The sequence below is a fragment of the Gymnogyps californianus genome, chromosome 4 (genome assembly GCF_018139145.2).
Source record: "Gymnogyps californianus isolate 813 chromosome 4, ASM1813914v2, whole genome shotgun sequence".
Lineage (NCBI taxonomy): Eukaryota > Metazoa > Chordata > Aves > Accipitriformes > Cathartidae > Gymnogyps > Gymnogyps californianus.
The window spans coordinates 44,921,504-44,993,592 of NC_059474.1; the positions used below are offsets into that span (position 1 = coordinate 44,921,504).

A 72,089-nucleotide genomic window follows, 5' to 3' on the forward strand; every position below is an offset into this window, starting at 1 on the left:
ATCTAAAGGATCTTACTGAGAGTACTGACAGTATTAATTTTCCCTCACTTTCCAAAATTCACAGGAGGCCTAGGATCATGTGGGAAAAGTAATGGATGAGCCAAAATACTAGCTTTAGAAATTCTTCCCGACATCATTTTTCTCACTAGCCTCTCTTTCACCCAAGCAAAGGAAGAATTTGTATTTGCATTATTTACAACTGTCATTTTTATAAATTTATTTTAATTACTGTCAATTTTTAACTTTCTCAAGATGTCCTTCAGGATTTAATACTCATCCACAGTGAGATCACATTTTCTTCCTGGTCCCATTTAAACCAGGTCATTATCTCACTCAGTGAAACCACTTCTTAAAATACAAAATCTTGTTTCTTTACACTCCCTTTTAACTGATGGAAAAAACAAGTCTCTGGAGAGTCATGTGATTAATATCACTAATTTGGTAAGTGCCCAAAGCTACAAACAAATCAGAGACCTACGGGGATAGAACATGTGCTTTTCATTTTCAAAAAATAATCTGAATTTTCCAGGTAAACTTCATTTTTATAACAATCTCTTATACAACATAATTGTTGTTATATTAAAAAAAAAAAAACAAACAAACAAAAAACCAACAACCTACAAGCAAAAGAAAAAATTCTGGATTTCTACCTAAGCAATCTGAGTGCATGTCATTTCACATCCCTTGCCTTCAAGTGAACCTCTTGAATAGGTAAAAACAGCCAGTTATTTTTCTGAAACAGATTGTGGCCCGCTTCTCCAGGATAATGAGGGTAGATTTAGATTAGATATAAGGAAGTTTTTTACTGTGAGGGTGGTGAGGCACTAGAACAGGTTGCCCAGCAAAGTTGTGGATGCCCCCTCCCTGGAAGTGTTCAAGGCCAGGTTGGATGGGGCTTTGAGCAACCTGGTCTAGTGGAAGGTGTCCCTGCCCATGGCAGGGGGGTTGGTACTAGATGATCTTTAAGGTCCCTTCCAACCCAAACCATTCTATGAACATCAGTAGACATCATTTACAGTGTTTTCCCCTGTTGCTCTATCTCCATTGTAGGATGACATCAAAGCCTGCTCTGACTCCAGAGTTTTCTCTTGTGTTGTTTCAGCATATGGTCCTTCACTTAGACCTATGACAAAGTCACAGAAAATCTGTGCATCAGTCATCTGCAATATTACATTTTATACAGTACTAGTTGAAACACTCCTATGCCCTTTCATTATTATGGTCCTCATCCAGTACAACTGTATCTTCTTGCTGTCCCAAAAGGTAATTTTTAAAAAATTAAATGTTATGGCCATATGATAACAATGTTTAAAAATGATTTCCAGTCAGTTTATAAAGTGTCATTTGCCAAAATTTTGTCTGAGTTGTTCTAATATTTCATGTTTCTCGCATCTAAAAAACTTGTCTACAGATCTAAACTTCATAGCTGGATTTTTTTTTAAGAGGAAAAAAGGTCCTAAATGCATGACAACTTGATCACACAACTTCAAGTGTGCAGATTTGCGATCTGGTCCTAGATCCAATTCTAAGTGTGTGGATTTGTGTACCAGTAACCTTAATGGCAGAGGCCTCTAAGGCTATGGTGGCTTCATGAAGGTACAAATATTCTTTCATTTTGAAATTTCTGTAGCAACATATTACTTGAAAAAATGAATCTCTGAAACTCTTAATAATCAAATTAAATTATATTTTCTGGTAACTGATGCATGGTAATCTAATGGTAAATGGATGCAGACTAGAACTACCCTCTCTGAAAGGTATTTGAAGCCTGAATACAGATGTTTGTAGCTTTGTATTAGCTGAAGTGTGAGATAAGTACAAATAAACAGAAAAAAACTGATCAGGAGCAAAAAGATTTACATTTTCTTTTAAGATCTTTTTTTAGATTACCAAGGTTGTTTTTTCGAGTGAAGGACTGGCAGCTACATAATATCGTCTGAACTTAAAAGAGTATACAAGTTCTTTCATGGTCTGGGTAAAATCATGGTTATGTTGCTGTCGTGGTTTAACCCCAGCCAGCAGCCAAGCACCACGCAGCTGCTCCCTCACTCCCTGCCCCGTCGCCGCTTCCAGGGGGATGGGGAGGACAATCGGGAAAGAAGGTAAAACTCGGGGGTTGAGATAAGAACAGTTTAATAACTAAAGTAAAATATCATACTAACAATAGTAATAATGAAATATAATAGTAATGAAAAGGAATATAACAAAAAGGGGGGGGGGGGGGGGGGAACCCAAACAGTGATGCACAATGCAATTGCTCACCACCCGCTGACTGATGCCTGAGCCGCGATCTGCGCCTCCTGGCCAACTCCCCCCTGTTTATATACTGGGCATGACATTCCATGGTATGGAATACCCCTTTGGCTAGTTCAGGTCAGCTGCCCCGGCTCTGCTCCCTCCCAGCTTCTTGCACACCTGCTTGCTGGCAGAGCATGGGAAACTGAAAAATCCTTGGCTTAAGATAAGCGCTGCTTAGCAACAACTAAAACATCAGCGTGTTATCAACATTATTCTCACACTAAATCCAAAACACAGCACTGTGCCAGTTACTAGGAAGAGAGTTAACTCTATCCCAGCTAAAATGAGGACAGTGGCTATTTCATGCACCCTATTTACCTATGTCTGTATCAGTGGCATGCATGTTATGGGATACAGAAAAAAACAAGACATCAGACTTCTCCACAGACCAGAGTTGTGATCTGTTGCAGGGAATGGATTGCTTTCTGGACTTTTAAAAATTTAATATTTTGGAAAAATTTTAGAGAATTATTGACTGACCATCTATAGGACTACTGAGAAATGTACCGCAAGCTCAAAGCAACTTAATTTTATACTGATCAAAGGTTTTAATTCTTCAGAATATTTTTTCCTTTGATTGTGAGTTGAAAAAATTGTACAAAAAACTCTTAAAGTTTCAGTGATTATTTACAACGTATTCAATTATTCACGTGTAGCACATAGTGTATTATTTATTATATCTGTTGCTCCTTCAAGTGATCAATGGTCTTCCTTGCTGACGACCATTTATCACTTCTGCATGTGCCGCTTCATTCTGCACTTTATTTTTACAACCTTCTAGATAATGAAAAGCAGTTTTAAAACCTCCAGGCTGAAACACAACATCAGTTCAGTCAAGACTTCCCACTGTCATTATGGGGAAGAGGTGGGTGGCAGGGGTGGTGGGAGGTTGGCAACCTGCCCTTGGAGCTGCCCAGGTGAGGAGCAGCTGTCAGAGGAGATGGGGATCATGGAGGCCCTATGGAGAGGAGAGGCTGACCTGCATAGATGGAGGGTCAGTAGGAGGGTGTGATCAGTGTGGGGGCATGTGGAGGGTCCTGTTATGGGGAAGGCTGGAGACCTGTGACTTCTGGTGGCAGGGAGGCAGCTGCTTGTCTGCCCACAGACCTGTGACTGCAGGGTAGGCTTGGTGGCCTGTGAGAGTGGTTACCTGCGAGGGGGAGAAAGGCAGGTCTGGGGAAGCATCGGGGCTACCCAAGTCTGCACCCTGCTCTGACACCACGAGGAAGCTGCAAGTGGTTGTGGGGAACAGACTTGGTCCTGCAGGGGACGTAAGGTCCTGGGTAGACCTGACCATGCCATTTTGAGAGGTTTTTTGCTGGCAAGGGGCTTGCATCCAGGATTCTGTAGACAGACCTCAGAGGCTTGTGGAGCCCTCAGACTGTTAACTCTGCTCTGTGTCCATGTGGGCACCAGTGGTAACTGCCAGGGGAGAGCTCGAGCTTACTGAGAGTGACTGCAAAGCTCTGGGGAGCGAGGAGAAGTTGAGGGAATCTGTCTTGTTCAGCCTGGAGAACAGAGGAATTTGGGAAGCAGGGGAACACCTAATAGCAGTTGCCCAGTACCTGTAAGGAGGTCATCAAGAAGATGGAGCCAGGCTCTTCATGGTGGTGCATGGTAGGAGGATGGGAGATAAAAGCATAAGTTGAAATGCAAGGTTCAGGCTGGATATATAGAAACCCTTTTTCCATACAGTGAACAGTCAAGCACCGGAATAGGTTGCCCACAGAGGTTGTGCAGTCTCCATCCTCGGAAGTTTTCAAGCCCTGACTGCAAAAAGCCCTGAGCAACCTTGTCTGACCCCGTAGTTCACCCTCTTCTGAGCAGGAGGTTGGCTGAGGTCGCTTCCAACCTGCAAGCCTAGGACTGAATCATGATCTTATGTACTGTGTAGGAGTAAAAACTTAAATAAAATCTCTGAAATGCAACAGGATAGAGGTGATCTGGCATGTCAAATGCTGTTAGCTTAATTTGTCATGTGTTGACATATCACAATGAGCCATAACATGACATGACTAAAGCAATCCAATGTGGTACCTACAATTCACATCACAATGTGACAGATTTGATGGAAAGTATGAAATCTGACTGGTTTTCTGGAAACTGAGAAGCATCTTTAAAACAGCTTCTATTCTAAATTCCTTTAAAATAGATTTACTGTAACGAAGTGAAAACCACCCAAGCCTTTGTATTTGCTGCAGAATTAAAGTTGCATATCCCCCCCACCCCCCAATGTAACGGGTTTTCAATCCTGGTTTAGCTACCATGGACCTTCTGTCATCAAAATTTCTGCTAAGCTATTAAGAATGTTTTCATTTTAACATCTTGTTCTGGCAGGAAAAAAAGAGACACTTCTCACAAAGTAAAAGATTTCTCTTAACTCTGTGAGCAAAGCGTTAAATAGGTTAACATTTGGGCTCCTGTCAGGGGAAAAAAATACAGCCAATTTCATTGGTTTCACAGAAATAAAGTTTGCATTTAATGTTGTTCGTGTTGAATCAGCATTGCTCTGTTGCCAGAGTTGCAAAGGGCAGACCCAGTACACTTCCTGAAAGTGACCATAAATGTGTAGTATTGGGTAATCTTTTTTATTTTTTTTTTTTACACTTAACAGAAATGTCAAGAAGACAAGAGTTCAGGTTCCACATTAACCTTTAAATTTGCTTTGTTTTGGGGAACTGAAATCCTGAGCAACCTAGTAAAGTCTGTGTGTCATTGTTTTGATCTGTGAGGAGAGGTTGTAGGACTAAGGCATGGAATCTTGATTTACAGCTGATTTCAGCTTACCTACAGACAGACTTGAGTGCACATACTTTCCTGCATGATAAGCTGGCCAGTTGATAGCTGCATACCAGCTGGCTAGTCATACTGTACTACTCATGGCATGCCCACACTCTCCTTCCTTACATTAAATGGCTGAGAGAGACTTTGGTGTGTAAAAGATGCAAAGATTTTATGTGCCTGTCCCTTATCTGCAATAGAAATTGAATTTTTGTGCATACTTGAATGACTAAAGGGCTAGTCAAAATACTATTATGTGGTCTTGTGTGTTTCTAGACATTAGAACAAACTAGCTGAAGTTCCCATGAGCTACAATAACAAGGAACTTTCCCCAATAAGTTTTGCTTCTTTGTGTGACAATGTATGGACATACACATCATGTGTATATTATTACTTAGAGGTAATAGTGGAATTATCCGGATAGGATTATGCATACAGTAGTCACAATTATCTGTTGCTTCAGGAAACAGTTTTCATGATTCAAAGAATCAATGGACCCCATATAGGCATGTTATAACCCATGCATATCAGAAAGAAATTTTGTCCGCAGTGTTCTTAGCTGAAACAATTAGCGTGTACATGAATTTTCTTGTATATATGAACAAAAGATAGAACAATAGTCCTGGAAGTATTCAAAGCTACTTGTGTTCAGAATTTCCCTATTCATTCTTCACTGATTCCAATATACATATTTTAAACATATAAAAGGGGAATTTGTAGCAATTTAACCTTCTATGATTTCTGAGATTATAGGTAGTGCCTTAGAAATTCTGACTGGGCTCTTACCAAAAGCAAAGGATAACATGTCATACAGTGTGTAGGAATGATGGGTGTGTGGGATACGTATGTTTTTCTTATTTATTACAGTTCCACCAGTCTCAAGCAATTCTTTGACAATCTCAGAGCACCCACTTTTGACAAAACCACCTTGACACAAAACATGATTAGTCAGTAGCTGCTTAGTGTAATCGCCAGAAATGCTAATGTTTACTTCTTTCCTAGAAGACTGTAATATGCTAGGAAGACCAGCTATTATTGTGTCTTGAATGATTAAGCTGACTGGATCATTAATAAAATATAAGGTGACTACAGACTCCAATTCTATGTTTCTCGTTCACTTGGACATGCGTTCATTTTTCAGAGAGTGGTTAAGAAGCAATGTATGCTTATTGATTTAGCAGACTTTGTTTTAATATTTATATGTGTATGGTGACAGGTTCATATTATGCTATTAAGAGAAATGGATCCTTTGGCATTTGTTTTGCATTTTAGTCAATTGAACAAGTTAGTTACAGAACTGCTTAAACCTTTTTCGTTAGCCCCACAGGACTTTAAGTGCTGGGTTAAAAATATTTTCCTAATGCTGTGCCTGCACTAGAAAATTTCAGAGATAGAGTATCTGATGACATATGCATATACATATTGCTATGGCGTATATGTGATCCCTTTTGCCAGTACTTCATGTAACAATCAGAAGTTATACTGGCAAAAGACTTGGCATCCGGTATGTAGATGCCAGTGCTCCTTGGATTACTGTCTAGCACTTTGGTTTTATGACATTTTTACTGTGTGTTGTGGGATGACAGCAGAGTACTCAGGGAAACAGGACAACACAGGATTTAGTTGCCACAATATTTTTATTTAATCTATCTCATAATTTTTTATCTTTTTTTAAAATTATTTTATTGGGGTTTTTTAAATTAAATTCTCTCAAATGTGAATTCCAAGAAAACAGCTACCCCCTTGCCAGTGCCTGGTTATGCTTTAATTAAGATGAAACCAGGAATACAGGATGCTGTTAGGGCATCCAGTGTTTCATTCAGTGAGCAGCTCCACCTGTGTTGAAATGGTGTTTCTAATGGACGGTCCTATGCTCCTGAACAGTTGGAAAATCAGAATGTGATGCAGTTTGGGGCTTAGGAATGAGTTTGGCAAAAAGAAAAGGGTACATTTCTGGAATTTCTGCTGAAGTCCCCTGGCCATTTAGAGCAACAGCATTGAAATGACGGTTTCTGCGACAGCTGGTAATTGGATCATGATTACGCTCTGGAAGCTTAAAACCTTATTAGCTGTTAGTCAGTGGCCACCCTGTTCAGGCAGCCCAAGGCAGAAATGGTTGTCTTACAGTCGTGCCTCCATTTTGATGCAGCAAAATATGAATCTGAAGAGTGTACAAGGCTGCAGGGATATGAAGCAGTAAAACTCCCACAGGATGTGCAGCCAAATTTTCTCCCATCCCTGTTCTCTCAGTACTTACTGGAACAGAATACTTTTAAGTCACTGTGTTAATCCTGGCAAATACTGGAGTTGGTCTGTTGGTGTTAACATTGACTGGGAAAGTGTTTGATGCTTGCAACTTCATGAATACTAGATTTTTTTGAGAATATATGATTAGGAAAAATCTTTCCAGAACAGTGTATTCACATTAGTGAGCTTAAAGTGTCAACAAGGCTGGTGGTAATTCAGTCCATCGTTTAAGAAACTGTGGACCACACCTGTTCTCATCTGAGGCAAAAAAACCTCACCAAAAATACTATATTTTTCTGATTAAAGCCAGTTTAGAACACCCCTGGAGAAATATTTTCAGGGAATCTCAGATGAGATGACTAATAAATTAAAACATTTCAGAGATGCTGTTGTTATGACAATGGAAGGGAAAATGTGAGTCTCCCAAACCCCTACATTTTTGCTCGTAAAACTTTCTGAATGCATGCAAAGCTTCATTCAGAGCTGCATGATTATTAACAACTTAAAGAACACTTAAGGTCATTGTTAAAGGTTGGCATTTGGAAAGTGTTAGGGGAGGAGACTTTTGCATATTCTTGAGTCTGGTTATGGGGTTCTTTCAGTGAATGTTGTTATATTTATTATGAAAGACAGTGTGAGGTTCTAATCACTAAGATTCCTGGACAATATAGTTGAAAACTGTGAAGAAGATGGTCATTCAGGAGGACAAGTATACTGTGGGACATTTGTGGGAGGTCATCGTTTGAAATATTTTCTGTAACACTAAAAACACGGCATTTTTCAACTGTTCCAATCCTAATGCTCATAGTTCACCAAAGCACCATATTAACTTCAAGTTAATTAAATGTTTTTCTTTCTTGTTTACTTATGATCCCTTTTAAGTCATTATGACTTGTAAGATTTGCTTTATTGAAAAGTTACATTGCTTCTTGACGTCTCCCTGTGATAGAAAGGAACAAGTCTGTAGCTTCAATTTAACTGCAAAAATCCAAAAGTCTTTGGAAAAAATACTGCTAGAACCTGTCAGGAATATCTATGCACTTTTTCCTGTTAGAAAATACAAACACTCAAAACTGAAAATATCTGTGGGTGTTTAATTGGAGGATTTCTCAGGATTTACTTTTTAGTTAAAAATAAAAACAGAACCTCAAAGGGAACCAGTAACCGCTGGGATGCGTACACAGGGATTATCAGGGTAAAGGTATCAGGTCCTTTTTCTGCCTGATTCTAAGTAAACAACTTAAGAGTAAATTTCCCATTTTTCAGGTAAGTGTGGTTATCATATTGTCTAGTTGGCTTTTTTCCTAATGAAGGAGTTTTGGAAGGACACTTTTATTTTGATGTGGAACAAATTTTAAATCAAATCAGCTGAACTTAAGAAAACAGTTCTGTATTTCCCTCTGTAACTCCTCACTGAAAAATATCCAGTGCCTAAGTTGCCCCTGTGCACCCTTGCTGCCTTTTCAGTGCCCCTTGACTCAGATGTTTCCAGCTGTTGTCTTTTTCCCTTCAACCCACACCCAAGATGCTGGGAATCCCCACCATGTTCCCTGTGCTGTTACTGGGGGGACTTGGGCTGATGAAACCTGGACTCTGGCTAGTGGCAACTAGCCCAGGCAGCAGCTGCAAGCTCAGGGCTTGTGCACTGACTGTCCAGCGGGCCACGGCTCGCCCCGGTGGCAGGTGCCCAACTTTCTGACTCTTGTAGTTGAAGCGCTGAGAGTATTCGATTCAGCTACCAAATTTTATGAAATTTATGGGAAAACAGAGTCAGTGAGACCTCTAGCCCCGGTGAAATTTGACTGAAATTGGTCAGTGGATTTGGCAGGTTTGTGGATTTCTATGCAAAATGGTTCTGTAATGGCCGGGATCACGTAAGACATCTTTGCTTATCTTTTTTCCCTGCCCTAGGCAGTAGATCTGTTCTGAGGCATATCCTCGGGTGATGGCAACATGAGAACAGTGCTGGAGGACTGTTGTCTTAATCCTACCTCCTGTTTTTGCTAACAATAAAGGTGACATGGTCAGAGCTGAAAGGCTGATGAAAGAGCAGGCATGGTTCTCCGCTGTCGTGGTTTAACCCCAGCCGGCAGCTAAGCACCACGCAGCCGCTCGTTCACTGCCCCCCCACCCCTGGGATGGGGGAGAGAATCAGGAAAAAAAAACTTGTGAGTTGAGATAAAGACAGTTTAATAGGACAGAAAGGAGTGAAAAACAATGACAATGATAATAATAATGTGACAATAGTAATACTAAAAGAATTAAACTATACAAAGCAAGTGGTGCACAATGCAATTGCTCACCACTCGTTGACCAATGCCCAGTTACTTCCCGAGCCGCGATCCACCCCTCCCAGCCAGCTCCCCCAGTTTATATACTGGGCATGATGTCATATGGTATGGAATATCCCTTTGGCCAGTTTGGGTCAGCTGTCCTGACTGTGTCCCCTCCCAGCTTCTTGTGCCCCTCCAGCCTTCTTGCTGGCTGGGCACGAGAAGCTGAGAAATCCTTGACTTAGTGTAAACAGTACTTAGCAACAACTAAAAACATCAGTGTGTTATCAACATTATTTTCCTCCTAAATCCAAAACACAGCACTATACCAGCTACTAGGAAGAAAATTAACTCTGTCGTAGCCGAAACCAGGACATCTGCACACCCATGCACACTGGCATTCAGCTTACACGGGAAGCCTGCTGTGGTGGAAGGGGAGAGGGGAGGAAAGAGGAAATAGCAGGGGGAGATTTTCCAACGTGTAGGCTTGTAGCATCTGAAACGCAATAGAGTTTCCTGTAAGGGGTGATCCAATGGACCTTTTCTGGAGCAGTAGTCATGGCAACCCCTTTACACTGGACCAGTAGCTCTAAAAGCACTGAGAGCTGAATGAATTTATGCAAGACACTTGTATACATTTGTTAAAGACATGAAGATTTAATTTTGTGTTTCAAAATTAAGTTTCTAGTATTTTAAACACAGTCAACCATATAAATGTAAGGACATTATAAATTTTTAACCTGGTAAAGGTAGCTCTAACCTTATTTGGGAATTTTCCTGGCAATGTATATTCTGATATTTGTTCAGTCAGACTCTGTTATTAATTGAAGCTGCATTCAGACCTGTCAAGCAATGGAAAAAGGAATCCATCTTGCAAGTTACTCAGCTCACTTCTCTGTGTATGACTTATTGTGACGCTGTCTCAGGATGTCACTTACTGGCAGCCACCTTTCAGTATTGCCCAGAACTTCTGTAATGTGAACCTTCTGTAATGTGAAGCCCTTATTTGTCCTTATGATGCCCTGCCATATGAAAATAAAATGATGTTAGTCTTGACATATGCAACCAACCCGAATAAAAACTGCCTTATTCCTGGACATGGGAGCTGTCATTAAAAAAGGAGCTCTGAGGTGAACGCACAGAAAGTAGTTTCATTTTTCCTGGTATTGTAAATTTATGTAGTGCAAACAAGGGGACAGAAATTGTCTGAATTTATTAGTTCTGATAATCCATTTCTCTTACATTATCTTTCTGGTGTTTTCTGTTTTGTGCAGGAGGTAATCAGGAAAAACCCTTCTGTATTTTATTTAACACTGTCAATTCCCATTGATAGAAACAAAAAATGCAGTCTAGTGAACAGCATCCACATTTCACTACAAAGACAGTAAGTCAAATCCTTGAGGGAGGACTGTATTTTTATGAGACATTTTTCATATCTTTTATTCTCTTAGGGTCAAAGAATCATTACGTCTTCAACACATAATTATCTTTATCATCCAAAAGTAATTTACATTTAACAAGAATATTTAATCACTTCATTGCCTGAAAAGGCAAATGAAATACACAGTTTTATGCCTAGTCTGCCTGAAAATTTTGCTTGCAGTTATTCCCTGTTATGAGCCAAAGAACAACCACTGTTTGAAATCCCTAGTTTCTGTTTTATTTTTATTTTCCTAATACTTTTTAAAGCGTTTCTACTGTAATCAGGAAATGGAAAACAATAGAAAATAATTTAATGGTTGAACCCCCTCTATTTACAGCCAAAAGACTGGAACTTTCAGAAGTTCATCATCTTGCATCTGAGGTAACTGTATAACAAAGAAGTTTAGCTTCAGATCTCTTTTCTGTACTTATGAAATATCTCAGTTATGCTTTTATTTTACTTCAGTAGAAGTTTTGCCTTCAGAAGGGTGGATTCCCCACTCATGTATTCAAGTGGTAGCTGCATGGAGTGCCTGATTTGGAAAGGTAAGATCTCAGTTGTCAGCAGGAATAAAAGGTCACCCTTCATTTTGGAAAGCAGGTTTTCTAGGGCTAAAGAAGGCTGTGGTGAATATCAGGCTCTGTTTCCTTGTTTGTTAGAGCTTATGTAATGTTAAATCACTTGCTTTGACTGTTCTTTATGTGTTCTGTGTGACAGTGACATTGATTGTAAAATCTGCCTAGGATATATAAGAGAGGAAAACGGGGAGGGAGGCATGCAGAAAGCTTCTGCTGATTGTGCTCCTTTGCTAACCAGCACCTGTTAAAAATAGTCCAGATGAACAAAAAGCAAACTCGAAATTGGATTCTAAGTTATAAACAAACTCATCTGTTTGTGTATGCTCATGTGCATACGAAGCAGGGATTCTTCAGGATTCTCCTTGAATTTACCATGGAACCTGCAGAAATACCTTAAAGCTTTTACCTGAATGATACTGGGTATTGGCATGCAGCAGCAGTTGAGAAGTAACTTCTTTAGTTAATATTTATATTGTAATAGCATAGAAGACTCCCACGTAGGAGTTACTGACAGACATTAAAATGGAATTCCTGTCCCCAGTATTTTACAGACTAAGTACCAGACTGTGGGATCAGCTCCATACCACCTAAATTAGAACTTCAGCATAGAAAGCTTTGTGCCATTAAAAAAGTGTAACCATGCAGGGTCCATGGCTCTGCACGTGATAAAAGCCAAATCCATCCTCCACAGGTCACACGTGGATATGAGGGCATGACAGAAGGGATGTCCTACAGGACTGACAGTATGGCATGCAGGCATGGAGGTAGCCCTTTGACCATTTGTTTCAAACCTGGGACTGTAATAGCTACTGTGACCATGGTAGCTACAATTATACTGCCTTTATTTTGAATCTTTGTTGCAGGAAGCTGCAATATACTTTAGCCTGTATTGTAGTAATGCAAGTTACATCTTCTTAGAATCAAAATTGTTTACGGATTCTTTTCTAACCTCACTTGGTTTTATTTTTTATTGATTGTGAATGAAACGTTTTGATTTGATATAAAGCATGGTAATACATTGGTGAGGCTATGCTGAATAAAATATTTTACATGGGGTTAAACTCCAGCAGGTTTAAAGCTTTTGTCAGTTTGGTTTTGATAAAAAATAATGATGTACGTCTCCCTTGATTTTTCTGTTACAATGAAGAACTTAGATCTTGAATTTGCTAGCTGGACCCTTTACTCAGTCTGTGTCAAGGACTTTATTTACCACTGTGATTGAAAGCTCTTTCCTTTCTGCCTTAGGGCTTCTATGCATAATTTTGACAACTTGCTCTTTATCAAAAAAATTGTGTCAATCTTTAAAAGTGCTGCTTTCCTTATTTACTTGCAAGGTTTGACTATCAAGCTCCAAGAGGAAGGAAAAAGCCACGTGAAAGAAAAATTTCAAGGTAATTTAAAACCAAAAGGAGGAGGTATATATTTTTCAGGTCTTTAGATGCTCAGCTCTATGCTCCTGTTTCGCCTTTCAGTTACAATTCTCTGAGTTTCCTTTGGGCTGTGCTAATGCAATATTCTCAGTGCTCTCCTTCATGTTCCACTTGTTTCCACCAAAGCAAGGGAATCATTATTGTGCTTCATATGCATGTTGCCTTAAATCCATCAGATAGGCTACTTAGTGGCGCTTCTCACTGATCTCCTTGCTTAGGACTGCTTGACTCCCTTATTACAAAGTTTCCAGTGAAACTAAGAGTAATATTTTTTTAATCCTAAAAAATCTCACTTGGTCTGGAACCCCGAGCACAGTGATACTGCCAGTGGTGTGATTAATGGGCGGCTGGCTGGATATTCTGTGGTCATAACTAGGAAAATATGCGTTTAAGGGTTCTTAACTTGAGACCTTTGAGAAAGTATTGATATATGCACTGAGCTTTCACGGATTTTATTGAAGCATTTCCTTCTGAAACAAGGATGTGCTCCCAAATCAGGGTGGCTCTTGTTCTGAAATAGCTTCAAGATCTGGCAACCTGCAGGGCACTGTAGATAATATGTCATTTATCTGTAAAAAAGATAGCTTGGCTACTGCAAGTATTCTCAGTCACAAATGCACTGTGGTTTGTGCGAGTTAATTTACCGTATTTTTCAGAGCACATGCATTGCAGAGTAAACTAGCTTCTATGGAGGTCTAATCTGCCATTGACTAACCGCTTCTGATGCCTAAACTTGTGGTTTAGGTATGCTCCTTATAAGTTCTTGACCTTCAAGCTGTGCATCAAAAACAACTTAGTGGGGAGGCATTTGTGGGAGCCTAAAGTGGGTGTTAAGAAGTGTTCTTTAAGGAAACAGTTGGGGTTTTTTATTATTACATCTTTCTGTAGTGTGCCTGTCTCATGAAAGATCTGAAATAACATTGCATGGTTATTCGTTTTGGTTTTGTAGTTGTGAATTGATTTCAACAGATGTCACATCACTCTTGGCCTGGAATTTTAAAAAAGTTAGATCAAAACATGAATAAAGCTGAAATCAATTTAAGGGAGGACCGACAGTTATATGGTAGTAACATTTCTTCATTTATTGGAGTAACTTTAAAAAGCATATAATGACTTTGATATACATCCAGAAGTAGTAACATCAAAAAGTGTTCTGTGTATGAATCATATGTATGATGATATCGTCCTTGTTGTGAAAATGCATTGACAAGAAGAATGAAGTGCAGAAGGCAGCTGTGGAAGTGGTACAACTGTGTTGCTCTTTGCCAGATAACGACATATGGAAAATTAAGAGACTGACTCGAAGACAAATACTTGAAGATAGAGGCCAGTAAAACTTTTTAAAGTCTGTTTTTAAACTTGTCCCTTTCCCTTAGGCATGTGCCTGTCAAATCCTAAACCTGTTGAGGAGTGTATTATATTAACAACAAATACCTGTGATTTTATTTCCGTTTTGCAGTCTTTCCCTAAAACAGAAGACTAAATATTTTTCTGTTGAAGGAGAAGGGATGGGAAAGAAAAATAAGGCATCAGTGTCACTAGATACAGTCTTATAAAAGCTTACTCTACCTTTGAAGTAGTATTGAATTAGGCTCCATACCTTGATGTTGATACCATGATACAAAACATCTTTGCATCATCAGAAGGATATCAGAGAGTTGCAGAATTGTCTGTAACCTGAGTCTGCTCATGCAGATATGTTCAGATGTTGCCTTATTTCTCTGTGTGTCTATGTGTGCATGTGAGCACGTGTGCTCATGTGCGTTTCTCAGTTTTTCGTGCTGGTGTCAGCTCAAAGCAAATTTTAAGAGCTAATATCTGCTTTCCTGGAAAAAAAAGGCATTTTTTTCTTCTAGTTCAACTTAAAAATTCAAATCAATATTGGATAAAATTCTGAAATATTTTTAAGTTTTATTTTATTTTGTTCTTCTCTTAGTCATTATTTGATATCCCCCTGCATTTCCAGACTGCATGCACTGAATCTTCTTCTCAATATTATATATCACTGTTGATTTATTAGAAGGAATTCAAGGTTAGTCATTAGCAAACACTAACCATGCTTTCGTGCTGATACGGTATGTAGATTTCAGCAGTGGGAGGAAAATCCCCTGACAGAAGTGTCTGCTCTTTGAATGCCTCCCACAGAGGGGCAAGAGGGAGAGAGAAATTCTCTCCACAAAAGAAGCAAATCTGCTCTGACAGCTGCCAGTGTAGCAGTGCAGACCACATCACTTCAAAGTTGCAATGCTCTCTCCCATCAGCATCACTATCGGTGCTGCTGGGCTTTCTCTGGTCACTCCACAGGGAGAGGATAAGTACCTGAATTCTCAAATATTTTCTATTATTCACACTTCCTCCTGGCTCAGGTGAAGACATGGTGCAGAGCTGTTATCTGCAGTCCTCTCACTGACATAGGCAGGTAAATTTGTAAGGTTAGTCTGTTAGCTAGTGATAAAAACTGTCTCCGGGTAGGCAAATAAGTGACAGGTCCAGGACATAAACACTAATAATGAAAACATTTTTAACAAATTAGATATCAATAATAATCTTTATTCAGCTACTTAATCAAAAAAGTTATTTTTATTGTGAGATAGTTGTGATTTCCATTCTTCCCTTTTCTCTCTTCTGGAAGGAGAAAAAAAAAAAATTACTCGCAATTAATTCATTCAGTTATTCTCCCAATCTTCATAGCTGTGTAAGTAAAGCACCTACAATGCAAGCTGCCAAAATTGTGCAGTAAGCCATGTCTACTGGCTCTTTAAGTCCTCGTAGTGAAGTTATCAAGGGAGAAGTGAAAAATAGCCTAATGTCTTCTGAATTGCAAACACTGCAATGAGTTCACTTCCCATTACGTCACTTGCATGCTCTCTATCCACAACCTTCTACTTGCTTATGAAATATAAGGGAGACACAGAGCATCTGTCTCTTCATTGAGTAATTCAACTCTCTTAACATTGCTGGTAGCATGAAAATAGGTAAAATAAGAAAAAAAAAAAAGAAGAACTGTGACTGTATCTTAGCTAGCTGTGTGGCTAAGCATATTCCTGACCTTTGTCAGGCCTAGGTATTTTACAGTATAATTTGTCAGTACTTTCAACTCTATTGTGAATAGACTAGGCATCCCAGGAAACTGGAGATAGATATGGAGGGACAAAAATAAGGGAGGGAAAAGCTCTGATTCAGAGTTTATTATTACAAAAATATAGAAATGTAGAAGTAGGGTAAGTTTAACTGACATGATACTTAGACTATGGAGGGTAAAAATGACACTCATTTCGTTCAATGACAATAGCTAAGGAAACCCAAGGTGATCTGAATTACCTTCTGTGAGATATGTTAGCAAGTAGAATAAATATTTAAAAACCACACAGCACTTCATGCAGGAGAATCATAGAATGCTTTGGATTGGAAGGGACCTCCAAAGATCATCTAGTCCAACCCCCCTGCAAAGAGTAGGAACATCTTCAACTAGATCAGGTTGCTCAGAGCCCCGTCCAACCTGACCTTAAAGTAAATATGCATTAATGTGGATGTCCTGAAATTGTCAGTTCCTAGTGTCATTTCACTGTAGCGAAAGGCTGTGTAGCATGTCTCTTCTGCCTGGTTCTTGAGACCCTCGTGCTATCAGATTCAGGTTTGTAAGTCTCCATGTATTAGTCTGCACTGTATCCACCCTTGGGTCAAGGAGCAGTATATCCTGGTTTTGCATGTAGGCTTGAGTATTCCTGCACCCTGTTCCTCCCATCCTTTCAGTTCTAGTTTTAGCACTGGGAACACCTTCTGCCTCTATACACACTAAATCAATATATGTCTGTACATCCAAGAGGTTGACAGAAAAATGTAACTGCACTTGACAGAGCCTGCCTGTGTTCCACTGCTAGGTGATGTTACTTGGAATATGGATCGTAGTTATTTTTTTTGCTTGAGATTAATAATGACTTGGAAATCAATCACCACATGTAATGTATTATAAATAAAAATATATTTTCCAGTATCACATGATAATAATCCATGTTTTCTAGATCATTAACATAGGAAAAAAATATTTCTTAGGGATAAAGAGAGTGATTTCCTGCACAAAAACCGAATGTCTAAGGTAAAGCTTTTTCTTAGCTTTGTCCACTGGGTATGATACTGTTTGTTTCAGTATAAAATTGCCGTGTGTTTCAGTTTGCCTGGATTGTGGTGTAAATGTATTTTGAATCGGGGTTAATATATCACATTCAGTTCACAGTTGTCCTGTTTGCAATAGCAAAGTGACCTGTCTGTGCAGGGATATTACCTTCTTGTTGTAACACACCTGGGATTCTTTTAGGGCTTGCAAAACATTTTGTTTTTCTGAATTTATTCTTTCAAGAAAGCTAGCACTTCTCTGCACTTCGCATGCTCAGAATGTGTATAAAATGGATATTTAACATTTGGCATGTAACACAAATAACATTTATTGTTAGTAGACGTCTTGATAGCGTGGTACTGAGTACAATGGGAACTGAAAAAGGTAGCTTGGTGCTCCCTTTTTTTGCCTTGGGATTCAGGAGATGTAGGTAAGGTGGTTTTGGTTTTTTTGGTTTTTTTCTTTTTTTTTTTTCCATTTTACACATTATCTATGTGCCTGAACACTGCTTTTGAATCTAGGGTTTGTTTTAACACCACCAAGATAAATGCAAGTGTTCATGTTAAGTTGTCTGGGCTTTGTTCTTAAGCTTTTTATCTGTAAAACAAGGATGTTGAATACTGGCTCACTTTATAGGTATTGTGAGGACAAGTTCTCTAGCCTTTGTGAGGTGGAAGTACACAGATAACTTCAGTTTTTAGTTGTAAAACAATTTTTCAGGTTATGTATATTGAAAATCTGTTTGTCTTAAAATGTTTTCTATGGGGAAAAAATAATGGTTAAGAGCACAGTGATAATCTTCATCTACATCACCCTTTTATTCAAATCCAAAGGATTCTGCAGTTACAAAAAGTAACGTGATTATTCATCTTCATTAGATCACACGCTGTGATCAAAACATAGACTTGGGACAATGCATACAAGATGAAATCGCAGGGTGTATGACTAAACCCAATAACAGAGATGGCCTAGATCTGAATAGACTCTGTTCAGCTGTAATCAGTAACAACTCGCTGTCATTTAATAAACATAGTTATCTATGATATATCTTGCTTTTTCTTGTGAATACAAAGGCACAACTGATTGTTTTAGGTTTAGCAAATATGTCATGCAAAACTCCCCACTGGAGAGTAAACTCAGTATATTTAAAGTGTGTTTCCAGCTGTATATTTTGATTACTATTGACTTTGCATCAAAAGCCTCTCCTGGTTAGTGGCTGAAGCAGGTTCATCATGGAAAGTGGATTGTCTCCCACACTAGCCATGAGCAAACCCTCCCTTTGCCCCATCACATGCACAATTCATATGAATATATCCAGTGACAAAAATTCCCTCCTGCTGCCCAGCCTGACAATTTTTAAAATCTTGAACATGTGAAGAGACAGCACCAATCTCGTCTCTGAAAATTGTATGCCAAGAGAAACAGCAGTACACCCTATCTCCTGTTTCTAGCTCTAGTTTACCATGATTATTTCAAAAGACCAAATTCAGCCAGAAATCAAAATATAGGTCTATTTTGTGAGGAAAAGAAAACATGATCCAGTTTTCTTTCAAAGCATAGGATAGCATAAGATTCAAATCACAATTGCATTTTCTTACATGTTGTTTCGAGCTTGTATTTTCACTATTTAGGTTCCTTTCTACAGTAGCAGAATGTTATTGTTCCTTAATCCAAATTCTAGTTATAGCTGTAGTACAATTAATCAGTCACTGGTGATAAAAGTAATTGCATTTTTCTGACTTTCCTAATTTGTTAGAGCAGTTTTGGCAGTTGTTCCTGTTAGCTGAGCAAGAACTGTGTTCTCAGAAATGTTTCACTGGGGTATATTCCAGTTACAAAGATGCGGTTCTGGGTCATCTAAAGGGCATACTAAAATGAAGTGAGGGAAGCATATAAAAGTTACTGCTGAAAAATAAACTTACTGAACCAATGTTAATGTGATGTTCAGAAGCAGGGTTTTTTTTAAAGTCTAACTTCAAACATTACTTTCCCACGGATCAATGACTCACTGTTTTCATGATATAACATATCGGCTATTTTCTGTTTATTATTTAGTAAGGAGAATTATTTCACAGAAGGATTATAAACAAAGACATAATTATACTGAAGTTAATTTTATAAGATTCAGATACCACTGTATTTTCTGAATTGGTAAACTTTATTGCACAATATTGATACTGAAATTATATAAACCCAATTTTATTAATCTACTAAGGTGTGGAAATCACCTCTCTTATTTGTGTAAATTTCTATTAATCATCAGTAAGATCTTGCTGTGAATTTGGTGATATGTAAAAGGTGCACATATCAAAACATGCGAAGAGACTCCCCAGAGAAAGAATCTATGAACTTTCCTCTCCAAAGATTTCATCATGCTGACAAAACAGGCTTTTTTCTTCCTGGATCCTCATTTGAAATAAGTAGACTATTTCAGAGCTATTATTACTTGATAACTTTTAGAGCTAGATTTTAAAGAGTACAAGACTCTAGAAATCTTTCCTTTCAAGTATATGGTTTCAGAAGGGCTTAAAAATTCCTGCAAAACCTATCCTAAACTTGTGTAAAGAATTCTGAATGTTTGTTTACAAAAGGAGCAGACTCTTAGGAGAACAAGAGCTAAACTTGCAATTCTTTCACTTTGCAGTCTATTTCAATAACTGTAACATTGCTAACTGCCTTTGTGTGGCAACACCTTCATTCTGTGGTGCAGGAAGAAAATCATTCCCTGCAACTGACTGGCATTTTAAAACACTGTGCAAGCTTCCAGCTTCACATGAAACTCTGTGCAAAAGATCGTGCATCAAGCAGTTCCATCAGATTTTAATCTTTGTCTCTTGTTCATGACTTCTGAAGAAACTGTAATAATTCATGCCAAGTTTACCGTGCCATTCAGTGGAGTCCAGGACGTCTGATAAATTCTCTTTCTGCATCTTCATGGATATATTCTGAATAGATGTTAAAATAAGATTAGTACTGTAATTATTGCAATCCAGATATGCTGATTACTGTACTTCCTTTTTCTGTAGGATTGTCCACAATTTTCATAAGTTCTTTGGAAGAGCCTGAATATAGTGTAATATTCGTGAAGTAATGCAACTTTTGTTACTACATCTGTAGTATCAAAGAGAAGTTCTTTATCTGGAGCACAGAAAAACTGATGTTCGTGTTGGGGAAGAAGATCTTTTCTTTAATGAAGTTTGATTTCAATCTCAATATCCTGAAGCAAGTATCTAGGATCTTGAGGTGGTTCCCAAAGTCTCCCTCAACCTCTTGTTGAGGAAGCAAATACCAACTTCCAAAGCAATGCATTGTACATAGAAACTTGCAAGGAAAATGGTGAATGGGGTATTACAAAGATTGAAAAGTACTGGTGCGAGCACAGAATCTGGAGGACTGTAGCTTTGAGCACTTACGTGAATGCTTTTATTCCAAAATATGCAGTGTAAGTTTCTGCTGTAGTTTGTGGATCAGCATAGCTTGCAGATTGATAGTAGCTTGCTCTAAAACCACACCAAAAGAAACAGATTCTGGAATGTGAATATTCTGAAGTAATGCTCGAATGTATAGACAAATACAAATTTTGCAGGCTTTAGTTCCTAGGTCTTAATTGTGATATGAATACTTGATAAAAATGAGATGCTTGTCATAGCATCCTTTCTTGTTTCAGATCCTAAAGGTTTCTAGACAAAGGATATTAAATCTATCGACATTTTGGTTTTCATGTGTGCAAGTCCTTTATGCATTTATTGCATTGAAAAAGGCATGGAAAATAGAGAAGTATCTGCAGAGGTCTCATGTTAGGATGATTCCACGTGTTCTGATGCAATTGCTGTAGGTTTGTCTTTGACAGGACTTTTTCACTAATACTTTGTGCTGTTTTGTTGTTGCACCATGTGGCTGTCACATTCAGATTTACTCAAAGCAGTTTTTCCTCCCCTTGATCTACACTTAATAAGTGAGTCTACAGGTTTTGTAACTTGACTTTTATGAAGGCAAGAACATCTGGCCGTATTTTTTACTGCTGTTGGCAGTGTCTAGGAATTTTGGAAGCAAACTTTTGTGTATGCATTTCTGTCTAACTTACATCTCTTGTACAGAGATTCCCTTTCAGTTTGGAGGGAGGAATACTCTTCTAAAGCCTCAAGGCATCCTTGGCTCTGCCATACTCTTTGCCTTTAAATTCTTTAAAAAAATGTTACTGAACAAACTACAATTAGTCCCAGTGGATGAAATACAAATGATAGCTCCTAACAAAGATCTAGGATATATAATAACTAGACAATATATTTTAGCCAGTAATAAAAAGGCTATATAACTCAATAAGTATAGTAACACAACAATGCTTGTTATGAAGAAAGTTCGAGAATGCAGTTCTTGGTACTAGTAAGGGTAAGCTGTCCCTTTATGGCCCAATGCAAGGCAAAAATCAAACATTTACTTTCTCATGTAAATGTTCTTATTCTTTTGCATGAGAAATATCTGGTGTCCTAAAGGTACTCTTGAAAATAGCTGCCAGTGCGCCATATAATATAAAAACCCAACTTTACTAAAACTAGCAAAGCAAGTCATCACAGTAAGAAAGAATACTCTTAGGGAGCAGACAAAATGAGACAAATTTCAAAACAACCTATATGAAAGGTTCATACTAACAGTACGCTAAAAGTACTGGAAAAACACACCTGCATTCCCTGGATCTTGTAGAACTGATCACGATAACTCTGAAGGATCCTAAAAAGGAAAGAGATTTTTTTTTTTCTCTGGTGTAATGGATGAGATAGAAACAAAGGAGGGAAGAGAGGCTCACAAGCCTGGAAGCATTCCTTCTTGGCAGGAGTCAGGGTGTCTGGGAGCCAGCAGTCAGGCAGAGGGCTTTTGCCTTAAAGGCCCTGGTGATCAGTGTGTCTTGGGAATTCAGAGCATAGCATTTTCTCTGTTCTCCTAGATAAGAAGCTCTTCTGTAAGGATTTCTTTCTCCTGTATATATCCTACATGGGAGATGTGATCTGAATGTCTGTACAAGAAATAAACACAGTAGATATCTACATGCACTGAATTCACAAGATGAAGTGGAACAAGGTTTTAAAGAAATCTAACACAGTCTATGGACATTCTTGTAGCTGGTTTTTTAACAAAGGCTTTTGGAACTTAGTACAACTGTTTTGATTTTTGTTTGTATTTGCTGTTTGGCACCGACATTTGGCTTATGACATCCCGAGTGTAGACGTGACAACCAGTTAACTAAATTTTTTTTCTTACACAGATGTAATATATTTCAATCCTCATTTTCAGTTTTCATTGGCTCATTTTTAAAGGATGATCTAGTCCTGTGCTGATTCAGTTATCTGAACACACCTGGGTGTGGTCATGATGGATAAATGAGTTTGCTTTAATCTGTTAATCAAGTCTTTCTCAACCCGTCTTTATTAGGAAAATCACAGACAGAACTCAGAACAACAAACTATGGCAACTGTCATTTAGTAACAGAACCAGAAAAAAAAATTCAATGGTTAAAGCCAGAGGTGTACAATACCAAAACCTTCTAGAAATTCACAGTAAAACCTCAGTGAAGAACTTGGCCCTTCAGTCTGCTGAAAAGCGGGTTTGTACTTTTCCTGAATGTCTTTCAGAAGAAATTTAAAAATTTATCTTTATTTATTTGGACATTAATGGTCCTAAGGTACTGACTCAAGTATTTCTTTTCTCTTAGATTCTCAAAGTTCATACAGATTACAGATAAGGAGGTGCATTCCCTTGGTGTGTAGATTTACGGTAAGGGAAATACATAAATGATACATTGCATGGCTAATGTTTTTGAAGCATTTTCTTTGTTTCTTATTAGAAAGACCTATTATTTTTAATATCTTTGATTTTTTCAGCGCTCTCTTAGGTTAACATTCTTTAGAACAACTACAGTTAGCCTGTTGGCATCTATGCTATAAGATCCCATGTAGCAAAGATGAACAATTTTTGGCTATTGCTTAGGTAATTTTTTTTTTTACTTGCCAAATGCTCCTACTTTCATTTCAGTTAGTTTTTGGCAGACAGATCTGATCAGCTATCAACCTACCATCATCGCTTTTGGCAGTAATCAAAGCCTTGCCAGTGCTTTAATACCAATGATTCCTGTATATTAGAATATACCGGATGGCAGCTGGCCTAAAGGATGTTCCAGAAACCTGCAAGTGAATTATTTTGATTTACTGTCTTGGCCCAGTGCAAATGATGCTTACTATGTGGGAACTGGCAGCTGTGTATGAGAAGGCGTAACTGAGCTTTCCAGACAGTTTAGAGCTCTCTACTGGGTAGAGATACAATAAGTCCATTTTTGCCACCCAGACTAGAAACCAGGCAGATAGCTAATGCCCTTAGTAACAGTGTATGTATGACACAAGTGGGTTTCATTCAGATAAACCTATTGCTCACCCCAACAACAATAGTGAATTTTTAGTATCAGTTTTCATCCTGAGTTAGATGGAATCATCAGAGACTTTGCAGTAGGATGGATTTACTAGAACTTTTTTGGTTGTTTTTAATTTAGGATGGGGAAAACTTTCCAACTCAAAGAGGAGATAAACATCTCTCTGTGATAATGCCAAGAAAAAAAAGACTATTTCCAGAATCTGATGTTATCAAGTTAGTTTCCAGATCGTTCGGCACTCTTGGGCTAAAAGTTTTCTCATATTATGTGCAATTTAACCTTGCAGTCCCTTCTGGCAAAGTGCTTACAAGTAATTGACATTTAAGTACACGCTCTCCAGCATATGTAACAACTTCCAAAGCTGGTGAGCCAGTGGGGACAATCCAGGGCCCCTTTCTTGTGTGCAAATGTCTAGTAGTACTGTGAACTGTGTCACTATGAAAAATTATTTTGGCTGCAATCAGCCAATTCATAACCGTCTCGTTAGACAGCTTTTTTGCTCCTACTTCTGCGATGGCTAATCCCACACAGTTTGTATTGGGTGCTTAGATATCAGTCTACATAGCTTGGCCAGAGGTAAGGGACGGGTATTAGCAGTGGTGTTTCCTACTACTAAATTCTAGTGCTCAGATCTGCACTAGATTTGGGCCAAATCTATTTGGAAATATGTTCAACTTTGGCAGATGGAAGCTGAAGCATTCTCAACTCTGGCACAGATGCTTATTGTGGGAATTTCATCCAGGATCAAACATCGTTCAAAAACAGTGTGGGGAAAATTGAGGAATCCTAGGCAATCAATAGGTCAAAAAGCTCCTATGATTTTGGGAATGGGGAGAAATTTTTTTTACTTATTACTAGGAGATGTAAAATTTACAACCAAATACACATTTGATTTTGCATTTTAGCAGCCATGGGTGCTAGCACTGTAATTTAATATTGCAGCCACTTAAGCTTAAGTCTGAAGTTGATAACCAGAAATAAACACTACTGAGCTATATGCAGACTCCTATAAAGCAAGCCATTTATGCAAATATGCATTCTATTATTTCTTTAAGAGCTGCCATGGTAGACAAGCTATACCTCTCAATGTCCTCTGCTTCTCGAATTTTTCACGCAGCTGAAGTAAAAATCTTTTCCTTACTTCTCAAAAGAATACAAAACTCAAATCCCTGAAATGTTCCAAGAAAAGCGAAATGCAGAAACAGCACAGTTATTTGGTATAAATTTGTTATATTGCTACTTTAAAATTAAGTAAGATTCACGCAGGAATGACTTACACTAAATCATTATATTACCCCAGCATTATTACATCTGCTGCTAAATTGGAAGGGGGGGTGGGGGGTGGAAAGAGAGAGATCCTGCAAAACTGCAGCATAGAATTTATAAGCAAATGTGTGTGTGTGTCCACGTGCATATATGTGTGTGTGTATATATAAAATCCACAATTCTTTTGAGATCAGATGGAATAGCTGCCTCAGGAAAGTTTAATTTGGTTTTGTGGGCAATTTTTTTTTTTTTTTTATATTCTACACTAATCGAAAGCAGTTATAAAAGTGCTTGAAAATCAAAGTGATCACTGAGCCACCTGTAAACAGCTCTACTGTCAAAATAGTTTGAAGATATCTCACTTGATTTAAGGATTAAACTCAAGAGTTTATTTACCTTCTAGCCCATAGTGGCTCATGAGACATGAAATAAAGTACAAGGGCCAAAAGTTTGTCTTTAGAGAATTTAACAGATGTGTCAACTGGTGAAGGTCTGAAGTGACTGGAGGAAGGAAATAATCTATATCCTCAGGTCATAAAGTCATAGTAGTGTTCTTCCTCTTGGGTGTATAAGAGTAATTTGGCACCTAATACGACTACTGTCAGTGTTCTGGCCTGCAAATTTTCTGTCAGTAGGCATTAAGAGAACCCATGGAAAAGTTCATAAACAGCCTCTATTTCACCAGCTGCAATATGAATTGTGTTACAGAATTTTTCTTCTCAGAAAAATGAATGATGGTGGCTATAAAAATCTGGCAACTTTATGTCAGTTAGACCACTGCATTTAACAGATACAGTATTTGCCTTCCTTTGCCCTGGATAACAGCTTTCGACAACTGGGTTTTCCAGTTGCATATGCCACGTATTAGTATTGGGGATGGGGTAGTTAAAGATAGTTTCTTTTTCCCGAGATGGTCTGTACCATCAGATCACGGAAACCCAACTGTTGGCATTGATCATCATTCTGGTTTTTTTGGCAAAAAAAGCTCTGAAAACATGTCAGCAATGATGCGTGTATTGAATAAGTTGGCTATATGAGTATATATGAGTATATGCACCTATGCATCTATTTCTCTCAAGAATGTCTTGTGAGAAAAAGATGTTGTCATGTGTGGTTACTCTGTAAAATTGTCAGAGGGTTGTGTAAAGTTGGTTACAGATTACTCCAAAGTAAATGATACAAAGGTTGCAGAATCCAATCAGTAAATGTCAAAACCTAAGGATCAGTTTGAAATGAGCTAAACAAAGTTAATTACCAATTTCATTAATTCAGGTGATTTTAGGAGGATCATCTCCATGGCAATGCAGTTTGTGAATAATTAGTATGATAAATAGATCTGACGGAAATACAACGTTTTGACTACTTTGTATTGGCTACTGTGGTAGTGACTGATGCCACTGTGGTTTCAAATTGATCTGTGGACTAACAGTCAAGTGATTAATAACTCTGTGTTAGGTATCTGTCACTTTTATTTGATTCAAGACCATTAAATAAAAACAGATAAGCAGCAGTTTTGAGGGAAAACAAGGTAGTACAAAATTGTTTTGCCATGGCATACATTGAGTTTTCAAAGCACTGGCAACATCACGACAGGGGGAACAGAGATGCATATTGAGGAGTGGTGGGGTTGTGGTTGATATGAAATACTAGCTGAATAATCGGCATGTAGCTGATGAATCTTATGTGGTGGTTTAGGATTTTCTAGTTACCTTGATAGCCTTTTTATTCCTTTGGTTACTGCCTGAAATCATACTTCTGGCCATGTCAAAAGCATGGGATGCTAACCTTGTATGCTTGTGGTTTGAGGATAAAGATTGCTGTACTTTAACAAGAAATCCAGTTTTGATGGTCTGTCTGTGACGACTGATGGAGTGTCTATCTGTCATTCTGGGACCTTCTGTCTTCCATCTGAATGACAGCCCATTGTTCATCCTCTCTGCTAGATTAATTCCTGAGGGAAAACCCTGGCACACCCCCACCCCATGATCTGGAGCAAAAGAAGCAGGAAAGAATGGGGACAGAGCAGTAGTCCCAAGAGTCTCATCCCATCACTTGATTATGTTAGCAAAAAAAAAAAAAAAAAAAAAAAAAGTCTTAAATGTGATTCTGTGGCCAAAATGGTACTTCTCCTCCTCCATACCATCTGTAACATCTCAGATTCAGGCTCTTTTGAGTTACAGAAATCTGAATTAACTATCTAAGCTAGTACTTGTTTTGAGCCCTTTAAATTGTGACAAAATTTCTCACTTTTGCAGACAAAAATGATAAAAGGAAGCACAAAAAGTTGGCTTTCAAGATGTCAGAGAAAGGGAGCAAATACTCTGCTAGAAATTCGGTTGGTTGAAGTAGAAGTAGTAAATTCACTGGAGTAGTGAATGTTTTTGTAGGAATTTTGTCTTACAGACCATGTATTTGACTTGTTCAATTCTAGCTAGTAAAAGTAAACAAGAGGACACTAAGTCCTTTGCCCAGATGTGGGATAATATTTATTTAATGTAGAGTCATCTGTTGTGCGAACTATCAGCAGTAGGTACCTGTATGCATGCATTTTCCTGTTTTTAAAAAAAAAAAAAAAAGTCATGAGGTGGCTTACCTTACTTCCACTGAGGGCTAGATCTCCTTGCATTTACCATGAAGTAAGACCATTCTGTTGCAGTCTGGTCTGCTCCTTAATGCTACACATTTTAATGCATTTAATGTAATCTAATTTTTTTTTTTTTTAAATTATTGACAGATGTTTAAGCTGGCTGGCCTGAGTGTGGCTTCTGTTTGGGTGTTGCAGTACCGCCTGGGGCTTCCAAGGCTAGTTACGGCCTTGGGGAACCCTCTCTCTCTTTCCTTCCACATCATACTGCCGAAGCCCCCATAAACACAGATGTGGAGCTGAATGCCTGTCATTAAATTTTTTTTTTATATATATATATATATGCACACACACACACAAAAAGTGAGACATACTTCAAATTTGGTGAAGCCATGAGTCATACTGTGGAGCTTCTCTTTGAAAAATATTTTTTTGCTGAAAAACCCCATAAAGACAAGTCTTTCTTTTTTAAGGTTTTAACTTGCCTGGTTCCAGTCTCAGTGACTAGCTTGTGCTGGTAAACTATTTCATAGTATTATCAAAGGACCAGCATGCAGCCTAAGAACCTTGTACAGGTGTCCTCCTGTACTATTGAAAGTGCATAAAGTCATGACTAGTCAGATAATAGAACACGCATTTAGTTTGGGGCCATATGTTGCAGAGATTTGAACATAACAAGGAGATTGTGTTTTAAACAAAACATGGGTGCCCATGACAGTAGCTAACATGAGCCAAGTAGAGCATTAATGAACAGAAGTGATTTTTATAATGGCAGTGGTACTGATCACTGATGATAACTTGAAATTAACGGTTGTTTTCCCACTATTGAGTGTTAAAAGGTGCTTTCGTAGCTTTATGTAGGCAACGGTAGTCCTTAAAATTTCTAACAGGTCCTGTTAAAGATGTATCAAGAAGCAGAGAAACTTTCTATCCAAGCAGCAGTAACTATCAGGCCTAGACTGTAATCCAGGAAGGAAAAAAAAAAACTATGAAATTTTTCCCTAAGAAACGTTGAGTTAGAAAACCCATTATCTAAAAAGAAGGACCAAGGAAAAGATAGTAGTTTGATACAGGGCCCTGTATAATCCTCTGTAAATTGGACTTCTATGTATAATGGTCTGTGGTACATAAAGGGAAATGAAGCATGTATAATATAGTTTCTTTTACTAAAGTAACATCTTAAAAATTCAAGTGCTCTCTATGATACTCAGAGTGTTTGCATGAAAAGGTAACTAGCAAATAGGTAGGTAGAGGCAAAATCTGAATGTCATAGGCCATAGTATACACCAGAAAGGTACCAAAGACTAAGCAGAAGCCTGATGTATTCCAAATTTCTTTACAAACGTGGTAAATCATCTCTAGTTTCCATGCTAGATGAAACAATATGCTACTAGCCTAATTAATCACTCCAATATAAGAGAATAACTTTATTCACATCTGGTTCAGCTGCCAAAAATGTAACCGGTAAATGCTGCAGATCTTTTGACAACTGAGAAAATATTCTGCCTGTTAAGAGGAGGATCTGATTCATTTCAGTCTCTGCAAAAGATTTACACTTTTTGAATATGGGAAACATAACAACCTCATTCTGTGTCTAGAAAACTTTAAACAATGGCTAAAATATTGGGTTAAGCAGTTTGACTAAAAACATGTTAATTACCAAATGTATGCTGTGTAAAAATATAAAGTGACTTTTTATGGAAGAGACTAGTTGTAGCTTCAGTCAAACACCTCCAGGGTACTCAGTGAAAGTCATAGCTGGAGATCTTGATCACATTTCTGTTTAATCCTTTACTCTTGCCACCATCTATGTTATACTGTAATACAGATTAGCTCCAACAAATTAGTGTTAAGGCCCCAAATTCATGTTTGTGTGTACACATGTGTGTACATGTGGTTTAGATACCAAATGGACTGCACTGTTACAATGGCAGTCATTGCGCTGTGGAACTGAAGCACAGCATGAAAGACAGAGGCAAAGATGCTGTAACTCTTCACATATTTTCATCTGTGACAGTAAATACATGTACAAGTAAATATGTATTGCACAGATATAGCACGCATAGCATTTTTTCAGTAGTACATACTACAGTCAGTGCTTAAAACACCCAGTTGCTGAATCAACTGAATCAGAACATGACACTGAACATGTCACCGGCAAGGTACTCTTGCCAGTGGAAGAGTTGGATCCTGAAGGTCAGTTCTCTCTCTCTCTTTCTGTTTTAGTAAAAATTTTCACACTCTAGGGTGTTAATCACTGATTAATTGTTTTTTTCAGCAGGCTTGATGCTTCTCTTGTTCATACTACTCAAGTGTGTTTGATGTTTTCTTGGGGAAGCTAGGCATTAATTGCTGTAGTAAGCATTATTTCAGAGGCTCATGATGAAAAATCAGTGTTTGTGGGTGAGCTGCATTTGACATCGCTGTACAGTGTTAGGCAATGTGGCATCGTGCGAAAACACTGATTTGGAGCAGTGAAGCACCTGTTTCCTCCCAAGTATTTTTACCCTTGTTACCAGATTATTTTTCTATTTCTCTCACACTCTCAGTTGCTGTTTGCTCTGTCTCGTTATTGTCTACTTAATACAGGCATAGTCAGCACAGGTCTTGTGACTACAGGTTGTACTTAGATTGGCAGCCACAGGCTTTGGCATCACTAGCCTTGCTCACTGGCACATGATTTCAGTCTGCAGGAGCTCTCATGGGATTACATAACCTGTGTATTATACATGGAGCTCCTTGATAAACCAGAGTGCCAACCCAGACTTTCACTTGTATTTGGAGACTGAGTTACTACACTGACACACAATATGGTGATATTGGCTGGCTGGGTAGAAGCAGCCAAGGAGAAAACTTGAAAGACTATTTTAACATTCATATCTCCCATCCCACACTCCTTAAAAATGTTGGGTAGACAGCCAAAGTGTTAGAAAAGTAATCTCTACAGTAGCTGAGGTACAAACCTTTGCATTTAGCAAAAATAATACCTTGCGGTCCAACATTCTGACCTGCAGTGAAATAAAGAATTATTTGCATTGGTACAAATATTTGGCAGTGTACAAGATGTCTATAAAACTAAAAACAAAAAATCCATCAAAATGAATTCTTAAGGACAAGATGGCATGATGATATCAGCATCATACATGGTAAGCAAAAATAAACTAAGTACCTGTAGCATCGGCAATACAGATATTGTGTAAGAGAAATCCCAGTAATACACCAGTATTAATTATAATTGAATCAATTCTATTAATTAGATAATATATAAATACAGTAATATATTGATATTAATATATACTAACACAATAATGTATTTATATTCATAATTAATTTTTATGTCAAGATAAGAATACATTAATTACAATCTGTAACACAGGAAAACATCTGAAAATGAAACACGTAAAAAAACTTTTGTTGAATCTAGAAGCAGTAAAGAAAACCGGAGTGTATTAATCTCATAATCATGCTATTTTGCACCTATTATGTTCTCCATAATGACTGTGCACAGCTCTTATAATATTCCAGAGTCCAGAAGCAAGTCTAAGTAGACTGGATTTCTCCATCATCATTTCGTGGTTCATTAGATTTTTATATGCTGTAGTAGGCAATGAGGAAGCATTGGGAACTCTTCCAGGAGTTATATCCGTGCTTCATTAGTTTCAAGGCCATCTTTCAGCCTCATGCTTACTTGTAAAAAAAATCCTTATTCTCTGTGGAGTAATGAAAGAAAAACCCTCTCATCTTTACAAGCTTGTATTTTCTTCCAATAGCATATTCTTTTCTCAGCTGAAAGGTACAGAAAATTGTGGCTGCCTGGAATTCTACAGGTCCAGGTTGTGGCCTTAAATATAATGGGCATTCACGTACTTGAGAAGTCGTTATGAAACTATCAAAGACAAACTTATATCCAGAAACACAAGTGGCATTATAAAAGTCACTATTCTTGAAATACAGATAATGATATTACAACTTACTGAGAAAATGTTCACATTTGAGAAAATTATTGTCTGTGAGCAGTATACACACGTTAGAAAGGCAACGAATGACTCTTCTTCAGTAAGCCACCACCTTCAATGTCACATCCTGTAACTATCTGTTCATAACTAAAAATAGTGTGCAATCAGCTGTCTATGACAAAATGAAATAGCCATCTGCAGTGGCTGATTATATTTTTCAAACATCTAATAGGGCTTACAATTAAGACAATATACAGTACATTTTGTGTCCATTCAGGTTTTGGGTTTTTTTTATGAACTTGTTTGCATGGTTATTACTCACTATCATTTTTTTCAGTGGTTTTGTGCAATGGAGGTTTATGTACACTGGCAGAGTTTTAAGTTCTTGATTAATGAAAAATGTTGGAATGAAATATAATCACATAAAACATAATTACATAGCAACAATTACTTTCAGAAACTGGAAAAGCCATTTTCCACAAAGTGGAAAAGACAGTTCATTTTCTGGAAACAGATGAAAATAAATTTTTGTTTGTATTGGTTAATTGTATAACAAAATACAACATGGGTTCAAAGAAAAGGTCTTGTAAAACCCTGATAAAACTTCCGGGTAGCTTCATATAAAACTGGTCAAGCAAGTTCTGGGAAGATTAATTTAAACTGGAGAAATGCAGAGAACTGCAGGATAATAAGGGAAATGCCAAACTTTTCATGACGGGATACAAATACTTCCAGTGGTTTCTTTTAGCATAATAGAGGTGAAAAAAATGACATGATTAATCTCTGTATAGTTGACTCCATTTTTCAGGTAACGGAAAAAAAATAGTAACCTGTGTTGCACAGGTATGCAAGAAACTGCACTGAATAGAGAAGTAAGTAGCTCCACACAGAATCAGCTAAAGTCCAGCAGAATGTATTAGTTATGGCTCAAAACTGGCTCTGCCAAGCTGGGGTTAACTCCTGGGAATTCACTTAGTCCCAGGTTGTCCTGCTCACTGTGTCTGGGGGCATCTCTGGCCCAAAGCACTATAATTAGCTCAGGCTGCACTCCCAAGAAGATGGTTGTGTTACTTTCTGTGTCAAGCTGGTTTTGGATGCAGAGCCGTCACCTGTGAGTAGCTGGACGGGTCTTAGAACGAACTCTGGGGGTCTGAGTCTCTCAGGGTCTGAATAAACACTGTTTTCCCCACTAACTCCTCAGTATTTGACAAGCCTACTACTGTTTGTTAAAAATCAGTTTGAACAGGAAATAACCATTCTGAGGTCCACTTTCACAGGTCTTTTTCATACGCTTTGGTACAAGAAAACCTGGAGTAACAATTCCTTTCATTCTAGGGAAAATTTTGAAGAAAATGGGCAGCAAATGTGAAGGCTTTTAGCTGTTGAGTTCTCCACTGAAATCCAGATGTCAGAGTAAAAACTCTGAAGAACAGCAATTACACCAAGTACATGCCCAGCATTTTGTTGCCCCTAAAATTCACCTGTCTTATTTTCACAAGCATAATTGTTTTAAGTAGTTTTATCTCCATGAAAAATATAACCTTTATATTTTTGCTGATGGTTACTCAAATTAAAAATGACACAGTGCTGAAATATTTAAATGAAGGGATTCAGTGTTTTGACACTTGCCTTGCTGTCTATTGTGTCAAATAAGCGAAAGATAATCCCAGTGATTAGGCAGACTTTTTTCTGTCTGGGTGGTACACTTTTCTCATAGCTAATCATGTCAGAAATATTTCATGATGACTTGAGTATAACTGGCAACTGTTATTTCCATTTTGTTTAATGTATTTGGCTCTGAAACAGTGATGTAACGATTTCAGAAAGATGCTCTCTTCATTAAGTCAATCATGTGAACATGTAAGAACCCTCATGGATACCAAGAGGTTGTGTATCACGAAGTACTATAAATTCATCTTTGCATCTACACAATGAATATAAGTCTAGTGGCAGATCAGAATAACTTTGTTCTGATATTTTGCCTCCCAAATACACGAAAAATTTTCCTCTTTACTTCACTGCAGTTCACTTCTTTGACTGAGTTTGACTTGAAAATTTATAAAAAACAACACACAACCCCCCAACTTTTCACAGGAATAGTTAGCATACAGTATAATAGGCTTCTGCTTCTTTTCATCTGGGCTTTGTTTCTCACTGCCAGTGTACAGTGTTATAAACCTTATTCATTCACAGACGTTTTGACTATTCTGTCAGGGAATATTTTTCTGATGATACCACCTTATCATTCATTTGAACCCCCTTGTGCTCCTGCTGATGGCTATGACACACCTACTGAATGCACTTTAATTGGTTCAGGCTCTTTGCACAGGGATTTCTAAAACTCAGAAGCCACAGTATGAGATGGTACTAGTTCCCAGCTCTGAAATTATCCTGAATCTGTATTTTAAAATTATGCTACAATTATTACTGAAGTAAAATATGAAAAGACGCAAGGATTTGGTATTGGGTCTTGAAGGTATTTTCATTACCAACGTCAGAAAATTTACTACATTGAGAAGTGTGGAAAGGTATTGAAGATTAAGTATTTTAAGATTTAAGATGACACAGGTCAAACAATGCCTGTGTCTATAAAAATAGCAGGTGGGTAACATGCAACTCAAAGGGTAAATTTCTGTGCACCTTCTAGGTGCGTAAATGATTTTTCTTTAAGAGAAATTGCATTTCTGTCTTTTGGATAAATTCACAGAAGCTTGTGAAGGTTTATATAGCATGTGCCTTTGAAAAACTGTTGGCCAAATATGAGCTACCCGAAAATAAATTGGGAAACAATTTTTCCTCGGTGTAAAGCCAAACCAATAACCCTGTTCAACCAGAGCTGGTTCTAGGTAAGACAGGTCTCTGCACCATGCCCTGAGAGAGGAAGTTTTGAGTACCATGGTACAAAGTCAGCCTGAATCCATCTGGCTTTCAGGAGACCCAACATAACTCCCTGTGTATCAAATTCTAGGAACAACCTAGGTCGAGGCACAGAGAGTGACAGCTAGAAAGTCATGTCACCGACAGCTCCAGAATAAAGCAAAAAGGCAGCTGTAGCATCTCCAGGACAGGGACAAAAGGAGGAGATCATGAAGGCAAATCCATGTCTAGGCTCTGCGTTGTGATCTGCAACACTGCATGTTTATTACTTGAGCAAAGTATTGCTTAAGTGATGAGTGAGTCCTTCCAAAGCACTGGAAAAAAATTGTGCAAAGAATCCCACATGGCTTCGCACCTCAGGCTCATGAAGGAAATTATCTCCACTTGACCAGAATCCATGGATTACATGGCACCAGCATCTCCCCTGGTCTCTACAGCTGGAGCCCCACATCCTAGGTGGCACTAGGAGTAGCTCCAGCTCTGCCTGAGTGTGCATAGGAGGAAACATTTGGCTATGAAGCTAAGCATTTGCCTGAGGACAAAATATATTCAGGTTAGACTATAGAGTTTCTGCGTTGTTGCATCTGTAGCCTAGACATATGACACTTGCAGGCTGTGTGTGTGCTAACTCTCGTACATCTGTCAGATGCTGTGAATCCCTGCGTTGATGAGTCTTAAAAGTTTGTATGCATACTGGACAGCAAGGGACCTCCTGGGAATCTCCATAACCTAAATCCCCAGCTATTGCATACAGCCATGGTATATTCTCTTTTCATAAACCACATTAAGTTTATTCTAAACTAGTTCAATTTTGTTTGTCCTTAGTGAGTGTTGTGGTTTAACCCCAGCCAGCAGCTAGCACCACTCAGCCACTCCTTCACTCCTCCTCCCACTCCCAGTGGGATGGGGAGGAGAATCAGGAAAGAAGGTAAAACTCGTGGGTTGAGATATAAATGGTTTAATAACTAAAGTAAAATATAATACTAACAATAATAATAATGAAATAGTATAATAATAATGATGATGAAAAGGAATATAGCAAAAAAAGAAGAGGGAAAAAAAAAGAAAAAAAAAGAAATAAAACTCAAGGGAAAAAAAAACAGTGATGCACAATGCAATTGCTCACCACCTGCTGACTGATGCCAGAGCAGTGATCCACCCCTCCTGGCCAACTCCCCCGGTTTATACACTGAGCATGATGTTCTATGGTATGGAATACCCCTTTGGCTAGTTTGGGTCAGCTGCCCCGGCTCTGCTCCCTCCCAGCTTCTTGTACACCTGCTTGCTGGCAGAGCATGGGAAACTGAAAAGTCCTTGGCTTAAGATAAGTGCCACTTCTCAACAACTAAAACATCAGAGTGTTATCAACATTATTCTCACACTAAATCCAAAACACACTGTGCCAGTTACTAGGAAGAAAATTAACACTGTCCCAGCCAAAACCAGGACAGTGAGTTACATGAGTTTCACTTGCTTGTGCTTCTGCTACTCTTACAGGGCAATCCTAGAAACTTAATTTCTTAATTTCCATTTTGAAATTACCCATGAACAATTTATATGTGCTCTTTCTCCAGCCTTGTCCTTCAATTTAAATAGCTCTTCTTTTTCTGTTGTGTGGCGTAGTTGAGTTTCAGTTCACTATCCATACATTTTGTTTGATAGTCACTGTGTCATTTAAAACAGAGGTAGATGAAGCTTTGGGACAGCTCACTTCCTTTTCCATGATACACTTAAGGACAGCATGTGTAGTTCTTAGTATTTGTCTTGCTAGGCTAGACAAACCAAGCTTTTGTCATCCTGGTATCCTTTCTCTGTCTGAATTCATCTTTCTAGCCACCACAGGTGTACATTTTATTCCAGCTAAGGTTTCACCAGATGTCTGTCAATAAAACTTACTTAATTTTGCTGAAAGCACCTGCAAGATTAAATCCAAAGGTGCCATTTAATTCGTCTTTAAACAAACACACATACTCCCGGATTTTGCTTCGAATGAGAAGACAACACTTCATTTCACTTTGACAGGAAGTTTTCTTACTTATTTTGCTGTTTTCTGTTGAGCAACTGACACTTAACACTGATAGTTGAGATAGTCGTAATTCTGGCAAATATTTATTTTCTCAATGAGATGGGTCGTATTTGGCAGTCCTATGCATGGTCTGCTGTTGAGTATAGAATGCAGTTGCTTACTTACCTATGCTTGTCAAACAATGAAGGATCATTTAATAGAGTGCTTTAAGAGACTATCAATCATAGGTGTGAAACATGTTCTGTAAAACAATGCATTTTCCATTTTATATTATGGAATTCGTACGTAATTCTAGCTACGTAATGTTTAAATATCACCATCAGCATCATGCAAAGTAAATATATACCAAACTCGAAACTGGTATCAGAATTAGTTGTGTTATACCGCTTGACTCCTCAAACCTCAAGATGCTGCCCTTATTACTAAGCTCCCTACAGTGAGATTGATGCTCTGGAGCCTTGTAACAACTGGGCACTTGCACTTGTGTTGATGATGCCAGGCCAACTCAAAGCTGCTCATTAGCACAGGCAGAATTCAAGGCTAAGTATCAGCCTCTTCAAATTCTCTGTGTGCAATGGCTTCAGACGAGGCTGAGGTTTTTCTTTGCCTTCTCTCGGCCATTCTTTCCTTTCCACGACAGATTTTAGCTCTCCTTTTTGCCTCAGCTCCCACTTCTCCTGTGTTCATTGTTAATATCAGAAAGTAGTAGTATCTCAGAAAGAATAAAAAATATACCCTATATGAGGGGTAACTGATACTCCAGACTGCTTCCCATGCCAAGACAATGCTATTTCTCTTTTTCAGGACTTCAGCCTACTTTTTGAGACTATGTTGGAATGTTCCTGGTTGTAGTCTCATTCTCTGAGCAATGTCTTCCCCATGTTTGTAGATACCCTATTTTTTTCCAGTAAGTACACAGTCCTCTCTGGCAAATTACATTTATAGTATTATATACATACTGTTATGTAGCCTTATAAGCAAAAATTGCCAAATTTGTAACAATTAAAGGCATTCACATTCAGCGTCCTCGAAGGCTAAGCTCCTCCAAAGCTGCTTTTGCTCATATACTGGTTCACTTACAGAGTCAGCATCTATGTTGAATAAATCATGCAGGTTCTCCCCACCTTTTGTCTTCAGCAAATGATTTAATGTAAAATGTAGTTCAAAGTGAATGCAAGGTGCCTCTGGTTTTCTCTTTAAATGTTTTATTTTCTTGTTTTCAAAGAGCGTGAGTATGCTTTTTATATTGAAGTAAAAAATTAGGAATGTAAATTTGACTACATGCTGCATATAGAACAGCAAAGTAACACTTGCTAATTTCTCACATGTTGGGAGATTTTGTACAGTTTCCCACTACTCTGAAGTTGCAAGTCATTTGCATTACGAATAATGGACTGAAACCACACGAAGCAAGAGTTGCTCAGAATAGAGGCCCTGCAAAATCCTGTGGTGCGAATGAAATTAATTAGCTCTTGTCACTACCGTGTTCTGCAATATGAAGACACAGTAGAAGAGTGGACTGTAAGGGGGAAGGAACTTTTTCTTCATAGGCAAAGCATCATGCTCCTTTGACCATAGATGACACTTTCTGTATTGATAAGGTTTAATTCAGATCTTTAGGTAGTGGAAGTATTTCTTTAATTTAACATGAGACATTTTAAATCACTTCCCAGAAAACAACAACAGTATGGTAATTACACAGATGAGTGAAAAGGCAGTTGCTTCCTCTGTAATTGAATCAATATAGTCTTTATCAATTTCCATGCTTCTTATCTGTTTTCTTTTTAAAGCTCCAAAAAAGAGGATCATATTTTTCAAAATGTGGCCTTGAGTTATGCATATTTTAATTTACAAATATACTGTCTTAAGTTGTTCCTGTGGTCTCATCTATTTGTGCAAATACACTGAAAGCAACAAGGAGTTTGCTCCTGTGGATTGTATTGTTTATGTTTACAAGAAATAATGTCACAAAAAAGCTTCAAACAAGCAAAAGTGCAAACATTTTTCAGGAAGAACGTTGTTCACGTGCAATTACATGCAAGTCCCTTTTGAAAAGATGTCTTTAATGTGATGGTGTTAATTTTCAGCGTCAATCATTTCTGAGTCCGTTTAATGGATAATATGTGTTCCACTTGAAAAATATAGAAAAGTGGCCAGTATAGAGTAGAATATTATCAGATTTTTTATTGGCTTTCTTCACTAGAGGAGAAATAGCATAATATCCATGTTTAATGAATAATTGACCTAAGTTTTTTCAAAATAGGAATTTCATGCCAAGCATTTACTGACTAATATAAACCCCTGACCCTTTTAATCAATGCATGGTGTGACCACTTGGAATCCACGGTGATTTCTTGTTTCAGATTTGCTGCCCAGCTTTTCATATCCACAGCTTGTGATAATTCTGGTTTATTCAGGTCCATCTAGATAGCATTTGGCAAAGTGAGCAATGTGTGCAGCACATAAGGTGTCTCTCAGAGAGTAAGTACAGCTCTATTTTCTGGAGCTCCCCTGGGTGAACTTTAGTGGGTCTGTTGTGACGGGGGACTGCTGGGCTATCTGAACCGCTGTGGCCCATCCCGTACAGTGGGACTGCTGACATTTCCCATCACCCAAATGTCCTTTCTTCAAGGTTTATGGCTTCAGTTATTCAGAGATTTTGATACGAAATGCAAAGCATTAAGAAAGTTGCTTATGCCTAGTCTAAGGACTGTTTCATCAGCCCATCTTGTCGAAAAAGCAGTCTCTGCATTAAACAAAAAAAAAAGGAACAATTCAGTGTCTGGATAGTTTCCAAAAGGATCCTTTCTTGTAAATGAAGGAATCTAGTTGACAAACAATGGGTAATGTAACCAGAAATTAAATGAGTTTAAGATTCAGGAAACAGATTCAACAGCTCAGACACTCCACAGTCTGAAAATACCCTTGATAATTTTGTAATGAAGGATTTGTTAAACATCTGGTGTTTCTTTTTAATATTAGTGCTTATGTTGTTATACTGTGGTATCTCACTGCTGTTTTTGACAAAATGTAGGTGGTGCAAATTAATAATAGTATCGTAAGTTAATAACAATTTAGTTAGAAAGCAGAGAAAGAAATTAACATCCACAATAGGATAGCTAACTTTAACTGTTCAAAATCAAAAAATGTTCAGTGTGGGTTGGAATCAGGTTTTGACGTGTTCTTACATTTTTTAAAAACAACTGTTTTCCATTCACCAGTTTTGCACAAAAGAAAAAAGATATTCTGCGATGAAACATAGAAAATCTTCCACATTATTAACAGAATTTATAGTACATTAAAGGGAAGATGTTCTAATGAAAATCATCTATTTGCTTTGAAGCCAGTGTTCAAACTGATGCTGGAAATGGATGGCAATAAACAGTGAAAACTTATCACTTTATCAGTTTATTGATGAAAGAATTAATTTATCTTAGCAATTAGTCATTTCAGGGGGCAGCTGTAACATATTTCTTAAGATAGTTTTATTTAAATATAAATTGGTTGGAGGGAGATAAGGGTTTTTCCTCCACACTATTATATCCCTCATCCATAGGCAATACACAGAACACACACAGGAATTTGTCCTTTTCTTACCTTCTTTCTGAGCAGACTTGAGAATTGGCCCAGGGGTTTTGACATCAAAATGCTCATTTCCTGCTGCAAATGCATTGAAAACTGTTGTGGGTTGATCCCAGCCAACAGCTAAGCACCCACACAGCCGCTCACCCACTCCCTCCACCCCAGCAGAAGGAGGAGAGAGAATAGGAAGAGCAAAAGCAAGAAAACTCGTGTGTCAAAATAAAGACAGTTTAATAAGTGAAGGAAAGAGAAAAAATAAAAGTGATACAAAGACAATCCCTCATCACCTCCCACAAGCAGACTGATGCCCAGCCACTGTGAGCAACGGCCACCTTGGAAGCCAAGCCCCTGTACTCCCTTCTTCTTCTACCACAGTTTTTATTGCTCAACATGACATTATATAGCACAGAATATCCCTTTGGCCAGTTCGAGTCAGCTGTCCCAGCTGTGTCCCCTCCCAGCTCCTTGCTCACCCCCAGCCCACTCGCTTCACGGTGGGTAGGATGGGAAAAAGAGAAAGCCTTTTTGCTGTGCAAGCACTGCTCAGGAATAGCCAAAACACTGGTGTGTTATCAACACTGTTTTAGCCACAAATCCAAAACACAGCACCATACCAGCTGCTATGAAGAAAGATAACTCCATCCCAGCCAAACCCAGTACAAAAACTGAACTCTAATTTTCAGAATAAGAAGGTACATGAAACGTGTCACTAGCCTTTGAAAGAGTTGCAGACTATCAGAACTAGTTGATTTAAATCAGCAGAGGATCTGGTCCTGGATATCTTATGTATTAATTGAAGATCAAAAGTCAATCCAAGATCACCTTGTACAAACAGCGATAGGATATGATTAATTAGCAGAATTAGACTTCTCGCATAGGTAACAAAAATATATGTAGCTTGGTAGTCTGTAACAAGACTGATCACTAATTCATGATAATCAGAAAAAAAATTCCATAAAAAATGATTATTCTACCGTCATTTAGAAAAAAGTTTCTTATACCTTCCTAACAAGAATTTGGTGCTGGTCACTAGCTGAGTTTAAAAGGACTGTGCTCTGAAGTTTTGTGGTAATTGTTGTACTACCATACCTGAATTTTTAAAACTAAAAAATTGTTATAAGTGAACAAACACCTCTTGAGTTTAGATGTAAATTAATGAGAAGTCATTTATTTTTATATTGTATTCGATAAAGGGGCAAGAGAGAATTTCTATCAGGCCTGCAAGGCAGCATACTAATTGAGGGCTGGATATGAAGTACTGTATATTGCTTGTACGCTAAGAGATCAGCTGTACATTTTTCAAATGAAATACGTAAAGTTAACTGGCACTTCTGACATTAATCTTTTTTCCTTATCACGCACCTCATAGAATAGAGGAACATAAGTGTGCTAGTAGCAAAGTTTAGCAAAAAGGACACAGAAAAATGTAAGTAATAAAGTCCAGAACTGCAAATCAAAAGTCTTCTCTCCTTCTCATGCCACTTAAACGCTGACTCTATAAATGCCTGCCTTTTTTACTTTTAAGGTCATAGGTGTTGTGGTTTAACCCCTGCTGGCAACTAAGCACCACACAGACGCTCCCTCACTCTCCCCCCACAGTGGGATGGGGGAAAGAATTGAAAAAAAAGTAAAACTCATGGGTTGACATAAAGACTGTTTAATAGGACAGAAAAGGAAGGGAAAATAATAACAATAATAATAATAATAATAATAATAGAATATACAAAACAAATGACGCACAACACTATTGCTCACCATCCACCGACTGGTGCCCAGCCAATCCCCGAACTGCGGTGTCCCGCAGCCAACTTCCCCAGTTTATATACTAGGCATGACATCACATGGTATGGAATACCCCTTCGGCTTGTTTGGGTCAGCTGCCCTTGCTGTGTCACCTCCCAGCTTCTTGTGCACTCCCAGCCTCTGCTGGCAGGGCAGTATGAGAAGCTGAAGAGTCCTTGACTTAGCATAAACACTGCTTAGCAACAACTAAAACATCAGTATGTTATCAACATTAGTCTCATCCTAAATCAAAAACACAGTACTATACCAGCTACCAGGAAGAAAATTAACTTTATTCCAGCCAAAACCAGGACAGTAGGCTATCAAGAATACCACCCCACTCAAAACGGTTTGCCTTGCTTCCAGCAAAGATCCAGATAGTAGGTGACCCTCTTACCTGAGTGTTAATACTAGTCACCCTTTTCAACACCAACACTATGCGTGGGGAATTTGTCTAAGTGGGAAGGAGGGCCTGGGGTTCAAGTCTTGCCTCCAGCTACAGCAATTCAAACTCGCTTTCCAACATCGTCAGAGGCCACTTGGGGCTGAAACACTTTCTAGCGCTGGATTTGAAGTACAGCAATTCTGTAGTCTCTTGATGAGGCAGAATGAAATCCCAGGCTTTGACTTCTGCTTCTAGTGCTGCTTTATATATCAGAGACACGGATAAAATAGTGCTGCTTTATATATCAGAGACATGGATAAAATGTATGCTTGGGCCTGGCACCAGGATTGTGTGGATTATAGCAGTTTGGTAATCAGATGACTCACATCAGCACTTGTTTTACTTCTAAATCTCTGCTGTTTTGGTTTAGAAAAAATCATATTATAGATCTGTTGGGTTTTATTTTTAAGTTTTCCATCCAAGACTTAGTTTCATTATAGGTCAGTTTTAAATGAACAATAAAGCTCTATCAGCTGACAAGAAATGCAGGAATTTCTTGTGAAGAGTCCATGTTCTGCCCAGGCTGCACAACAGGCACCTAGTCCTGTTTGGATTTAAACCAGAGATCTTATGCTAGAGGTCCTCTTCAAGCAGCTTTTAAAGACAGGTCTGAACTGTGTCCTCAGGTACTTATTTAGAGCATGTAAATGTACAGCAAAAAAAGAATGCAGGTTCTATCTTTGCCTGTGCAACTTAAGTTCTCCCTCTGCTCACTACCTGAACAAGAAGCTCTCATCTTCCTGGGCTATTATATGCTACGTGTTGTTAAGCATGGAAATGTATTCTTATCAGCCTTTACTGGACACGTGTAGCACAGTTTTACTTTTGTCTTGATAGAAAGCAAATGAGGTTGACTAAAAGTATACTAATGCATACATAATTCTTCTTTTCTTTTATATCTGTGTGCATTGTTTGGATTTTGTTGAGAGTTTTCTGCAAAAGGACTACTATGGTACGAGATGTTACCCAAGGTAAATAAAAATTTGAGAAAATGCTTTAACATTGGAATTTGGTTTATCTGAAAAGTTCCCACACAGTTTACCACAGTTTTTTTTAATGACTGTAGAAGCCTCCCACTCTTTATAAAGTGTTTGTTACATTAATTAGGGGGTCTGTTAGACAACTAATTTCCCCCATAAAAGCTGCTAGGAGACGATGAGCATGGAAATGGTATGATGCGAAGAAGCACACTCATATCTCAATCTAGAAACAGGGGCTGCTAGTTACTTAAAATAAAAGTAAGTTTTGGTGCTTTGTAGATATATATATGTTCTCTTCCCACCTTTCAGGTCTATCCGTTGTTGGGAAAGAAATAGGAGACTTCCATGATACGGCTATTGTACTCCTTCTCTATTACCATGTGAAGTGCCTATTGAAAGTGGTAACAATATTGTTAGCCATACTGGCCACCAAAACAAAATAAATGTTTATGAGAACATGAGACAGTTTCTGAAAATCAGTATCTGTGCATATCAGTTGCCATGCAAACTAGTACTATTGTACTCTGACAAAATCAACAAGCAATTAAGTAATTAATGTTTGTTTTTCAAGACGTATCAAGCACGTGGATAGGCAGAAAACTGGCTACAAAATACTTAAAACAGCATGTAGTATGTAATACAAAACAAGCTTTGAAAGATCTACTAGCCCAGAGAAAGAAAAATACTTTAATTCATGCCATGACTGTAACCCTTCCAGAGTTGTTTCTACATGGCCTTTTTTTAGAGAAAAAATGACTTTATTAGTCCTTCAGCCATTAGCTCTTTACACCTTTTGCCATAATGATATTGGTGATATCTGTTATTTTCTCCATATAATTTCAGTACTTCCTTTTTAATTCTCCAAGATGGAACTTTGCTTTGTGTAGGGGGCCATCAAACAGAAAGTCTAGTATTGTCAAGAAGTTTACTGCAGATTTGCACAGTGGACAAAGCTGGTAGCCATGTGGCTTTTCTCTAAAACTGAGGTGGTGAACACTATTGTTACTTCTTTGTGAGACAAACGCATATTGAGAAGTGAGAGAAATGGAGAAGGCTGAGTAATGTTCGTATGTGATATTGGACTTGATGTATATATTACAGGTGAAACTGATATGGCACGTTAGTGTTTATAGGAAGCAGATGGAGTAATGGGCACAAGCAAATTCTACTGGATTTCGAATCAAGAGAAGAGATCAAGGTATATGCTTCAGTAACTATAATTAAATTTGATTTCCTAAACAAATAAGATACTTACGTCTGCTTAGTAAGGATGGTCTGCATTAACTACATGGAGGTAACTTAGTGGCAGAGAGCAACTAAATATCTGTTCATCAGTAATACTGTTGCAGGAAGGAAGATTGGAAATTCTCCCTACACACATGGGTGATGGCTTGGCATGTCTTTTAAATTAATGTTCTGTTAGGCACAGGCTTAGTTTTGCATGTTCAAGAGTAATTATACGTAAACAATCCCCATTGAAATAATGAACACATAACTGCAATGACTGTAAACTCTTTATGCAGAAGTTCTTTTTCAAGTTTTAGCCTTGTACTGAGCAACCTAGGACCATGACAGATGAACTGGATCCTACGTACTGTCACATTAAAAAAAAAAAAAAAAAAGAAAAGAAAATACTTATGGAAAAGTTTGGATGCAGTGATGGTTCTTTTAATTGAAACACATGAATGCTAGTTCCTTTTGAATCAACTTGAACAACAAAAAATTCTAGTTCCAAGAAGCTAGCATAAATTATGTATCTGCATCTTTTGAGTTGACTCTACTTGCTGTTACTTCCTAAAATGTATCCTTTAATGACTTTTTGAAGTATCATTAGTGCATTAAGAAAAACTGTAAAACTTAAAATTGAGTACAACTTTGGATCCCATTAAAAACCACGTCTTTCTGTCTGAACCTAATTCCAAGAAAATGTAAAAGTTAGGGCTCTTTCCTGCAAGCCTGCAAAATGGGAAATAGCTTTGCTGTTACATCACCCTTTCTGCCACCTGCTGTGCACAATACCTGCCACATCATTAATGTCAACAACTCTTTGGGACCTGGATTCTGGAGCAGGTCCCCCGCCAAAGAACCTTCCCATGGTGAGTAAATAAGTTAAAAGATCTCAGTGCATTCCAACAAGTTTTTCACTTGGGGAGGAAGGGAAAGATTGAAGAAAATGTTTCCTGAAAAGCAATAACGCATCCTTTAGAAACTTGTAATAATTGGAATAAAGAGGAAAACAGACATTGTATACTGTGAGGGTAATTTTTGTGTTCTCTGCACGAATTATTAAACTGAAATTATATTCCCAGGAATATCAACAATATTGCCACAATCACACTAAAAATGCCTTAGTAAAGAAGCTACAGAATCGGACACTGAAACGTCTATTTGAGGATAGTTGCTCTAGCTTTCAAAAACTTGAATGTAACCCAATTCGAGTATCTGACAAATTCAACATCCTCCCAGTGGTCTTCAATAAAATTCAGATATTGTAGACCAAGAAACTGAAGAACTGGAGACGATGCCCACAAAATCTTAATTTCATCCTGTTTGAGCATTGCCTCCTGTGTCCATAACCATGACAGTCTCCCAATCTTTGATCTACAGAGACTAGAAGCACCTTTGAAAGAGTAAAACACAATACTCATCCCACAAAATGGGTCTCTTCATCCTTTCCAACCACAACCTTTTTCTTACCCCTCAAACCCTAACGACTTTCACCACTGCCAGAACATCATCTGCCATTGAATAACCTCTCTCTGCTATTGAGGTCTTCTGTTTTGCATGTGGACTTGTGAAGAGAAAATGGTGTGAGAATTGGTGTGTTCTACTGAAAAAAAGTTTGGGTTTTTTGTTTGTTTGTTTGTTTGTTATGAGTTGTATAAGTTTGCAAAGCTGGATACTACTGGGTAGTAGTTTTTCTAAGGGTTTGGACTTCCTCTTTAATTGGACTGTCATTGTGTATTGAAATAATATGAATTTGTAGAAGCTAACTGCAGGTGAGACAGAACGCTTAGATGGCTTTTTTCTAAAACCTGGATTCTCATTATGTGATATTTACATTACCTAGAAGAGATGTGTGTGTGCATATAATTAAACCTGAAACCAGGAAGGGAACTTTTTTTTTTTTTTTTTTGTCAGATCACTTACCTAAATCTTAATAATGCGCTAGATCTTTTGGGGACTTTGTGAAGCAAAGGTTTCTCATGGGTACAAAGCGTCTCCAAGCTTTTGCTTTGTTTTCAGGACTATAGCGAGAAGGAAGGATGCAAAGGATCAGGGAACCATGTTAACTAATTCACATGACAACAAACAGTTACTAACTTAATCCTGAAAACTCACAGGTCATGACAATAGCAGTTATGGAGACATTAGGAGTGTCAGAAGTGACACCTAAACTACAGCAAAATTGGTTGAAAAGCTAGCCTGTATTTAACTAGGTAATGTATTTTAGTAGATGCTTATCCCTATGAGCAAAGCATGATATATGAATGGCTGTCTGTGGATATCTGAAGCCACAGATGCTATATTTGGGCTTTGTGAAGTAACTTCTCTGTTGGTTCATTCTGTGAAAAATAAAAACGCATTTCATCTGTCTTAATAACCAGCTTGACTCACTTAGGGCTTTTGCTTTGATTTATAGGGCAGGATTATAGCATTTGTTCTTTGGCATGAGCATATGTAGTTTCCTAGATGTACTTGTGTGAGTGATACTACCGCAATCAAAGCAATGAATGTGTGTCAGGTTGACTCTTCAGATAAATTGTTTTTATAGATTTTTTTATAGGTTTTGTTGTGGTTTGAAAATGATTGTCTCCCACTGCCTAAACAGTGGATGAGTATTGTCACGTTAAGTGTGGGAGGAAAACTGATCTTTAGACATTAATGCTAACTACAGATAGAACTAAATGAAGATACACATCTGAGCATATTTAAATGAGCTATTGACCTTTCTTTTTCGTATCCTGCAAACTTCAGCAGGGAGTTCCTTTTTATGTAGTATTGTGTTGTCAGGCTTGGCTAAATTTTCACCAGCAGGTAAAGATTGGTGCCGTACAATTTTAATTAAGCATTGAACCTCAATTATTTTTAATGAATTTGTTGTGCTTGGAAAAGAGCCAGTGCACTTTGTACGCATGTGCAGATGCATGCTCACACACATACTCCCAGAATTACAAGCTACCTCAAGCTTAATTTCTGTTAACAGTTGTTGTGTATTCAGAGTCATCACTGGTTAATGCAATATCTTAATAATTATATTTAAATGGTTGGAGTAATGTGGGACAAAAAGTGATTCCTGTTATATCTCTCAGTTTTGGAGAAGTGAGCAAGTCAGATATATGAATTCTGGGTGATAGTTATTAAGCTTCAATTATTACTCTTTCTTAAACTGAAGTGAGAACAAGGCATAAAGGAACATGTTACTTAAGTTATGTTATCAGCAAGATACATATACAAGAAAGATTGAAGGGGTTTCTGTTGCCAAAAAGACCCCTTTTAATTAAGGAAAACAAATCGAATGAGCAACTCCAAGTTATGTATCCTAATGAAAAGCAGTACAAGAGACAAATCGGTTCATGTAGATCTAATAGTATTCAAGTCAGGAGAGAATACCCAGAAAGAAAAACATCACAAACTGTGAATGCAGTAGCAGCATTCAACGGTTTAAATAAGTGTCGTGGTTTAACCCCAGTCAGCAGCTAAGCACCACGCAGCTGCTCCCTCACTCCCCACCCCCCCAGTGGGATGGGAAGGAGAATCAGGAAAGAAGGTAAAACTCGTGGGTTGAGATAAGAATGGCTTAATAACTAAAGTAAATTATAATACTAACAATGATAATAATGAAATATAATAATAATAATAATAATAATAATAATAATGAAAAGGACTATAACAAAAAAAAGAAGAGGGGAAAAAAAAGGGGGGGGGAAGTGATGTTCAATGCAGTTGCTCACCACCTGCTGATTGATGCTAGAGCAGCGATCCGCCCTCCCGGCCAACTCCCCCCTGTTTATATACTGAGCATGACGTTCTATGGTATGGAATATCCCTTTAGCTAGTTTGGGTCAGCTGCCCTGGCCATGCTCCCTCCCAGCTTCTTGCACACCTGCTTGCTGGCAGAGCATGGGAAACTGAAAAGTCCTTGGCTTAAGGTAAGCGCTACTTAGCAACAACTAAAACATCAGCGTGTTATCAACATCATTCTCACACTAAATCCAAAACACAGCACTGTACCAGCTACTAAGAAGAGAGTTAACTCTGTCCCAGTGGAAACCAGGACAATAAGAATGGCCCACTGCCAGTACAGTTCAAATATCCACTTCATGGGATATTTATGCATCTTCAGCTCAAGTACAAATGTGAAAACTAGAAACCAACTAAGCGAACTACACCAGAGGTGTGTAGCCTGTCTGTACACAGGACAGTAATTCCAACTCAAATAAAGTTCAGTGGCCAGACTTATGCAGTGGAATGGGTTTTCCACATCTGAATGAATGGGAAACTGGAGTATCCAAATAGAGAGTTAATCCTGATAATGCAAGCGCTTGAGAGAACAAGGTAGATGTAGCATTTGCAGATGCAATTTGGGCATGCAAGCGTTCAGCATCTCCAGCATAATGTCAGCCTATAAAGAGCTATGAAGGTTCCTGTAGAGCCATTAATTTATTGTTTCAACAAAAAAAAGCACCACTGTTGATGAATTTTTGAATAAGATGTGGTTGTAAAATGCATTTTTTATATGGCTGAAAATGCTTGCTCTGCTTTAATATTAAGAAGGAAACCAATATAGCTGCTGTGGTAGGCTACTGTCAGGCAGCTGGAGAATATGTAAAAAAGGCCACATCTGATACTTAAGGGAACAACATATAAAGCTTGGAATCAGCTCAAAGAATAACACAAAATAGGAGATAAACAACTTTCTTTGTGACCTAAGCAATGTTTGGATCGCATAGAATGGATTCAGATTATTATCACCAGTACCTGAACCACCCCTTAAGAGAAGCACAAGGAATAATCGGAGCATGCCATGACTCCGTGCATTGAATAGCTGTTTAATAAACTGAGAGAAGAGAAAAACTTGATAGCTATTGTACATGCTATGCTTGGGGGGCAGAGCACAGCAGGTTAAAATAAGATGCCAAGATAAATGTGGACCTCCTTATCTTTTCAGATGAACTAGTGTTCCTGTTACAGGGACAGAAGTTTCAGGCTCAAGGAAAAACATGCAGTATTACAATTCCAATGAAGTTCTTCTAACAGATTTTTTTTCCTTTTGGCTACACATTGCCATTTGAGAAGAGGGGAACACCATGACAAGGGCAATATTGTGGATCCAGAATGCTTCCTGGATAGATTCATTGGCCCTTTTTTTGGAAACATAGCAATTCTTTATAAGAATAAAAAATTGTGCATAGTTTAGTTATAATATCATTATTGAAACTAACTGTTTATGAGTATGTCCATGTCTGTTCTGTAGCCTCTAAATCCAGTATTGCCATCTGTATAGAAGAAGTTCAGTTTGCAACTGGAGAAGCTGTAGATCACAACTTATTTTGACCTTATGTGTCCAGAAATCTTGATAATTAAACTCTCTACATATACAAAAAATAATGTATTATTGAATAGACAATACACTTCAATCCACTGCGTTCCTTGGAGCCACTTTTCTGAATCACAGTTTAACTCTTACCTATAAGTTGCTAAACGTTATGTATAGGACAAACACACCTATTGACATAAATCAGTACAGTGTACTTGATATCTACCTTACCAAGAAACCAAGATATGAAAATAGTTACTAGCAGGTTTGGTAATACCTAACTTATCTTATTTATTAGATTGTAAGTGCTACTCAGGAGCAGGACGTTCATTCTGGATTGTCATGATAACTAATTTTTTTTCAGTTCTGTAAAATCTGTTCATTTTTATTCCATGTTTGAATTAGGATTTTCTTTGAGAAGGAACTACACATTAGGAACTGTAGGTATCATGGAGTAAAAGTTCACAAGATGGAAAATAATGCAAGTACTAAAATGGTCTCTAAATGAAAATATTTTCATCTCATAGCATTGTTTTGCCCAATCTCTTATTTTTATTTTATTACTTGTTTTCGGCAGTAGACAGATTTTTTATGCCTTTTTGTTTTAATGTTCACTGTTTTTATAGAATTGGTCACCTTAGGTGATCATATTGGCTACCAAAACACCATTATATTTGCAATCCAGTGGTAAAATTTCAGAGAAGAAAACACTTGGTGTAATATTTGTAATGTGAATTCTGTTATGAGAGCAGAGATCAAATTGGCAGGAGGAACTGCCTGGGGGATGAAGAGGTATCATGTGCTCTTAAATGTGAGTAATAACTATTCAAAACACTTTTTACTGGGGAGCCAGTGTAACATCTTCACATCATGTGTAGAACATGAAGATATGTAGGTCTGAATTAAAATCGTATGAGAGGTAACTTGAAGTGCAGTGCTTGTAGGCATGATATTACAAGGATAAAAGAGGAGGTCGGCTAGCAGGAGAGGTAATATTTCCCACTTGTGATTCTAAATTACCAAGACAGTTTTCCTGTTAGAAAATCCTTATGTATGTGGATTTATGTGTGCTGTGTTTTGGTAGTACATTAATCCTCATACTGTATCTGCGTATCTTTTTATTGAAATGCTTTTCAAATTGTTAATAAGGATACTTCAGCAGGCTAATACCTTCACCTATAGAACTACCTATGGTACAGATTTGGTACTAGCATAACAAAGGTGACTCACTCCTCTTCAGAACAGACCTTGCATTGCAGCACATGGCAAATAGTTCCTTACAGCCAGATATCCTCTAGTCCTCAGTTTGAAGTGCTTTATTTTACAACAAACCAATGTTTTTGCATTTTGGCCCTTAGGCTCTCAGCAGACATTTGTAGAATGAGGAAAAACAAATGCCTGGGTTATACAAAGTTAATAAAACCAGATGCTATTAACAGCTCACTGTTATCAGTATTCCATGCGTCAACATAAGTGCTTTTTTATGTTGTTTTAAGATGAAGGAAAAGGAAGAAAAGCTCCTAGTGTTAGGATGAGATGGCAAAAGTGTATAACTGGGTATAAAATATAGAAGGTTTACTTATGAAAAGGATGATAAGTTAATACTTGGTATTAAAAATACTTTGTGTAGAGAGATCTCTATTCCAAGGAACATCGTGAAGAAAGCCATCAATCATTCACAGGCATAGTGCTACGGTGGTGGTCACATACATGAGGACATCACTTGCATAATCTGTCAAAGTAAAACTGGCTCAGTAATGATGAGTACTCAAGGTCAAAGTGAGAAACGAGTTATGCCTTAATATTTTCATCCAGGTAATTGGACATCCCCTGTTAGCTTGGTTAGTTCAGGCAACGGGCAGTATGCTTTTCTGTTGCTGAATGTATAGCAGGAAACATGACATGAAAGCTGTTTTAATTTGGTAGACTTTTTCACTCAGAGGAGGAAGAAGAACAAGGAAAGCAGCTTCTGTCCTTCCTGTGTTGTATCTCTACAATCATTTTTTGTGATGTGAAATAGCTCTACCCTTCTGTCTTCTCTGTTACCTCCTTCTTCTTCTGAATACACATGAACTCATACTTTAAAGATCTAGCAGCAAGGCAAACAGCAGGCTAGGGAAGCACTTCAGAAAAGCCGGAGTAAGTGGCTGGTTTCTAGGTTTGGATTTTTTTCTTTATTCTAACAAACACCTTTTGTCTGGTCTTGGGGATATGTATTTCTAGCATTGTTTCACCATGGTTAGCTTTTACTCTGAGTCCAATGATGACTTAAACATGAACAAATGAAGCATCTTTTATTTTATCTTGAAGAAGATCCTCGATGCAAAAGTCATTACAATGGAAACAAGACTTTATTTTTCTAAAAGCACAAATAGAAAAGTAATGAAAATGACGAAGTTGAAAGAGTTACAAAATTGTTGGAGATTTGCTAAACTGCAGAAAGACTTTTCCTCTCTTTTTATCTGTTACCTCTGTGGCTAACATGCTTGTCCAGTCTAAATGTTAGACTTCAATTCAATTCCTTTTTCTGCCTGAGGGTATTAAAAGCTGTACTTCGGATCTTCTTAGCCTAACTACCAGGCTGTGATCAGCTCTGAGGAAGCACTAGCTTAGTCCTTCCTGTTTCGAGCTGTTCTACTGTAAAGTAGACTTGGTTACCAAGACAGCTATTTTCAACTTACTGAAACAAGAAAAAAAGGAAATCATCAAATTCAAGAACATCGTAAATCTTTGCCTGTGGGGTAACTGCTTCTACTCTTGTGTGTTTCATAGCTGGCTTGAGTTAGTGTCGCCACTGGAGGCTTTCCCTCCATTTTCTCTCCCCCAGACCCATGTGCTGAGCTCCTGCTACTCTTGTGCAAGCACTAGTGATTGGTGACATCTGGAGAAGGGGATACATACAATTTTGTAAAACTTCCAGATTTGTTGGCAGCCTGATAAGTAAACTGATCTCGCTCACCACATCACTTATGTATTCATTAATGCTGATACTGGGAGGCTTGGGAATACCTGAAAGAGAGGAAGAGTCACTTCGTTTGGTGGGAACATCTTACCTAGGCTTGAACTGGCAGTGTAACCACAAGCTGAGAATGTGGCAAAGGCTCATACCATGAAGTTTCTTATTTTTTAATAGAAGAGTGGTATTGTTGCTGTCTTTCATTTCATGGATCAAGCCTGCAGAACCTGACTCAAATCTATTAATAGCTTTGGGAAAGCTAATGTCATATTCTTAAGTCAATTTGAATCTCATTGCAAAAATTATCATTAAGTACTCATTGCAACATTTCCTACCTTAATCCCCGTTCTAACTGTATGTTTTGCCTTAAATAATATATATAGCATGATTCTTTCTTCCATCTTTTTTGCTTGCCATGTCCTCCATGTTAAATGTGTTTTTTCTTTTTTTTTAAACCTAGAATTTGACAAAAGATTTTGTGACATGTAGCTGTACAAGTTTGTTGCTCTATAACACACAGGTTTATGAAAGGTTTGTAAATACAATATTCATTTTTGCTACTTGGAAGGATTAACTCAGAAAAGTTTAGTCTTGTGTTTAAATGCTATGGTTCTGAACCCATAAAACTGCTGTTCAGGACCTTCTTCAGCACAAACTCTTCCTCAACTTTAATATGTCTTTAAAAATCCAAATAAACTGGCTTGCAAAAAGACTGAATATTGATGTCCAAAGAAAAAAGTCCAGGTATGGTAAGCAATGAACTCAGCTGTTTGGTCATAATAAATTGCTCTGATTTGTGGTTCTTGGTTGTCTTAGTCATGTGGAATCAGAATAGCTGTAGTTACAGAGTTGTTAATGTGCTCAAGGTATGAAGGAATCTAAAAAAGCTTGCTGGAGAAAGCTGCAGCTCTCTCTAAATCAGTATTTCCACCAGTGTTAACTGATACAGTAGTAGCAATTATAACACGCCTTTTCCACTGACAGACTGATGCTTGGCTCTGCTGAGGAATTCACTGTGAGGAAATTGCTCTGTGATGGCGAACTGAGCTCATCTTTTTATATGAACTCTGAATTAATTGCCTAGTACACATCTTCAGTCTAGTACACATCTTTTTTTCCAGTTAAGTATTACTGTTCAAATGTCACCTTGTCCCTTGTTTTCTGCTGGTAGCTGCCTCATTATTCACTTAATATCAGTTGTCTGTGTGAGTTTGAGGTATTTTTTGTCTTTTAAATTTTGTGTTCCACTTAATGAAATCATTGAACTGTCTAACTGAAATGAAACAGCAGTGGATTCATGAGATCAGTAGCCTTTACTAGACCGCAGTGATTAAGTCCACTAACTTACCCAGAGCAATGAGCAAAAGTTTCATACTAATGCCTCTGCCTAGGGCTTCAGGATCCCAGAAGGGAGGAAGGCTTTTTCTTACTGTTGCAGTTTTTGAAATATCATTCTGCAGACAAAAGGAAACAATTTAATACCCAAATGCTTTCCTTGGAAGGGAGGAAGGGATGTATTTTGATGTGGTGAGTAGCCATGCAAGTGTGTTGAAACGGTGAAGCAGAGCAGCAATAATTGAGGCTGATGTAGCTCCATTTTCAATTTTATTTTCAGGGTATAAAAATTGCTGCTATAAACCTGATTAGGTGAAATCTCCAATAAGACAAAAAGATAAATAAGGTAAGATAAAAATTGCAAGCATGAGTGAAAATGTACCTGCGTATAGCTGAGAATTAAAAGAATTTTTAAACTAGTTCCAGAAGGTGAGAGGAGAATTTTGAACAGCTTTATTTCCTTTTTACTATTTATCAGAAAAGGAGAAGAAATATATAACAAGCAGATATCACTTTAGAAAACCTCTCACATTTTGATCTTCGGATCAGGTCCCAGGACCCAGAAAAACATGAGAAATAATAGTTTAATCTACTTGAGTGAGCTGTATAATATACAGGTACCCGCTTAATGTTTTCATGACGATGAAGGTGATGCTTGTTTAGATACTTGCCCTTATGGCAACAGGACTTGACAGTTCTCCATCTTTTCAGTGGACTTCTCTGAAGAAGCCTGAGGCTTGTACTACCGCTCCTTCCACACTGCAGCTCAGGCCGATGTTTTCTTTAATTTCTAGACCTGTCAATTGAGCACAATTATTAAAAGAAAAAAAAAAGAAAAAAGTCTGTATGTCCTTTTTCTACTCTTTCTGTCTCTTAAGACCATAGAGGCATAATTTAAATCAGCCTGGAATGGTTTGTTCTGGTGACAAAGCCTTTATCAATATATGTAACTAGCAGATGTGTTGGTCTAAGGTAGATTTTTCATTTTATTTTGGCTTTCCCACTCTGGACCGCCACCTGAGCACGCTGCCTCAGGACGTTGGTTTGTTAAGCTATTCAAACTTAAGACTTATTTTCAAACATGACACGAGAATAATTATACAACCGGGAGCCTAAGCAATGGAGCTGCATGTCGTCGTGTCGTGTCGTGTCGCCCCCCCCCCCGCCGCCTCCCATCCTTGCCCGTGTTGAACTAGCGGCCGAGAGATGCCATTTCTGCCCAGCTCTCCGAGGGGAAGAATCCAGGCGACCACTCCGTTTTTTAATGCCAAGAGAAATAAACCTGCAAATAAGCCCTCTGCCTCTCCTCGCCCAGGGATTCCACGCAGGATTTCTACACCTCCAACAAATTGATTTTAAAGGCTATTTCACGGGAAAAGCAGAAACCGGGGGGAGGAGGGGAAGGGGGGCGAATCCTCTGGCGTGAAACGCTGTGACCACAAGGCTGTGTTTCCCACGCCGGTGTTCCCACGCGAACGGCCGCCGCGGGCAGCCACCCCGCCCGACACAGCGGGGCCGGGAGCAGCGGCGGGGCGCAGGGGCGGCGCTGCCCGCCATCCCCGCGGGGGGCCGGGGCCCGCGCCCCGCTCCCGCCCCGGCCCCGGCCCCGGGCACGGCGGGGCGGTCGGGGGGCGGGGCGGCTCCGCGGGATGACATCATGGGGCGGGGCGGCGGGCGGGGGCGTGGTGAGCCGGGGCGGGGCGGCAGCGCCGCGGCGGGCTGGCGGCTGCTCGGGCGGCGGGATGGGGCGGAGGGCGCAGCCCGGCAGGCAGCCTGCCCCGCCGCCCCGGCAGCCGGCTCCCTGAGGCACCTCGGCCCGCCGCTGGTGAGTGGGCAGGGGGCGGCCCGGCCCGGCCCGGCGCGGGGAGGGGGCGGCGGGGCGCCTGCCGGGTCCCGGGTGCGGGTGCTGCCCTTTTTTTTTGAGGGGGTGGTGGGGGGGGTTGTTGGGGGTTGGTTTTTCCGTTTTTTTTTTTTTTTGTTTGGAGTTTTTTTTCGCGGTTTTTTTTTGTTTGTTTGTTTTGGGTTTTTTTGTTGTTGTTGTTTTGGTTTTTTTGGGGGGAGAAGCGCATCAGGGCACCCGCGCGGGTTCCTGCTGCTGTTCCCTTCCTCTCGGCCGGTGGCGGGTGCGGGCAGGCACAGGGCGAGGGTTTCCGTCAGCTCATCGTCTGGTTTCATCGCCCGGTCCGGCCGGCACTTTGACAATCGCCGGTACGGAGCAGCGGCCCCGGCTGCCCTGGTCCCTCAGCCTCCAGCCTGTGCGGTGCTGGGAGAAATAATCAAAGGGAATTTCTCTTCCTCTTCCACCCCCTTGCCCCAAGTCGGAGACGGGCCCCGGGAGGGAGCAGCCGCCGAGCGCCCGCCCCGGCCCCCGGCCGAGCCGGGGAGCGGCCGGGGAGCGGGGGCTGCCGCGGGCATCGCCGCTCAGGCAGCGCGCCCCCCTCCAAGCCCTTCCCCAGCGCACCTGCGACTCCGTTAGGGACAATTTCACGTCCTCCTCAGCTCAACACCGGGATAAATGCTGCTTTAATGCTGAGGGTTTTCTGACTAAGTGTGGCATGTAGCGACTTGGTAATAAGAGGAAACCCGGGTTAGAAAAACCTAGCTTGGGAACGTGGGTGAACTTGTCCTTTGTTTGTAATCAATTTTTCAGCGATTTTTTTTTTTTTTTTTTTTTTTTTTTAGTTGATGCTCTGTGTGTGGGAAGGGGGTAGAAGTGCCAGCCCTTATAAAATGAGACACTAAAAGCTGTGGAAATGTGAACGAAGGTGTTCAGGCTTCACTGCTGTCAGCATGTCTTGCTGTGACTACCTAGACAAGGTTCCTCTTAATCTGGAAGTTCTCCTCACTTTTCCCCTATCCCATGTATTTTGCCCAGACTTCTGGGGAACACAAGTGTAAAATGCCTTATCTCGCTTCTTCCCCATCTTCTTCTTTCTTATATTTGCAAGTTGTGGTCAGGAACGAATTGAAAGGCGCGAAACACAACCTTATACTTTAGTGCAATTTAAATTGTCTTCATTGCCTAACAGAAAGGTAATGAACTGCCTTGTATTTCTCCTTCTCTGTTTGAAATGCTGCAAAGTTCAATTATCTTACTGTGTATGGAGATCTGCAAATCTGATAGTTATTGTAGCGTGTTTTCTTAAATCCCTATGACAATGGCATGGATTGAAGTAAATACACAAACTGATGTACTGCCTGAGAGAAAGAGCTTATCTTGCAGAACATTTCCTTTTTAATACTGAACAGCTAGTATGAACGCTGCCACAGTACTTCATTAAAAAGTTGGGAACTAATTAGCTGTTTCTTACAGCTAGAGTTCCAGACTTTAATTAGAGTTCCTGTCTTCAAGTTTAAACTGATTAAAGCAATGCCAAAGACACTCTGGTTATTTTCAATGTTTGTTTAAGAAAGAAAATTAAAAAAAAAAAAGTAATTTTAAGCTCTTTGAACTTCATGTTGAAAAACAAACCCTTCTGTTTGGGGTTTTGTCCCTGACTCTGCTGGGTGCGGGGGGGTGAGAAGATGCGTGTTGTGTGCATCTTGTATTAGATTGAGGAAGGAAACTCATTAATGGCAATGAAATTTACAGGTTTGCTGTTCACAGGACATTGGTTTCAATTGGAAAACCAGAATTTGAAAAGGAAAACTGGAATGTATTAACTAACAAAGATAGCACTGGATAACCTGTGAACATTCAGGTGCATTTCCCAATGTTCAAACCACATATGAGGGTGTGTTTGGAGACACAGTGATGATGCTTCCTAATAATACTAAAAACTCTGCTAGTGTCTAATATTCCTGACCAAAAGTCTCATCCAAACTTACATGAAGCTGTCACGATGATTAAATATTGCCCTCCGTTACCTCCTCTGTTAATCTCGTGTGCATGCTTCTGTCTTCATTCTGCTGAAGAACATTTACTTGCTTTAGACTTTAAAAAGAAAATTCAGTGTATGGCTCATTCACGAGTGCCCTGCTATATTTTTACCAACTTTCTTACCCTTTTTAGGTGTTTGAGAGATTTGCAAATTGATAATTCCCGAGGGAGTTGTTATGCTGATTAGACTTGCATAGTGGGTTTATTCTGAATATTTCACAGCACTCTTGACACTCTTCATGGGAAGAGTTTAATGTTTTTCTCACACTGCTAAGCACTTGTGACAAGATTTAGCAATGGGTGCTTTAAAATCCAAAAAATGAAGTTTTCTGGAAAATGCACGCCAAATTAGTGACACCCTTTTAAGGTGTGTGGATGGGTCAAACTAGCAGTGCTTGGAACTCTGCCATATGGGACTGACAGCTGGCCTTAACTCTGTGAACTTGCTTTGTTTCAATGTTTGACCCAGTCAGAGCTGTGATAATCCTCACGTCGTGGCAGAAAGTTCTCCTGTCTGTTCCAACATTTAAAGGATTTCTTTAATTATTATTATTTAATAGTGACTGAATTCTGTGCAAAAGAAACTTCTTTGCAAAACCTTGGGTGTTAATTTGACATCTTTAGATATTTACATTCAAGGCGCTCAAATGCTCTGGTGTTAAGTATGCTGCCAATGAAACCTGTATAATTAAATCTCTAAGTAAATGTGACTAATTTTGCCATACTATGATTATTCCATACGTTTGTTAACTACAGCTCACATCAACTAATATGATGTCAGTATGGATAATGAGATAAACTGTCATCTTGGGTTTTATATTTGATGTGGGATTTCTATACGTGACTGCTGCAATTAACTGTTTTCAATATCCTCAGAATAACTGTCTGGCTTTAGACAACTGGCTTTTCTCTTGTGGAAGAAGCAAGTTCATGTACTAGGAACACCTACATGCAAAAATTAAAGCATTTATTAGATTTTTTAGAAGATTTTATTAGCTAGACAGTCCTGAGAAACCTTACATGTGATCTAGGAACAAAATTCCCCAAATGTGCACTACTACACTTCCAGTGTGAAGAGCGTGGGAATTGGTAGTTTCTCTGTAGCCTGCAGAGTCTTACTGGAATGGTCCAGCTAGGAGTTAACACATCTGCTGGTAGTCTTTTTCTAAGCTGTGTATATCTCCTTGTAATTTTGGTCCTTTTCTCCTTTTTCAGTTATCACTGGCTTCTGCTGCCACAGCCATGCTGCTGTCAGATGCCTGTTTTCTATTGTTGCGGCCTTTTCCCTTCTAGGTTTTCAACTTTAATTTTGTTTGGTTTCTGTATGTATATTATCCATTCCTTAATCCAATAGATTCACTGTCGTGTAGCATACATGACAATGAAATTATATGCCTTGACTTGAAAAAAATTAGGATCTTTAAAGAGAAACATCTTGTTATGTGAAATTAAATCCAGAATAGCCTCATCATCTTAATAGCAGTGCAAATTCAAATAATGACTTAATAGAGGAACTTAAACCTTTTATGTGATGAGAATAAACTTGTTAATTATCAGGGTTAATGGGGTGCATTCCTTTAAAGTGAACAGAGTGATCACAGGCCAAAAAAATGACATCTCCTCCGCTGGATAGTGTTTTTCCAAATTATTGGTAATTGAAAAGGGGATTTTCTTCCAGGCAGGTGTGTGGTATTACAGCAGTTTATATCAGATTCTTCAGGAAAGAGGAATAACCACCTATTAAAAAGTAGGCTATATGGTACAGTCAAAGCAATATGAAATTGTAAAATAACTTTGCCTTGTTTTGCGTAGCCGTCTTGATGGTTCAGTGCCTTTTTCTCCAAATCCATTGGCAACCAGGCATACACTGAAATTTAAATCTCATTAATTAGAGTTCCACAATTGGAAATAGTAGGGGGTTTGATAGTATTGCATTATTCCATGTCATTTCACAGCTCTCTAGGGTATTTCAGTGCTACTTGTAACTTCATGTAGTTCCTTCTACGGCATGGTTCTTGGGATGCAAAGCATTAAAGGTGCTTTGGGCAATTGTACTGCCACAGTGCTATCCTGTTGGTTGTGGGACGGGTGTACGGGATAGGTCTTGTACTGTATTGTGAGAGGTTTTGATGGTGTTGAGCTGCAGAAGGGTATAAAGTTAATTTCAGACTAGGTAACTATTGAAAAACAGAGTTTCTGATTTTACAGTGAAGATGATGCTATATTTATAGCTCTTTTATAATCTTAACAAATGAACGTTTTTGCACAAGGGGTGTGGCATTCAAGGCATTGAAAGCGTTTCTGGTAGCTTGTATGTAGGAAGAGTTACAATGTTCCTGCCTGAATTTTGTCCCATTAACTTTGCTTGTCTGTTGCCAGATTTCTTCAAAAGAATGTCTTCCAGAATTGACCCATCTATGTCTGTCTGTCCCTATGACATGTGGGCATGCCTGCCCTGGGATGGTGGTGGGAAGTACAGCACGACATGAAACCTTAGCTCGTTAGCTGCTACCCTGTGCTGACTTGGCTGAACTTTTAGTGCTTCAGAGTGAGGTAGCTGGCTGTATTGTATGCTCTGTGTGTCTGTCTGTCTGCACAGGCAGTGCTGAGCAGGCGGTAAGAGGCAGTGGTTCTTTCTGAATCTGCAAAAATGTGCTGTGACTATACACCTGCCCACTCTGTATAAGAAACAATAAAGCAAAGAAAGAAAAGCAAAGAAAAGGGAGCTAGGTGCAGCTGTTACTGGAAATTTTAAGATAAAGAAGACAGAGCAGTTTTGTGCTATGTAAACTTTTCTTGATAATATAACGCATGGTGTGGAAGGAAAAGTGGTGTTACTGTAGGTTAGCTGTATGCAATCAATGGTAGCTTGAAAATTGTCTAACTTGTGGAGGTTTTAGTTTGTAAGACCACTCTTTATATTCCTTTAAAAGACTTTAATCCATTGTTTATATTCCTTTAAAAGACTTAAATCCATTCTTTTTATTCCTTTAAAAGGCAAGTAATAACTTGGTATTTTTATAAAATGTGAAACATTTGTTAAAACTTCGTATTAGTCAGAACTGAGTGCATTTTTGCAAAGCCAAACTGTATGATATTAAGTTGACTTTGTTTCATTTATAGCAATGTGATTGTGCTTTGTAGAGAAAAAATGGTAGTCCAAACCCTCAGACTTCAGTATAATAAAATATGTAACTTAAGTACGGCAGATCAAGGAGGGTAGGATGTACTGGGAATGTTTCTACGATTGCCCACCAGGAACCGAAATCCAAATTTGGACTATTTGTACCTTCAAATGGACTTTTACGTAGACAAAATTGGATGTCAAACATGATTTCTGCAAAAAGGGTATGTAATAGTTGACTGTGTTAAAATACTGGGCAACGTGGGACATGGTGGAAAATGTGGGGTACAAAGTACTTCAGAACACTGAACAGCTTAAGTACTTCTAATCTGTTCAGCAGGTCAGTTTGAGAATCTGAAAACCAGAAGCTTGTTTCATTTGTGATTCAGAACAACACTCTTCCTTGTCTGTTTATCTCCATTGCAAAATTAAAAGTTCTTTAAATAAGGTAGTGGTCACTGACTGATTTCCTGTAAGGCTTCCCATTTTCCTCAGAGGAACAGTTTTTCTATCCTTTTCAATGTCTATAAAAGTATTACAATTAACTGCTCCCTTGTGTTGTGTTATATTTTTTTACTTCATGTTGCGTTACACAGCTGTAGAGGGGACAAGCTGGGGAAGGGAAGTGGCACCATGGTTCTGCAGGAACTTGTGGAAATGTAATTGTCGTGGCATCATATGGTTAGGGCTCCCAGTGAGGATATGTAGGGGACAGCTTCTGTGCATGTCATAATTGTTTCGGTCATGTTGGGTCATTGAGTGAAAATGTATTTGAGGTCAATAGTGTACTAATCCCCTTTTTCCGGTCTCTGCCCTTCAGCTCTCTAAAGGAGAGGAGAAGAGATTCCAAACAAAAGCACAGTGAGGGAAAGCCAGGCCATCTTTGCAGTCATGGGAGCAGCCTCCTTGACCTCCATGGAGTCTAATTTACATTGTGATGGCTTGATGACTGCAGGTCTTATGGGAGATAGGGTTCTTCTCCCGCCTCCCCCCCCCCCTTCCCCAAGGTATTCTTCTCTGAAGTGTTTTCCAGATGGAATTTTTGAAATACCAATGATGTTATGGAAGAAAGGGACTTCTTTAGCATGGAAGAAAGGTTCAAAGAGGAAAATAATTATTAATACATTGATTCAGATGTAGAATTGAGCCAAGCTAGATAGATACCTAACCTAAGGGACAAAATTTTGGCATGAGATCAAGTAGTAATAAAATAAGGACTAGGATAAGATTTGTAGCCAACAGAGAAGTGAGCTTTTGGAGCTGTCTTCTGACAGGACAAGGGTGCACATGTGTTATGTGGTCAGAGTTTTAAGGGGAAGCCCAAGCCCAGTGTAAGACATTGTAGGACTTGATAAGCGTGATGAAAGGAGGCTGGGAGAATAATGTGGACTGCAGTATTAATCCTGGTGTATTGCTGGAAATCATCGGCTGGAACCCATTTGCATAGCAGAAGAACGTGGGGCGAACCCCAGCTCTCTGGTTATCAGGGTTGGCTGAGTGCAGGGGCAGTTGCAGTGAGCTCTCTATTGCTCTGCTGTTCAAGGATCTTGATGCCATCAGCTGGAGTAAGGAAAAACTCTTGCTCACAAGTAGGCTGTGGAGTGAAAGTCCCACGTGCTAGCACAAAATAGGGTGTAACAGGACTGAATCTAATCATGCCTTCCTGGTCTTGGGCCCTCATAGGAAAGGGACAATTATGGTTCTCAAGGGAAGACCTTGTGCTTCAACATTTCCAATATGTGAAACTGGCATCAGGCTGTGTGACCAGTCTTTGCCGTGCAATCTATGAACGCAGGCACATTCTCATCCTGGCCTGAGGTGGACAATGTGCTACTTTACCTCATTGCTGCTTCAGGCTCAGAGGGTCTGTGCTGGTTCTTTGGAGAGAAACCTAAAGCATGGCTCGGGAGTGCCAACCCCCTTCAAAAGATGTCTGCTGTCTCCTCACAGGGTTGTGGTCTCTTCTGTTTAAATCCCCTCTGCCAAGTGCAGCCAAACACAAGTCAGCTAATGTGACTGAGTTGTTTTTCTTAGGACTAGTAATAATTTCAGTGCAGTGTAGAAAATTTCTCTACATAACAGTATCAAATTGTCCTTCTCTGTGCTAGCTCTACATGTGGGTAAACAGTCATTAAAGAGTCAGCTGATGGATATGAGTTTTTGTGAAGACAGATGCTTTTCTATAAAGCTGATAAATATTTTCAATCCTGTAGTTATGTTTAAGATGCATCTTCATTGTTTGTATAGTACCCTTTTTAAAAATGAACTGTAAAATCAGTGCCTTAAGTTAGCGGAATTCCTAACGGACAATATGAGGTATTGATGGAGGACGGCATACCTGCAAAAAAGCCAAACCAATTCCATCTCCACATGCCTCTCAAATACTGGTCTTCACAGCCAGTGGGATGCAGTATTCTGTGATGCTGAAAGGGACTGACTGTCCATTCGAGGCAAAATGCTTCACAAAGATAAAAGCTCTTTGATAAACTCTTGCTGGAGTGAAGAACTCAATTTGACTTTGCAATCATATATGGATATGCTGGAGGTGGGCGACTTTTAAGGTGGAGTAAAGCCTGAGAAATCAAATTCTGTCAAGAGGAGTATGTGAAAATGGTCTCTCTTCTGCAGCCACACACAGGAGAGGAGGGGGAAAGAAATAACTAAACCTCGAGTGTTTTCTTGGTGTGTTTGTTACATAAGCAGTCTTGCACTTTGTGAGAAACTGTTTTCTGAATTTTTTGAGTCTTTTGAACTGCATTCATAGTAATAGTCTGCTGATTTTTTTCTGTCCTCCTGTGAAAAAACTTTAATACAAACCCTGTTCAGTCAGTAAGTGTTTGAAAATAGCCATGTTTTATTTAAGTAAGAAGAAGAGCACCTCGATTGCATGTGTTTTGCTTTGAAAGAGAGTGAAAGGCAATGTAACAAAGAACGAATTTTGGCAAGCGGGAAGAAAGCTGAAGAGAAGTGACAGAATGTGTAAAGGCCGGTTTTTATCACTACTGAAAGGGTGGTTGAGGAATTTAAAGAGGAAATGATAAAAAGAATTTCATGGAGAGGAAGACGAAGGTAAGATTTTTAGAAAATGGAGAAAGGCCTAAGCAGACTAAAGGAAAATGAACTCGTAAAATCTGAGGTAGCAGTAGGGTGGAAGTGAAAAGGAGGGGAGGAAGTATCTATGATAAGAGAAGATTGATATGAAGTGGGTGAAATGATCTGAGTGGAAAAATAGTGGAAAAGGAACAGAATCAAGATACGGAATGAAAGGTGATGATGACTGTATGTGGAACAGGAAGAGCAAATCTTGTTTTAAGCATGTGCTTTTTCTTCCCTTGTGCTAGCGGAAAATATCAGGCCAGATCCAGCAGCCTGGGAGGGGTGAGGCTGCCACAGCTCCATGCCCCAGGTCCAACCAGCAGCAAGGCTGAACATGTGTTCCCAGTACACACGCACACACGCGAATGGATGCCTGCACCCGCTCCAGGTGGTGCACTGCGGACACATGTGTCCCCATGACCCACCCCAGGCTGGCACTTAAGGCCACTCGCCCCGGTCTCACTGGTGGCTGGCAGTCCCACCCCAGTTGCTGCACTCAGACCCCTGTGCACACATGCATAATGAATAGAGCCCCTCACCCAGAAAGGAGTTAGAAAGGATTTAATAAGTGAATAGGACAGACTGCACTCATCAGGCACAGGGCACAGCCAGGCAAGTGAACCAACCAGCGAACTATATGCATGCAACTGGCCCTTTTTATCCTCTTACTCCTCTGTTTTCTCACACTTGTTCCTCCCCAAATAATGTAAATTCGTCCCTGTCCCTGCCTTTGGTTCCTCCTGTAAACGTACCATAGTAAGTCCTGTGCAATCCCCAAATGCCCTTCCCTGCATCTCATAATGTGTCCCACACACCCCTGGGCAGTGACCCCCCCTCTGTCCCAGAGGTGCTCTGATGTTGACTCATTGTCATGGGTTTCACACCTGGACACTGGGGCTGAGGCTGTCCAGCCCTGGGAGGGATCTGGATAGGGCCTCCCTTCCTCCAAGTCCCTAATGTGTGTTCCAGCCTGCCATTCTGCATCCCTCTGGTCCTCTGGGCTTGTAGAGATGGGTCTCTAATGGGCTGATAGCTCCCGTGATGGGCCTGGGAGGAGCTGGGCAGGGTATTATTTGCGCTCCGCCACCTGCCACTGCCTCTCTGTGCTCCTTTGGGGTGCAGATGAGCTTTTATCACATAATCTAACAGTATACAACCATCTTCATTTTCTATGGGAATTTTAAAGAGTAAACTTGTGATGAAAATACTTTGTTAAATCATATGTGGGAATGAAAAAAAATTAATTGTTTTAGGGCACATACTTGCTGCCTCCTTGTTTGGCTTTATGCTGTAGAATACAAAATGTATTGTATGACCTGTCAAGTCTAGTCAAGTTAGATTTTTATTTTAAAACTTGAAAGGGATTATTCTTCAGTTAAAGGTCTAGTTGGTAGCAATAAGCTACAGTACAGGTTACAACACTACTTAAAAGTCTGTGAGGAATCCAGGTAATGACAATAGTTACAAAACAAAAACTGAGGGAGTGCTTGTGATTGCCTGTGGCAATGTTGTAGCTAATTGGATAGAATTCAATTTTTTTTCAGAATTGCCACCAACATTTCTTTATCTGTCTTTAAGAACTTAGACTACTTCTAAAGGCTGTAACCATTACAATTACTTCTTTTTAAATCGCGGTTAAACGTATGCATGTTCTGCAAAGCTGTCATTAAGATACACTTGGACTCATGAAAGAATGATGGTGTTCATCATCACAACTAGATTTTTCAGTGCCTTAGGACTGGAGACAAGATCCTGCACACAGAAACTGTCAAGGTGAGTTAGACCCTGCAAAGTGTGTTGCAGTAAGTAGCACGAAGTTCATCAGAGATATTTCCAAGAGTGGGGATGGGGAAACATTAAAAGTCTAGGTTCATCTGAAAACTTGTGTGCCATGTTTTACACCAAGTGATTCCAGTCACCTACAGGAAAAGGCATTGAAGTATGGAAATGGAAATTAAAGTGGAATCTGAGTGCAGATCCGCTGGAAAGTGGAGCGGCTAGCTAATTAGGCATTAACAGGGCAGAGTACATTTTTTTTTTAAGAAAGGGGAAAAAATTAATCCAGGCAACTGCAGGATTATGGTTTTGACGTCAGTGTTATTCAAGTTCTTAAACTGCTTTTGGAGGAAAGGATAGTTCTGTGCATAATGGTAAAAGAGAATTAGAAAAAGGTATTAGGAATTTACCAGAGAGACTGGTACTAAGGAAGTGTGACAGATCAAAGGCCCCTTTGCCTCAGCTGTGCCTATATAGCTGTTTGTATAGCTAAACTGTAAATAAGATCAATTTTGATTTTAAGAAACAAAACATATTGTCAACATTTTTTGACATGTATCATGTCATTAGTTGGGAGCTTGACTTCTTTGCTAAGATGAAATTTGAGAGGGTATATGAGTACTCTGTAAATGTGTGGGGATAATCAGAAGGAAAGAATTACATAGAATAAGACAATGCTGATATGAGAGCAAGTGACCATATTGGCTGTGTGTAAACTTACTCTAGAAATTAGAATAGGGTTTCTAATGAGTAGAATAGCCTCCCAATTGAAGGTATTTTATATCAAACCATATCTTACTGCATTAGAGTAAGAAATTTATGAAGAAGCTTTCATAAAGATGATGAGATGCCTGCCAGAGCAAGGAACTAAATTCACGGAGCAAGGGAACTCTCTTCTGTAGTATTTTCCCAAAATAAAATTCACATAAAGTGAATGCATCAATATCATGAAAGTATATTTGACAGCAGATGCAGCTCTTTCTCTCCATGATGGTATAGAGATAGGTTTTTCAAACAGAAGCAAACAGTTTCAACAACCACAACAAAGTGAAAACAATTTGGAGATAAAAGAATTTTCCATAGAAAGGCAATGGAAATTTCAACATGTGGAAATTTAAAATTGCTATAAAAAGCTAGAAAGGAGTTTTCTTGGGTAAAAGCTCTGAAACAGATAGTTGAAATGATAGTTGAAGAATGTGATGTGATAAATGATGAATACTCTTCTTTTACCCTAATAATCTATTTAAAGTTAGATTTCCTTGATATATGACACTGGTCATTGTTACTTATGCCTTTTGCTGGGTTTTAAACTCCCTGTGTGATGTCTGCCAACCTTTCAAGCAGAAATTTTTTAAGGTTTCAGCAAGGTTAGAGAGCTGAGCTGGGGGAAAAAGATAACTGTCAAACGCTGTTGGAAACTTGCACACACAGATGCTTCAGGACCGGGGCCTTGAAACAAAATGGATTGATTCTTGTGCAAAGAATGCGTTTCTCCCCTTCCTCAGAAGATTTATTCGCTTGTGGAAAATAGTAGACCTTGAAAACACCTGTTCTTGTGCTGGGAAGACTTAGACTTTATTGGCTAAAACCTCTCTAAAATTTAATGGCTGGGCCAAAGCAGGATGTCTCTGAAATCACAAATGTGAGTCATTTGGGCTGTGGGAGATGAGGGTGTGAGCAGCCCTAGTGACACATGCTGCCTGCTGCCTAGGAGCTCTGGAAGAGAAAGCTACTTAGAAGGAAGAGTCTTGCAAAAGCAAAACTAGGAGGAGAAAATGATAGGGAAGAGAACAAACCTGGAGAGAGGAGTGCTTGAAACCTGAGGAGTGAAACTGTAGGAAGGGGAAGTGATATTTGGAGTCTAGGCTAGAAAGGTGGCGTGCTAAAAAATAAAATAAGAATTGATCTGGCAGGACGTGATTCAGATGAGGATGCTAAAGAGGGGGGCTGAGAAGGAGCTAGTTAAGAACAACATCAGCTGAACACTGCCTGCATGGTTTAAGAGGGGGAAGGAAGACAGACAGACAGGCAGGTGTGCCCAGCCGAAGCCAGGAGTACAATCCAGGGTGCTAGTCTGATGGCAGTGTAGGTAAAATGTCCCATTGACTTGAGTTCTTCGTCACACAGGTGGTAACACCTCGGCACTGTTACCTACTTTGGGTATTACAGCAGACGCCAGTTGCTCTGCAGGTTTCTTGGGTGTATGTGAGTATGTATTATGATTGTGTGTAATACCTTTTTCCATATTTTCTCCCCCCTCTCCATAGAACCGTTGCTCAAAATTCTGATGTGCTGGGGATAAATCAGAGCTGTATAACATTTTTATCTGTAGAGCTCTAGCCTCATTTTATTGTGCATGGTGAATGAGGCAGGGATTACTAGGGGAGAAGCGTGTTTTGTAGTCAGGCAGCTAAATGTTATGCCGGAGATATGGCTTATATCCTTTTCTACCCACGTAGGTCCTGTTTGATGCTGGTCAGAGTTGCAGATGTGTATTTTCACTGTGTATTTCTCTGTGTTTCTGGATGCCTGATCTGAAAGTCAAGATCTAATCTGCAGAAGAATTAGATGTTTGCATCTGAAGTTGAAGGAATTTTAGTGCTTGTTTGCTGTAGAGACTGTGCCAGCTCTACCTATTAGCATCTGGAGATCTTTCTGAGCCAGGTATCATGTCTATATATTTAGTAACCTTCAGTATTATTCGGGAAATGACGTTACGTTATCATGGATGCCTTTTGGTTTAGCAAATTTGTAAAAGAGGATTCTGCTCTCGCTTGTAATAATTTAGCCTCAGACCTAGCTTCCTACTTACATATTAACGGGGAGTAGTGTGAAGCTTACTCCACTTCCCTTTCTGCTTTACTTTGTAGTGCTGTGGTCTCTGTAGAACCTTTGCAGTTGTATGAGTTTCACTTGTATTCCCTTGAAATAATTATTATAGAGCTGGAAGGTTCTCCATGCTTTAATACTGTATTGGCTATGAATTTCCATAATGGTGTTTCAAGCATTATGTTGTCTGTAATTCCTTGTGCAACCATCACAGGTCTTGCTGCATTACTTAAAAATGCACAGGGAGAATGCAGATGCTTTACTGGAAATAGACAACAGAATAGCCTATCTTCCCCCCCCCCTCCCCCAATCTTATTTTTCCATTTCACCTTTAGTTGAATAAGAATTGAAGCCTATTTTTGGATCTCTAAATTACAACTTCATGCCTCACCATCCTTACAATAATTCTCCTGAAGTGTAGAAAACTTTGTTACTGCAAGGCCTATAACTTACACTCTTCTATGCTGACAAACTAGTAAGAATTGCAACAGGCAATTTTGCTTTTTGGGCTAATAATAGGAGAGTTTCTTTATTTCACCGAAAAACAAATAATATAGCAGACATCTGAGAACATGATAATTAAAATTCTCTGAGGAAAAGGCTTCCTTTCTCAGTGTTATAAACAAAAAGAAAAAAATAGTAATAAAATGCTGTTTAAAGTATAATTAATATCCTGTGTGTTATTTGCATCTTAGGATGATTTAAATCACTTGCAAAAGGGGGAAATGCCAGGAAGTAAAACAGATGATGGCTTGCAAAATTGACAGAGAAACTAGGCAACTTCTGGTAGCGTTTAATTGACTGGGAGAGCAACAGTCAACCTGACTGGATCCCTCAACTTTATAGAAATACAAATGAAGTGACTGTTAACATCTAAACAGCTAAAAGTTGCTCATGGTTAAGACCTTTTATCTTTATTGCTTTGGAACACAATGAGATTAATAATGTTTGGTGATGACAAAATCTGTTACAGAAATAAATTCATTTATGGTAAGGTGTTGTGGAAGAACATGTCCTAAAACTATTTATAAAGTAGTTTTTTAAGAAAAGATTTTTAAAAATAATTGAATAAGAATTTCAGAAAGAGAACAAAGAGATAATATGTACTTACCTGCCTAGGCTATAAGATGATGAGATGAAACAAGATGTATCTTCCCCAAACAGGCACATTTAACTTAGAATTCACAATCTTTTTTCCCTTTGATATTAAAAAAAAAAAAAAAAAAAAAAATTGTGGCTATCCAATTCTCATTCATCTTCCCCGCCCCCCCAGGGGTAGAATAATTTCTGTAGCCTGTGTTGCATAAAATAGTGCTAAGCAATGCTTATTATAAGCCAGGAAGCTTAATGAAATATTTACATGAACACTTAACTAACAGGCATAACTTTTAAGATTTAACAGACCACCTGCTCAGCAACTGAAATAGAGCAATGCTGTTTTCAAAACTAGTGTAGTTATTCATGGCCAAGGAAACATCCTGGGTAGAGCTCCCAGAAAACTGTTTTCTCACCCCATTAATTCTTTTTAGCCTTTAAAAAAAAATAAAATTACTTGAAATCATAAGGCTTTCAAAGGAAAAAGAAGGATGGGGATGGGGAGGAGAAGGAAGAGGAGAAGAAAGGGAAAGTGGTGAAGAGAAACAGCTTAGAGTAGCATCCAAGAATACTCTCTCTTAACATAGGAGACTCAAGATCGAGTCTTTGGCATCTCCACCTTATTCTAATAATTGTCTAGTTTAACACAAGTTTTTTTTTCCTCCCCATATTCAGAGCTGTCTGTGCTCTGCCTTCAGTCCAGAAGTGACATAATGCTGTGTTACTGTGACTGTTATCCAACTTGCTGGCTCTCTTTCACAAGCCTAATTAGCAAAAACATAGCTAGTGCCGGTCCTGGAGCAGTTTGTGTGTACTCATCCATGTAGATGTCTTTTGTGTACTGGAGAGGCATGTGCTAAACGGAGGTAAACCTCAGCCGTTGTTATGATCAGAAATATCACTGGCTTAACTGCTGAGATTTTTCTTCCAACTGTAGAAATCTAGGAGTAGACAGACATATCGAAATAATTTTGACTGTATCTGTTCCAGCAAGGACTTTATCTGAATGAAATAGATACATCTTTCAAGTATAACATCAGATAGTGATTAGACACAACATTTTGTCTTGCAGGGGTGAGGATTTCTTGTCAGACACAGTTACTACACTTCCATTTTTGCATTTAAAAATTGTTTTCAAATTTGTTCAGTTTGTGACAGTGGCATGGCCTATCCTCTGTGCTTATGTCTAGAATGAGATGAGATCTGTGGATTTATAAGCTAATGCTGTTTCAACAGCTTTCATACAACACATACCCATTTCTTTATAGGTTCATCTGCTCAGACAGGCAATGAGGAGAAGACTGTAGAGGAGCTTCAAAATCTGAGTAGTCGTGCGGGTTGGAAAGAGCCCAAAGAATTAAATATCCAAATGTACACCCTTGGCAAATTAACCATTAAGCAGTAGATGTGAGATTACAAACAAATTTACAAATTCTTATCCTAACTCCTACTAGCCACTTCTGTTGTGAACATGAAAAAATAAAATATTTTTTTTTTCTGCAAAATGAAAGGAATTGTTCTCAAGTGGACCTGAAAGGGTTGATCCTTTTCTTAGGTAAGGAATGTAAAGTATCCTCCTACTAGATCTTTTTTTTTTTTATGCTGAAGCAACAAAGAACATACTTTCCACTTTTTCAATATGATGATAGTTGCCCCTACTATCATATAGCTACTATGTTAGTACCACATATAGCAGTAACTATATGATAGTAGTAACCACTGGGGAAAGGATATCTGTCATACTCTGCAGGAGTGTACAAATCTCAGTCGGTGCTATAAGTGGCTACTCTTTTTCTTGGTGGACAATTGTAGCATCCTCACCAGGCAAACACACCACATCTTACTTGGCTTTGAGACTGGCATAAACAGGCACGAGCACCACACATCTTGCAGGACATGATTGGAATATTTACTGTCTTGAACTTCACGATGCTGAAAAAGTGAATATTTTGCTACAGCTCTCATTACTACAGTGTCAAGCGAGATCTGGTTTTGACAATGTTCAAGTTGAACTAACTTACAGCTTATTTTTGGCATAGTATTCAAAATGTTAGAAATCAAACCATTTTCTCTGGCTTTCAGTCAGCATTTTAAACTTAGGCTTTGTGTTTTGTCCTGTGACAAATGTTATAAGGATTGCAGAACTGGCAGGTACTGCAAGTACTCCGAAATAACAAATAGAGGCCTTTTCAGCTAGCGAAACATTTGACAATTGTGAGTGTTTCTGCCAGAAAACATTGCTGGCGTCCAATTAAGGAATTTTCTCTAACAAGAATGCCCTGAATAGTTTTATATCTAGGTTGGAAATTGTTTGATTGACACCATACCTAGTAAAGAAAGCAATAACAAATGGTTAATTTAGAGCTTTTTCAGAAAGCCTAACCAGAGCTGCTGGTC

The 72,089-nt window shown here is 38.9% G+C and overlaps 1 long non-coding RNA gene across 1 annotated transcript; it reads left to right on the forward strand.

The window, feature by feature from the left end:
- The first annotated feature begins 12,314 nt into the window (after positions 1-12,314).
- On the forward strand, positions 12,315-32,761 carry LOC127016220 (uncharacterized). Its single transcript, XR_007766454.1, has 4 exons — positions 12,315-12,364; positions 12,935-12,991; positions 22,852-22,913; positions 32,704-32,761. It is a non-coding gene; the product is annotated as an uncharacterized LOC127016220 (long non-coding RNA).
- The last annotated feature ends 39,328 nt before the right edge of the window (positions 32,762-72,089 follow it).